The sequence below is a fragment of the Nomascus leucogenys genome, chromosome 16, assembly GCF_006542625.1.
Source record: "Nomascus leucogenys isolate Asia chromosome 16, Asia_NLE_v1, whole genome shotgun sequence".
In the NCBI taxonomy this organism is placed as follows: Eukaryota; Metazoa; Chordata; class Mammalia; order Primates; family Hylobatidae; genus Nomascus; species Nomascus leucogenys.
In genome coordinates, this window is record NC_044396.1 from 22,210,650 (window position 1) to 22,282,738 (window position 72,089).

The 72,089-nt window shown below is 37.4% G+C and overlaps 1 protein-coding gene across 4 annotated transcripts; it reads left to right on the forward strand.

Moving 5' to 3' along the window:
- The first annotated feature begins 5,975 nt into the window (after positions 1-5,975).
- CA1 (carbonic anhydrase 1) lies at positions 5,976-58,762 on the forward strand. 4 transcript variants are annotated; one of them, XM_003269518.3, is made up of 9 exons: positions 5,976-6,945; positions 34,609-34,662; positions 44,888-44,948; positions 48,044-48,241; positions 49,430-49,548; positions 52,836-52,931; positions 53,903-53,965; positions 56,605-56,760; positions 57,700-58,144. In XM_003269518.3, exons 3-9 carry the CDS (start codon positions 44,912-44,914, stop codon positions 57,814-57,816), a joined length of 786 nt encoding a protein of 261 aa, XP_003269566.1. In that variant the 5' UTR covers positions 5,976-6,945; positions 34,609-34,662; positions 44,888-44,911; the 3' UTR covers positions 57,817-58,144. The 4 variants fall into 4 exon arrangements, with proteins under 4 accessions (XP_003269566.1, XP_003269565.1, XP_012351524.1 ...); XM_003269517.4 differs by lacking the exon at positions 34,609-34,662 and adding an exon at positions 36,476-36,550 and having other exon boundaries at positions 6,878-6,945; XM_012496070.2 differs by lacking the exons at positions 5,976-6,945; positions 34,609-34,662; positions 48,044-48,241 and having other exon boundaries at positions 57,700-58,762.
- Positions 58,763-72,089: the final 13,327 nt, after the last annotated feature.

Genomic DNA, 72,089 nt, shown 5'->3' on the forward strand with positions numbered 1-72,089 from the left:
CCAGAGAAATCTCTCCTGACAAGAGCCTCCTACCCCAGGCACCTGAAGCATGTCTAAGGTACCCACTTTAAACATTCTGTGCTTATCGAATTAATCATGTGTTACAATCACATGTCTCTACCTATGTCTGCCTACCAGGCTGTGAGTTTCTTGAGGACAAGGACTATGTTTTATTCCTTTATTTATGTACTTTCTGCAGGTGCAGAAGGTCAAGTTAATCACATCTCTCAGTTCAGGGGAAATTGCCATTATTCCTGTGAAAGTCCCTTTCTTCTTTTCCCCCTTTGTTATATTACTTTTTAACTTATTCTTTTTTGTATCCCCATAACCATCTCCCATTTTTCTCCCCTGTACAAGCATCCATTATAATGCAACTATATGTATCTTTTTGTTTGCATGTGTTTTCGAAATGAGCTATGTTGTTCTATATAGCTATGTCTTACTTAATTTTAAAGAACTGACATATTTTTGTACCAACACTTGTTTCCTGACTGGCACATCTTTAATTTTCAATAAATGTCTGTGGAATTACAAAGGAATAAGTTTAAAATGTGGTCACTGAATTTACTGTAAATCTGGCTTGGAAAGAAAATTGTGAAATAAAGTATGTGAAATTGATGTACAAATAGTATATTACATTACAAGTGTTACTCGTAACTAGTAATCTTTTAGCTTTTTGTAATGTAATTTGAATGGCAGGAAACTCACAAGCTCACAAGAGAGTACACAGTAATCTACAACAGGGATCCTCAACCTTTTTGGCACCAGTTTCATGGAAGATAATTTTTCCACAGACCAACGTGGGGGCGGGAATAATTTTGTGATGATTCAAGCGGATTACATTTATTGTGCACTCTATTTCTATTATTATTACATTGTAATATATAATGAAATAATTGTACAACTCACTGTAATGTAGAATCAGTGGGAGCCCTGAGCTTGATTTCCTGCAACTAGAAGGTTCCATCTGGGGGTGCGGAGAGACAGTGACAGATCATCAGGCATTAGATTCTCATAAGGAGCACACAAACTAGATCTCTTGCATGCACAGTTCTCAATAGGGTTCGTACTCCTATGAGAACCTAATGCCACTGCTGATCTGACATGAAGTAGAGCTCAGGCATTAATGTGAGTGATGGGGAGCAGCTGTAAATACAGATGAAGCTTCCCTCGCTGGCCTGCCACTCACCTCCTGCTGTACGGCCCTGTTCCTAACAGGCTAGGGACCTGTACTGTGACCTGTTAGATCAGAGGACTCCTGATCTAAAACACAAAATTTGCATCATTCATTCTTAGTGAACCAATGCTGGCTTTTGGTGATTGCCTCCATCTTTTGGTTTGTAATGTTTATGAGGGTATTTATGCACAGAAAGAGTCCCTTAGTCTACAATATAGGGTTTTCTTTTCTTTCTTATTCTGTTTTTCTTTTTTTTTTTTTTTTTTGTAATTGTGCTGTCTTGACCCAGTTTGAGGCCCTGGCTAAAGGCTGATAAATTCCCTTTCTCCAGCAGCTGAGTAATTCCACACCTTGAAGACTTTCCTTATCATGCTCTCACACTCACATCTGCCCTAATCTACCCTGGGACCTAGCACCAAACAACTAGGGACAGTCCCTAAACCCCAGGGCCCACCAAAATTATTTAAATCATTCAATCCACAGAGAGCCTATGAAACCGAGCTAGCCCCACCCTGTGTGCCATACGTAAGCTGCCCCATGTAGCTTGCAGTTACTCAGTTACACAGTCCCTGACACAACTCCTGTAAGTGTCCACCATCAAAAGTCTTCAAATCTTATAAACAATTGGTGCTGTGAGCAGGAAGGTGTGGCCATGATTGTGGACTCTTGGGTAGCTCTTTGTCGGGGCAGGGTGCAGAGTGTGAGCGTCTGCTCTTGGCTTACTCATTGGCTCCAGACCCGCACCAGCACAACTAGGGATGCAACTGCTGCCTGTTGGTGAGCTGCACTTTAGCTGGTGCTGCTGTGCCTGCCGGTGGTTGCCAAGTCTCTCCTTATCCACATTCCTGTGTTGGAACATTAAAAATGATCAGTGCTGACCGGCTAAACTCCAAAGCTATATACTAGTACAGCTGGGGCCCACCTTACACCATTAGGAGTGATGAGCCACTTGAGCTGCACTTCGCAGGGTCTGCATTCCCCATGCTTCTGCTCATAGCCTGTGTTTGGCAGAAGCCTATTCCAGGAGTCTGTAACTTCTTTGGCAGCAGTGTTTCTTTATTATTATGTAGGGCAGAATCCTGTTTCTCTGAGTGTTTCAGGTAAACTCTTGTGGAGGAAAGTGTTGGCTGGGCTCTCCCACGATACAGAAATGGCACCCCGGTCTCATTGTCAACTGGACCAATTTAACCAATTACTATAAAGGAACTATAAAGGAACATAGAAATTGGTTAAATTGGAGGACTTCCTACAGACTAATACTGGAGTTACAGCCTCAGCCATAGATATATTAATTGGCAAACAACCTGACACCCTATTAACCATATGCACTCAAATCAGGCCATTTGATTTAAAACCTGTGTACAGCAGAACCCCTCTCATCACACGTCTAGAAAAACCAGGGACTGTTGAGAGCTTTTATATTCAGCTGCCTTTATTTTTATTAATTTAATTTTATTTTAAGTTCTGGGACACAGATGCAGGATGTCCAAGTTTGTTACATAGGTAAACCTGTGCCATGGTGGTTTGCTGCACCTATCAACCCATCACCTAGGTATTAAGCCCCACATTCATTAGCTATTTATCCTGATGCTCTCTCTCCCCCTGCCATCACCCCCCAGAAACGCCCCAGTGTGTGCTGTTCCCCTCCCTGTGTCCACGTGTTCTCATTGTTCAGCTCCCACTTATAAGTGAGAATATGAGGTGTTTGGTTTTGTGTTCCTGTATTAGTTTGCTGAGGATAATGGCTTTGAGCTCCAGGATACAAAATCAATGTGCAAAAATCACAAGCATTCCTATAAACCAACAGTAGACAAGCAGAGAGTCAAATCATGAATGAACTCTCATTCACAATTGCTGCAAATAGAATAAAATACCTAGGAATACAGCTAACAAGGAAAGTGAAGGACCTCTTCAAATAGAACTAAAAACCACTGCTCAATGAAATCTGAGAGGACACAAACAAATGGAAAAACATTCCTTGCTCATGGATAGGAAGAATCAATATCGTGAAAATGGCCAAAATGCCCAAAGTGATTTACAGATTTAATGCGATTCCCATCAAGCTACCATTGACTTTCTTCACAGAACTAGAAAAAAACTACTTTAAAAGTAATGTGGAACCAAAAAAGAGCCCATAGAGCCAAGACAATCCAAAGCAAAAAGAACAAAGATGGAGGCAACACATTCCCCTACTTCAAACTATACTACAAGTTTACAGTAACTAAAGCAGCATGGTACTGGTACAAAAACAGACACACAGACCAATGGAATAGAATAGCGATCTCAGAAATAAGACTGCACATCTACAACCATCTGATCTTTGACAAACCTGACAAAAACAAATAATGGGGAAAGGATTCCTTATTTAGTAAGTGGTGCTGGGAGAACTGGCTAGCCATATGCAGAAAATTGAAACTGAACCCCTTCCTCACATCTTACACAAAAATTAACTCAAGTTGAATTAAAGACTGAAATGTAAAACCCAAAAGTAAAAAAAAAAAAAAAACCCTAGAAGAAAATCCAGGCAATACCATTCATAACATAGGCATAGGCAAAGATTTCATGACAAAAGTGTCAAAAGCAATTGCAACAAAAGCAAAAATTGACAAATGGGATCTAATTAAACTAAAGAGCTTCTGCACAGCAAAAGGAGCTATCATTAGAACAAACAGGCAACCTAGAGAGTGGGAGAAAATTTTTGCAATCTATCTATCTGACAAAGGTCTAATATCCAGAATCTTCAAGGAACTTAAACAAATTTATAAGAAAAAAATGAACAACCCCATTAAAAAGTGGGCAAAGTCCATTAACAAACACTTCTCAGAAGAAGACATGTATGTGGTCAAGAAACATAAAAAAAGCTCAACATCACTGATCATTACAGGAATGCACATCAAAACCACAATGAGATATGATCTCACACCTGTCAGAATGGTAATTGTTAAAAAGTCAAGAAACAACAGATGCTGGCGAGGCTATGGGGAAATAGGAGTGCTTTTCCACTGTTGGTGAGAATGTAAATTAGTTCCACCATTGTGGAAGATATTGTAGCAATTCCTTAAAGATCTAGAACCAGAAATACCATTTGACACAGCAATCTCATTACTGGGTATATACACCCAAAAGAATATAAATCATTCTATTATAAAGATACATGCTTATGTATGTTCATTGCAGCACTATTCACAATAACAAAGACGTAGAATCAACCCAAATGCCCATCAATGATAGCCTGGATAAAGAAAATGTGGTACATATACACCATGGAATACTATGCCACCATAAAAAGGAACAAGATCTTGTCCTTTGTAGGGACATTTAGCTGCCTTTAATTGAGACTTTGATTGTACCATTCAGATTCTGGCACTTTGGTCCAATTATAGCAGTATTCTGGATGCCAGCATCTTTGCTAGCTGTGCACCCACAAAGCCTTTGACTTAAAAGACATTTGCGAATCAAGCTCCCAGGACCCAACACTGTATTCAAATTCTACAAATGACTCAGCCTCATTATAACACCACAGAGCCACAAAAATATGGCCCACATCAACCCTAGTGGGTATCCATGTGGGAAGGATACCCTCGTCCGACACTGCCCTAGCTGAAGACCACGCCATTAAAGATGACATGCCCCCTGCCTCCCAACCAACTATGGGCAGTGCTAACTACACCAGCACATGGAATGTCTTGCCATTCATAGGAGACCAGAGGCTCTTGGTTTTCCAGTAGCCAGTTACACTGCTGACTTCTGTTTTAAAAAAGCAAGACCCACAAAACTGGAGTAACTTTCCAGACTTTACACACACCTATAAAAGTCTAAGTTCTGCTCCCTAGTGATTGTAATTCCACTCTATACCAGGCTAAGCCCTTATGAGACCAAGTCCAATGCCTCCTTAATGCTTCTAAGATTTGGGTTCCTGCTAATCCCACCCACTTCTCCTGCCTAAAGGGTAACCGAACTGAAGTATCCACCCTGTGTGCTCTCCTAGGAGTAAAAGGAGCATCTGCTGGTCTCCCACTGTCAAACCATTTATTCCCTTCCATCCTCTTCCCCTTCCCTTTCTCATTGTCAGTATCCCTACTCCCACCCCCATCTCTTCCGTCCTAACAGCATCTTCTCCTCTTGCCCTCTAAAAGACTACATAAGTAAAATTCAAACCCACTGCCCCAGCTTCTCTGATATTTATACAGACATCCAAAATACAAACACATTTGACTGAAGTAGACTCTTCTGCACTGACTATCCATAACTCATCACCCTGCTTCCACATATCCCACACCACACATTTACCCAATTGATAACTGCCCCAGAGATGAAAAATACTGAGAAATGTAAACCACTTCCAAACGGCCTCTTCTCCTGTATTGGGGTGCCCCCTCATGGCAAGTGGCAACTGCACTTGTATTTCCTCAATACATACCACAGATGGGCTACCCAATGAACAAGTGCACATTCTCACCATATGCCCAACAAAAGCCACTGTCTTCCTCCAGTCCCATTCTTTAGTAATTTCCTTTTACCTAAATCAAGGTACAGTTTTCGAATCTAAAGGTAATGCCACAAAACTATATTGTGTCCCAACCAACAAAGGTGCTTATCCCCTCTCCTTTGCCCTTCCATTACCCTGAAACTGGAAGCCACGAGATGCATTCTGGCCTCTCTTGGCATTCCTATTTATATAAATGTTAATTATTCTTTCCCCACCCAGCTAAATGTCATTGATGTGCCACATTCATACCTATAATACTGGGACTCACCACTGCTCTGGGACTTGCTGCGATGGCCACAAGGACAATTGCTTTAACCCAACAGTCAAAAATAATTGACGCTACCCTACAAATGTCCAAAACTCTAGTATATCATATTGCTAAGTTACAGCAAATATTAGTCCTCGTAGACCAGGGAGCTTTGGCAAAAATGTTTTTTGACAGTAAATTTGTCCTTGATTATATATTAACTAGTCAAAGAGGTGTTTGTAACATTATTAGAGCTTCTTGTTGTAGGTGGGTTAACACCACCAGTCAAGAGGTCATTCTAACAGAAAGCCTGGATCAGAAAACCATCACCCTAAAAAAAACAAGCCTTACATATTTAACACACTCTGAAATCTAGTCAAAATATGACTAAAGGCCCTTGCCATGACTGATGTACTCTCCTGGCCAACACCAAACAAATGGGAGCCTTGTTACAAGTCAGCCTTCGGGGACTTGTCACATTTCTACTTGGTTTCTTCCTTGTTACTGTCATAATAAAATGTTTTCTATGCTGTTTAGTGCAACTTAGGCCTTATTCTGTAGACATCTCCTCTACTATTCAGGCCACTCAAATACCCCAAATAATTGAGTTCAAAATCGACATCAAGATATAAAGGAATCAGTGACTAAATATATTTCATATATGGTATTTTTATTGATTATTGTGCTGTCTTGACCTAGTATGGAGGCCTCGGCTAGAGGCTGGTCAGTTTCCTCTCTTGAGCAGCTGATTAAATCCACACCCCAACCACTTCCCTTATCAGGTTCTCACACTCCGGGGCCACTATGTACCCACTCTAATCACCACAGGGCCAGACATCAGACAATTAAGGACAGCACCCATGCCCCAAAGCCCGCCAAAATTATGCAAATTATTCAAAATTATTCAACCTAGCTAACCCCACCCTTTTTGCTGTACATAAGCTGCCCTTTCCCTCTCCAGCTTGTGGTACCCGGTCCTCAGGTGCAATCCCCTGCGTGGTCCTCTGTGGCAGCCTTCTCTCATTTGGAGCTGTAAGTAACGAAGACTTCTGCCTTTCATCTAGCTGAGCATTGAAGTGTTTTGTCCGACTGCCAAAAGAATCTTTAAATCTTATAAAATACAGTTCTACCTACATCTTAATTACTATTCAGTGAATGAAAGCTGCAAAGTTTAAAAAATCTTTATAGTTTTTCTAAGCCTTTTATATTTATCAAGCAGATCTCTGTAAATCTGTAAATCTGAAAAGGATAATGTAAATTACCTTTTTTTTTTTTTTTGAGACAGAGTCTCACTTGGCAGCCTAGGCTGGAGTGCAGTGGCACCATATCTGCTAACTGCAACCTCTGCCTCCCAGGTTCAAGTGATTCTCCTGCCTCAGCCTCCCGAGTAGCTGGGATTACAGGCACATGCCACCACACCTGGCTAATTATTGTATTTTTAGTAGAGGGGGTTTCACCATGTTTGCAGGGCTGGTCCTGAACTACTGACCTCAGGTGATCTGCCCTCCTCAGCCTCCCAAAGTGCTGGGACTACAGGCGTGAACCACTGTGCCCAGCCAATATAAATTACCATTTAAACTTATTCCATGACTAATGTTCAATTTGACGTTAATTCCCCTAAACAATTAATGCAATTGATAGACTTGGTTAATTAAGTTCCTTTAAATATTATATATTATATCAATTACAAGTTTAGTCTACCTGAATCTCTCAAATATTTCAAATGCCTGACACATTAGTATCATTTATACATCTTGCAAGTTTATAAAAGGAGGGAGGGGGTTCTAATAATTAAAGCAATTCCAGTAAAAGTAATAAACCAAATGTATGCAGTAGTAAGTTACGTTCTCTTAAACATTCAAACACTGTGTGTAGACTGAAGAAAATGCTCTTGTACTTTAAAATTGAAATTATATGGTTCATATATCTGATTTTCTAATATATCAGGTTATATTAAATGCTTCAAGTAACTTAACAATCTTTCATAGGTTATCTCAATGATTAAATAATTAAATTTCCAAAGTTAATACAAATGTGTTAATATTGTGGATTTGACTAACTTCAACATTCTTATAGTTATTTCTCTCTTCTCCCAGTATTGTAAAGCCACTTATGCAAATAAAGAGAATAGATAGATGTATGATCTGATTAGGCTGAGGATACTGTATCAGAGAATCAAGGCCAGGGTTGAGGTGTCAGTTAAAGAATTTGAGAGAGGGTCAGGGACCTAATTAGGTACCACACATGCCCAGGGTGCCTCTACACGACCCAAAAGTCAATCTGCTGGGCATCTTCTTGAGGTAACAGAGCTTTCCAAACTCACACTGTTTCATGCAGTCTAGTATATCATGTGTACCCTTACCTAGTTTTATTTTATTTATTTACTTATTTATTTATTTATTTTTGAGACAGTGTCTCACTCTGTCGCCAGGCTGGAGTGCAGTGGTGCGATCTCGGCTCACTGTAACCTCTGCCTCCTGGGTTCAAGCGATTCTCTTGTCTCAGTCTCCCGAGTAGCTGGGACTACAGGCGTGTGCCACCACGCCCGTCTAATTTTTGTATTTTTAGTAGAGACAGGGTTTCACCATGTTGGCCAGGATTGTCTCAATCTCTTGACCTCTGATGATCCACCTGCCTCGGCCTCCCAAAGTGCTGGGATTACAGGTGTGAGGCACCGTGCCCGGCCCCCTTACCCAATTTTTAAAGTTACCTCTTTTATAACTTTTTTTGTTTTTTTGAGACAGAATCTCACTCTGTCACCCAGGCTGGAGTGTAGTGGCACGATCTCTGCTCACTGCAACCTCTGCCTCCCGGTTCAAGTAGTTCTCCTGTCTCAGCCTCCCGAGTAGCTGGGATTACAAGTATGTGCCACCACACCCAGCCAATTTTTGTATTTTTAGTAGAGATGGGGTTTCACCATGTTGGTCAGGCTGGTCCCGAACTCCTGACCTCAAGTGATCCACCAGCCTGGACCTCCCAAAGTACTGGGATTAAAGGTGTGAGCCACCATGCCCAGCTTCTTTTATAACTTATAACTGTGTAATTTGATAGTTGAAATTCCCTCTATAGGATATTATTCACTACTCGACTGAATTTAATCTCTTTATTGCCTGATTGGAGTCAACTTGCTTTTTACATGTTTCATATCCAGTTCAATATCAAGAATCCTTTTGTCATTTTATTGACCATTCCCTATGTTATTAACACTATCTACTGAATACTGTATCTCAGAATATTACCTACATTTGCATCAAGCTCATGATCTATAGCTCACCTACATCCACCATTCTATTTTTGAAATTTGGGATAGCATGTGCCACGATACAGTTGTTCTGCCTGAGTCTTCACTGCACCTCGAGTTATTTTGAGGTTCATCCATCTTATCTGAACTTTCTCCATGCTCTGGATTTTATTCCTCTCCAAGAGACACAAACTCATTTAGAGCATGTAGATCTTCCATTGGGATGTTTCTGCCTATTTTATTCCTTGTTTCTATCATGCCAACATTTGTTCTAATCTTTCTATTTGTTCTAATCTTTTTTTTTTTTCAAAAGAAAAGGAAAAAAACAGGTATTTTATGGGACCACTGGTCTGTGTAGGGCGGGTGGGTGGGACATGGCATTAGATGTGCTAGTTGGGCAGAGCTGTGCTGTTAATTTTCTGAAAGTGGTAACAAAATACATAAAATAAAACAGTGCAATGCCAGGACAGGCCAGCATGAGATAGTGAGTTCTTCCCTCCGAAGCCTTCCTTCCAGGCTGTTTTATGTGTCTTTCCTTAGTGTGTCCTTCCTGTCTAATTAGGTTTCTCTCATTGCCCTTGTCCTAATGTTTTACAATTATCTAAGGTGGAATAGCACAGTGGAGAGAAGCAAAAATGTTGGAGTGAGACAGATTTAGGCAGAGGTGGTAATATTGTAAAAATAATGATGCTTAAGCTGTAAGACCATTCATTGCTTGATTTACTTCCAAGATCCCAGAAGGGCACAAGAAATGTGTTCACACAATCATATGTTTTATATAAAATTTGCAAAAGATATTTAACCACAATCAGTCAACCCCATTATCATTTTACTCTGACTGTCCGGCATCATATTTCCTGTATCAGGTGGTATTGGAGGGGCTCTGGGCATTTCTGAGACCCAAATGGGGGAAGTTGAGTTGAGAATAATTTTAGTTGGCTTTAGTGGGACATATTTATGTGGGTATCAGTCATTTCTGTATATTGATAATTTATTGCTAGCCATTCAGGGTAGCATCCACTATGCCAAAACAAATATGCAGGGCCAGAAGTTGTACCAAAAAGTGAAAGTGTGCTTCCTAATGGCTCCCAGGTTCAGAAATTTGTAGGTTATTGAAGAAAAACAGATGGTGAAATGCACAGACAGAGCTAATCCAGGGAAAATAATTTCAGTCATCCAGTGTGTAAAGCTGCAGGCAGAGAATTTGGTTTTAGAATTTGACCAGAAAATCTAGTTAAGACAGGTTCCCTCAGGAATGTATTTGATAATGTCTTATGTACAATTAAAACCACATCATACGTTACAAAATTTTTTTGATGAAAATAGCACAAAATTAAAGAATCCTGTGTATTAAGACACAAACCTATAGCAGTACTTCAAAGGTGTGTGAAGTTTTATGAATCCCAGTATTAATAAGAACAAACATAAATTTTAATCAGCCATGCTTGAAATAAGACTGAAATATATGTTCTCTTTACAGAAAATAATATAAAATTTTTGTTATACGAAGAGATAATCCAGAATTATGAAATTAAAATATAGATAAAAGCTATTAGAGAATTGTGTCTGGCAGTGGCTGAATATGAAATATTGTTTTTTTGATTTTGTGATATTTTTGATATTTAACTTTGTAAAATATTTGATTTAATATAAATCATTTTCTTGTTCTAAATAGATATTCACTTTTGTCACTGATTTTATTACTAATTTTGTATCCTTTTTGTGGTAAAATTAAATTTACTACTTTAAACATTTTAAGGTATACAGGTCTGTGGCATTAAGTACATTGACGTTGCTGTGCAACCCCCATCGTGCATCATCTCCGTAACTTTTTCATCTTTCCAAACTGAAACTCCATGTTCATTAAACAATAACTCCCCACTCCTTCCTCCCCTGAGCTCTGGCAGCAATTACTCTATTTTCTAGCTCTATAAATGTGACTATTCTAGTTATCCCATATAAGTGGAATCACACAGTATTTGTCCTTTGTATCTGGCTTATTTCGCTTAGCATAGTGTCTTCAATCTTCATCCATATTGTAGCATGTATCGTTTCTTTTTAAGGCTGAATAATATTCCCTTGTATATACAGTAGTCCCCCTTATCTGTGAGGATACATTACAAGAGAATACCTGAAACCATGGATAGTAGCGAACCCTATAAACACTATGTTTTCTTCCTTATACAAACACACCTATGATAAAGTTTAAATTATAAATTAGGAATAGGAAGAGATTAACAACAATAACTCATAATAAAATAGAACAACTGTAACAATATATCATAATAAAAGTTATGTGAATGTAGTCTCTCTCTCTCAAAATATTACATTGTACTGTACTCACCTTTCTTGTGATGGGAGATGCTGTGATGCCTCTGTGATGAGATGACAAGAGGTGAATGATGTAATAAGCATTGTGATGTAGCCATAGGCTACTACTGACCTTCTGTATTTCTGAATGAGTGTAACCAGCCGTTTGCGGCGTCACTCATTTCTTGCTTGCTGAAGTCTTCGCAGATGCTCAGTGCTTTCTGGTGCAACAGGTTGTTATCAAAACATGTTTTCTATTCTTGTCTTCCACCCACCCATTTAATGTCTTTTCCGTCTCAGCGAAACACCCATCTTGCACTGTAGCTGTAACTTTTACAGTTCGAGTTGCAACAGCAATACTAACATGAATTTCTTTTTCCTCCTTCACAATGGCCTGGATAGAAGATTTGTTCTTACCATAGATCTTAGCAACCTCAGTATATAACCTCTTTCCTTTCCTTATTAAGCCAAGAGCTTTCAAATTTTCACTTAAAGGAAGGACTGATGGCTTCTCCTTGGCATATCCAAATTACCAGCATCACAAGTCTTGGGCTTTGGGGCCATTATGAAGTAAAATAAGGGTTACTTGAACACAAGCACTGCAACATGGCAACAGCAAATCTGATAATTGAGAAGGCTACTAAGTGACTAAGGGGAGGGCAGGAGGGCAGCGTGTACAGAGGCGATACGATGGACAAAGGGAAGATTCACGGCCCCGTCAGGATGGGGTGGGATGCTGTGAGATGTCATCACACTACTCAGAATGGCATGCAATTGAAAACGTATTGTTTATTTCTGGAAGTTTACATTTAATAATTTTGGACTGCGGTGGATCATACATAACTGAAACAGAGGAAAGCAAAGCTTTGGTTAAGGGGGAAACTACTCTGTATATATAGTACCACATTTTGTTTATTCATTCATCTGACAATAAACACTGGGCTTGTTTCCACCTTTGGACTATTGTGAATAACGCTGCTATGAATACAGGTGTACAAATATCTGTAGAAGCCCCTGTTCTCACTTCTTTCAGATACATACTCAGAAGTGGAATGCTGGACCATAAGGTAGTTCTGTGTTTAATTCTTTGAGGAATCACCATACTGCTTTCCACAATGGCGACAGCTCTTTACATTCCCACCAGAAATGCACAAGCTTTCTCATTTCTCCACATCATCGCCAACACTTGTTTTCTGCTGTATTTTTGTCTGGTTGTTTTTCTTTTTGTTTCATAGTAGCCATCTGATGAGTACAAAGTGCATTCTTTTTTAAAGAGGGCCTCCCAAAAACCTGGGTCTTCTCTGTGCTCGCGTCTGAACTTCAGTTCTACCATGGCATATGGTCCATCGTCCATGATTTTGTTTCCTCACTTATAAAATGAGGATAAAAATAAACATGACTCTAGGATTGTTTTAAAGATTTAGTGAAATAATATATGTGAAACCATTAGCACATAGTCTACACTTAAAAAGTAGCAATCCCTTTCATTATTATTTACTTACATGTCTTTCTCCTGTACAACATTATGAGCTCCTCACTCATTTTCTGTCCTCAACACCCAGCATAGGACCTGACATATACTTGGTGTTTAATGGATGTTTGATGGTTGAGCTTAAAATCATCCATAGAAGACAGGCCACAGTTCTTTTAGTCACAATGCATATAGAAGTTCCAAAGTTCCTCAGTGAAGAGGAACTGAAAGTAAATATCAGAACCTTGCTGCTCTGTAATTCACTGAGTGCAATCAAGTCTTTATCAACACAGTAAAATCTTTACTGTTCTCATTCTCTAAAGTAGCTTCACTCACGCTCAGCAAATGATTTTATTTTTCTCATTAAGTTGTAAATCATATTACCTCTCTGGGTATTGCTTTAGACAAATATTTGTATTGGGCGGACCCTACCTGACTACTGCTGACAAGATTCTGGTGCACCAAAGGGCAAGAAAGGTTCAATGGCACGTGATTTAGGATGCTGCCCCAGCTGGGCTGATTTCTGCTTGGGTGTACTACACATGGCATTAAAGCCTGCAATATTCAGAGACCCCACTCTTTGGGGGTTGCCTTAGGATTCATGAAATCCCAGAAACTGTATTCAAAATTGTGAGCATGTGTGTACACGCACACACACCTGAGAATATGTGCACTTTCAAAGGAAACAAACCTAACTTTTATCATAATTTCAAAGGAATGCATGACCAAAAGAATTAAGATTAACAAACCTAGAAAGCCTAGGGTGCCAGAATCATTATCAAGCCAGAGGCTTACCTTTAGGAAAAGAAACAGGTCTTGAAACAATTTGTGGTGTGAGTTCAGATCTTTAGGGGAGCTAGAACTCCCAATTACTAGGACCAAGGCACAGAATTAGCTAACCAAACTCCAAGGATGAAGAGTCATTGGAGTTGGCAGGGTAATTTAAATTTCCTTTAAACTCCCTCTAACTGCGCATAAGTTAGATCCAGAATCTGTGGATCCATCCTAAAGATGGCAGTAGTTATTATAGCTGGGAGCTATTCAGAGAGGCATTCAGGTATCACATTGTGTCATATGTTAAATGCAGACAACCAAAGGTGATAAAAGAATTATGACATCAAGTTTAAAATTCCTACAAGTATCCACAATAGTATGAAAATGTAAATTTAACACTTCTAAGATCCATTTAAACACAACAATGGCAAATTATATTTTAACCTATTTTGTGTCTTAATCTGATAAGAAGAAATTTGAAATTGTGCATCTTTTAATACAGGACTGATTAAAATAATTTCTGAGAAAAGTCAATAAAAATAAATATTAGCTGAGAAAAGAAAATCTAAGACATAAATTAAAAATAGTGTATCTGTACATACTTATACTACAGGTTGTCATACATTTTGACAGTACTTGTCATTTTTAGAAAATTGAAATTATTTTGTATTTACTTTCTGTAAATAAAAACCACCTCTACTGAGACATGGTTACTGAGTTCCATATTTACAGAAATAAGCTAGAATGTTTTACTCTCTAACTACAATAAAATCATCCAAGGTGATCATAAAGTTCCCATATCTCTTTCTAAAAAATAAAAATAAAATAGAACAAAGCCAAAAGATTTTAAAAGCTGTTTTAAAAAAACTCCAAGGTTTTAGTACTATTAAAAAATGCTTAAGTTTAGAGGGGTTTGATTCAATTTCCTCTGAATTTCACTCTTCCCATGATAACCAGTCACTACCATTTGTATCCCCAGAGGTTTGAATGAAGTCTGAACAAAGTTTACTTCAATTGATTTCCTGCCAATCTGAGATAGGCTGAGACTGTCAAAGTGAAGGAAAAACAGTACAAATAAACATATAAAATACAAGAAGCATAAATCTTTATGGGCTTATAAATTACAGGTATTAATATACAATGATCACTAGTTCTCTAGAACTGTCCTAACTATTCTATGGCTGTGCCATCTAGCCCTTAATGACGGGGTTCAGCTTCAAAGACAGCTGGTTCAACTTCCCCCCCATTTCAGTTCCTGGCCTGATTCCGAAAGGTTTGGTGTCATGTTATTTCTCACTGCAGGGGAAATAGTTTGCTAGACACATTAAACCTTAGGTAGCCAAATTCCAGGGATCTTAGTTGGTCATGTATTACTTGGCTACTTGTTGAACTGTAATCCTATCCTCTACATACAAGTCCAGGACTATAACAGTTTCTTAATCATAAGTAAAAGTAATTTCCAATTAATAAGAAACAGACTAACATGGGTAACAGGTGTAAGGGATGAATGGAGAACATCAAGATTAACCCACCATAGTGCCAGGGTTCCCATTCATTTCCCCTTCTGGTAGCCATTTGGAGTATACTTTTAAAAGAGAACCCTGTTCACATGCTTTCTCTTAAGTACAACTTTTGCATCAACCAAAGATTGACTAGCTATTATGATGCAAAGGACCACGGAAAGCTGCTCTGGCTAAACATCTCCTTCTCGCTGGCCCTACCAGTCCAAGGCATTTCATTGTTCAAAATGCATTTCTTTACTTAAGATCTTTGGAGTTTAAAATCACTATGTAAAGCAAAGATGTGACTAGCAGTTACCACATTAAGCTATTTTCTGTCATTAATGCATTGATATGAATTTGTTTCAAGATGGTTAACTAGCCAAGGTTAGGCATTGAAAGTTGGAGAGATGCATCCTGGGCAAGCCGGGGTGATCTCCAAAGTGGGGTAACCAAGAGCATTAGGAAACTGAAGTTGGAAAAGAGAGGGTAGCATGAAGGATGAAATCTGATATAAATAAGGGGATAACAGGGCAAAGCCATTTCACAGATCTGTAAACAAACTGCAATGCTGACCTCTGGTTTCCCTAACCTAAGAGCTTTCACAAAGTAAACATGTTATTTAAAAATAATATCTCAAATAGCCATGCAGTTATGATGCACAGTTTAACTGAGGTGGGGGAGATTCTCAGAGGGAAGAACCCAGAGATCAGGGTTCAAGGCTGGGAGAGAAGTGGCTACTTGCTTGGAAATGTTCCTCGGTGGCCTGATCTGCCACTGAGCTACAGCCTTCAAACTCAAACTGCAAGGGAAGCTTTTTTTCGAGCCTCCCTGGAAAAAACCCATGACCCCAAAATCCTTCCCTCGAAGCTCTGTCCAGAGGCTTGGTACTGCTTCAAGTAGAAAATCTGATTTGGTTTCTGGGAAGGAGGACCTGTTGGAAAGTTACAAGATTAACATGACAGTGACACGTCTGGAACCTCCTGGCTCTGATGCACAGTGCTTGAACTCCCTTAGAAATGATGCATTGCCCCCAAGATAGTATAAAGTTACAGTTATCTAAAATTTTCTTTTATTTTTACCTGTTTCTCTTTCTCCAAAAAAAGTTTAATTTTAAGAACAATGAAAAATCAATCTTGAACAATTATAGGGAAACTCAAAAGAGCACACTGTGCATTTCAGCTACTTCAGTCACAATGAAACAATCATTAAAAAGATATTATGTTTGTTTCACACAAAGAAAATGTGAAAAAAAAACACCTCCATATTGTTAAAGCAATCATGTACGACAACTAAAGACACATGGAATTTTTAAATTTTAAATTTGGCCAGGTGCGGTGGCTCACACCTGTAATCTCAGCACTTTGGGAGGCAGAGAAGGGCAGATCACGAGGTCAGGAGTTCAAGACCAGCCTAACCAACATGGTGAACCATCATCTCTACTAAAAATACAAAAAAATTACCCAGGCATGGTGGCACATTCCTCTAGTCCCAGCTACTCAGGAGACTGAGGCAGGAGAATCACTTGAACCTGGAAGGCAGAGTTTGTGGTGAGCTGAGACTGCACTCCAGCCTGGCAACAGAGTGAGACTCTGCCTCAAAATAATAATAATAATTATTATTATTATTTTAAATTTAATTTAATTTAATTTTTTAATTTTAAAATTACAAACGATTCATAAACATTCTGTCCTCTCTTCTTTCAATATTTTGTTTTTATTTATTTTCTAATATGTGTAACTAGCTGGAAAATTGTACAGTTCATATTCTTTTATAAGCAATGAAAAGAAAATAAGTGAGATTTAATACATATAAATAATTTTCTATTATTCTTTAATATTTTTGATTTATTTAATGCTTTTGTTTTATACAACATACAAAATACTACCACAGCACATGTAGTGTAATAGACAGCTTAGTTGTAGTCTTACTTTTCAAAAAATTGTATATAATACATAATCTCAATCCCAGTATCAGATATCACTTGTGTACATCTTGCCTTTATTCCTATTCTTGCTTCTGGAAATCTTAGCCATTTCTGACAAAGGGTATACAAGGAATATTTCTAAAGCAGTGGCTCTCTAAGTGTGGTCTTCAGAGCAGCAGTATCAGCATCACCTGGGACTTGCTAGAAATGCAAATTCTCAGCTTCCATCCCAGACCTACCGAATCAGAAACTCTGAAGGTGAGGCTGGGCAATCTGTTTTAACAAAGCCCTATGATGCACAGAAATGTTTGAGAACCGCTCGCTTAAAGGAACCACAAAGCAAAGATTTTTTACGTGCTTCAGAACTTATCCCTAGCTTTGTTTTTCTCTTTCCAATCATTTAATTTAAATGTTTTCTCTTATGCCACAGAGTTGAGTGAGATTACCCTGACTCCCTTGGTTTTTTTCAAACAAGTACATTTCTTTTCCTCTTAGGAGTATAATCATCATGTAGATGGTACAAAATAAAATAACTTCTCCATGTGTTCATCTGGTTAGGAGATTTCCAATTTTATAAGGCAATAAAATAGTATTCAAAAGGGGGCACAATAGCTATATTGACATGTCAGTAGACATGTAGAAACTATAGAAATGGTTCTTTTCCTCTTATAAACTTTTTTTATTGGTTAAAACAAGATTTTATTAAAATATTGGCTTATTCTTAAGGCAAGAAATTTTTAATTTTTAAATTCTATAATCTGTCTCTTTGAAATTCTCCAGATTAACACCTCAAAATCTTATAAACTTTTAAATATGAGGTCAAGAAAAAATTTAAATAATTTTATTACAAAAATGATATATGTTCTTTGCAACTATCAAACAATACAGATGTAAATCAAGTAAAAATTAACAATCTGTCGTCTTTTAGAGTCATATTCTCTTCAAGGCAACAAATGTTACCAGATTGGTATTTCTTTCTAATGTCTCCTCACTGAATGCACAAGTGTGTAGATGCAAAAAAATTTTATATGCAAAATCAGGATCATATTATGCCATTGCTCTTCAATTCACTTTTTACACTTGAAGTATCACAAATGCACTTGTCTAGTATCACTATTTAATTCCATTCCCCTTTAGGTTATTTTGAAATGCCTGCTCTTATAAACATTGATTCAGTTAGCATCCTTGCACATTTATTTCCAATTACTCTTGTTAATTTTTCAATTTCACAGACTCCTAAAAGTGGACTATTTTAATCTAACTCTATGTCCATTTATAATTTAATTAAGTGCTGCAAATGAATTATTGGAGTACTTCGTGTTTCCACAGGAATATTATCAGTCTTTTGAATTTTGCCTCCCATTCCCATGGTCTCTCATTGTTTTGATCTACGTTTCTCTAAACAGTGGTCACATAGATGATCTTTTCTCACACTGTTGGCCATTGGCTATTTTGTGAGCAAAAGGTCAAAAGTCTTCCTTGGAGGCTAAGGGGGAAAAGTGACCTTTTGAAGCTCAAGGTGAGAAACAGCATGATGGGTAGCACACAGTAACTCACACCTGTAATCCTAACACTTTGGGAGGCCGAAGTGGGAGGATCACTTGAGCTCAGGAGTTCAAAACCAGCCTGGGCAACATAGTGGGACCTCATCTCTACAAAAAAACTTAAAAAAAAAAAAAAAAAAAGGAAGAAAGAGCATGGTGGGGATTCTCCCCTCCTTAACTGTGTGGATTAACAATAGTTCTGCTCAAAGTTGCAGTTCCTCTCCAGGGCTGCTAGAGTTGGCCTGCAGAAGCAAGCTGTACATAGGACATTGGCAAAGGCAATTTTTCTCCAAAGACCGAGATACATCTACTGGGTTTCACTGATTGCACCCACCCAGGGAGCCAAGGGTTCTCAGTTCCTTATCCCAGGGCAAAACATCAACCCTGTATCTAGAGGAGCCACTGCCCTCTGCCTGGGTCTATAAAAGCCTACATTATTTTGGAGGTCCCTAGGCCTTGCTTATTCTACTAACTGACTCTCACCTACAGGGCACTAGCAAGAAGAGGGGGTCAGGGATATGCAATGAAATTGTCATCTTTCCCAATATTTTGTATTTTCTTCATGTGTATGGCCATAGTTGTTCTCCCTGAACTTAAAAATAAATTAACAAGCCCAGGCTATATTGAAGGTGAAGAGGAGATGATTTTAAAATAAGATTTAAAGGGAATCAACCATTTATAAATTTATTTAGAATATAACACAAGCAAAGTGCATAAAATGATTTACCAATTCTTCCAAATGCTCATTTTAAAGCAAAAGCCCTGTGTACAAACGGGTGCAGAACACTGTGGCACAAAGTCCATTTGGCTTCCCTAGCCTGCAATGTGAGAAATTCCTTTTACCATAATAATATTAGGGAGGCTCTGTCCAGCCAAGCAGTGCTCACTTTCTTAAGTCATAGAGGTTTATCATGTCAGGCAAAGTTCAGAATCATTTAATCTCACCTTTCATCATCCATTATGGTAGAGACGGAGCTACCTACTTCTGGATTTATGTGGCTGTAATTTTTTCATGTTGTTCTGAAATGAAGCGCCTGTTAAGTTTACTCCCCAGATAATCCTTTGTTTCTGGAAGTTCATAGAAGTCACCCTTTGTCATCATTAATGTAATATCATCTCACAAGCAGGTATTATAACTCAATTCTGAGATTCCCTCACCCTTTTATATACTGGTGATGCCATAACTAATTACTCTGCTTCATATAGCTCAGCTGTATCTCCATCCAGGGCCTGAGGCCTCCTCTTAAGCCCCTGCCCCATCTGACCACCCACCTCCCCATCTCATCCTGGACCTCTTGCCCACAGAGGGAGAGCAGAGGGCTGCCTCTAGAGCCAAGCGGCAGCTGTTGCTGCCAGTACCGTCTAGAAGCTGAGCACCCACACCCACCCTCAGCACCTTTCTCTCCACATGCCCCTCAGCTGGCACTGCAGGGTGGATAATGCTCAAGTTAATTCGATACTCCCAGCCCTGTCAGAGTTATGAGCTATTAAAAATTGAAACTTATTTATTCTCCAGTTAGGTTTCACATTTCTGGTACTAAGACGAGGTCATGTCTTAGGGAAAGAAATGGTATCTCTTTCCTGAAAATAGTGTACTAAGATTCTGGCACCTTTTCCAGCATGAGATTTTTCACAGCTCAGTGTGTATTACAGCAGTGTAGCTTGATTAAAAATTCTGTTACTCTAGTTCCAGATGGTTTTTATTTTGGATGTGCTCAAAGTGTTCACCACATCACTAATGTTCTGTAGAAATAAATTAACAAAATCAATTCACTTGCTTATTCATTCCAATATTTAACAAAAGTTTTTGGTTATCTACTGAAGAGAATGGAAGATTCCTAGGATTGATAAAATTCGGACTCTGGTTTTAAGAGTCTTACTACCCATCTGGTGGAGAGACAAGTATACACATAAATATAACCAAGGTTTGAATGTGCGAGTGCTGTCATAAGAAAGATGTAAAACAAACTCTATGGCAATGCAAAGATGAAAGACTTTATTCAAGAAATACCTATCATCTGAGATGTACTTTTGATGATAGGTTAGATTTTCACAAGTGGACGTGTGTGTTTGGGACAAGAGTTGGGCATTTCAGATTAAAGAGCAGCACATCGCAAAGTCTGAAGGTAAAGAGAGAAAGACACAGAATAAATTTGGGGTTAATAGCCAGGTGCAGTGACTCATGCCTGTAACTCCAGCATTTTGGGAGGCCAAGGTGGGCAGATTGCTTGAGCCCAGGAGCTCAAGACCAGCCTGGGCAACATGGTGAGACCCTGTATCTATTTAAAAAAAAAGAAAAAAGAAAAGAAAGAAAAGAAATTTGGGGACAACATATAGTCCTGCTTTACTGAAAAATAAACAGTATAAAGGAAACTATTGAAATAAAAATCTGGAAAAGTAGATCTGAGGACCTTGCCTGCTAGGTGGTGGTGTTTGCCTTTTATGCAAAGCAATGAGAAGCTGTTGAAAATTCCCTGACCATGAATGAGCTGACTGGAACAGGGCTTCAGGGCTATCATTCTTGCAGTAGGTCTTTAGTTGGATATGAGGAAGCAAAGGCTTAGGCAATGAGGTCAGTTAGGATGTGATTTGATGTCAGCAGGTAAGAGGCAATGGTGATGAAAGGAGAAGGAAGGAAAGAACACCAGAGGGGTTGTGAAGATAGAATTGTCAGCATTTACCACGAGAGCCTAAGGAAAGGGAAGGAGACACAGATAACTCCAAGCCGGTGGGCCTGGACCCTTACCTTTGATAAGGATGGCAACAGTAACCAACACACTGGAGGCAGGAAGGCAACAATCACCAATTCATTTGGAGGCAGGAAGAGCTCAGAGTGTGGGCAAGTCACTCAGGTGGTGCTCCCTTTAGCAGAAAGGCTGTGTAGATGAGTGTTTAGTTAAAGAACTGACATTTTCACAGATATGCCTTGAAAGTATGTAAATCTGTATTTCTTAAATGGTTCGCAAGTGGAGCCCTCAACAGCATTTATCACCTGCATGAACAGAATTATTTATTGTGCTGTGCTCCTGTGAATGGTATTCCAGGAATTGGAAAGATGCGGGCAAAGTTTTTTTTTTAAATTAACTCTTAAAGAACTGGAATTTCTCTCAGTAGTAAAAGCAACAAGAGGTTGCCAAAAGCAAAACTGTTGTGAAAGATATATGTTCCCTTTACTTTTTCTTTAAATTATAAGTGAATGGACATGACACAAAACAGCAACCATGATGACTAAGCAAACCTATGTAGACTTAACAGCCCTTATAAAATAAAACTCACATTACCCTGACTTGCTTTCGTGCTATTGTGCCACAAGGGAATTGAAGGTAAGCAGTTCACACAGATGACTATATTGATAATCATTCTGCCAAACCACACATCTTTAGTTCTTTTTAATTGCTTCTTCTCATGTATCTATTGCTAATATCAGCATTGATATTTTCATCAAAATAATATATGTTATCTGCCTAAAAATTTCAATAGAATCAATAGAATCGATGGATGACTCTTTCCTGCTACATCAACTACAGCCAATTGAATGATATCCATCAATATCCAGAGAATGATATGCTTTAGTAATGAAACTATTCATACATTTTATTATTTCAACCATCACTAACTCCCCTTGCTCTCCCCTTATGCACCACAATTATACTCCCAATTTTGCTTTTTAGAAAGTAAAATCCATGAATCTTTTTCAGCTCTCAGTGAAGCTAATTTCCTTGAATTCCACCCCCTCAAAATATGCCAATTCAATTACACCCAGGGCCAAAAATCATCTTTTATTTCCCATTTGGCCTGTTTCCTTCTCAATATGCCAGCCACCACCAGCTTCAAACGCCACCATCACTAAATGAGTCCTTGAGAAGTTTCCCCTTGCTTCCTACCTGTAGTAGGCTAAATAATTGGCCCCAATGATGTCCACATCTTAATACCCAGAATCTTTGAAAATGTCTTACACAACACAAGGAACTTCACAGATGTGATTAAATGAAGGATCCTGAGATGGGAGATTATTCTGATTCATCCAGATGAGCCTGATATAATCACAAAGATTCTTATAAGAAGGAGGAAGAAAAGAAGAGGGAGAGAAGATTTTATACTGCCCACTTTGAGGATGGAGAAGGAATCATAAGCCAAGGAAGGTAGGAGGCATATAGAAACTGGAAAAGACAACAAAACAAATTCTCCCCTAGAGACTGCAGAAGGAATGCAACCCTGCCAACTCCTAGATTTTAGCCCCAAAAACGTATTTTGGATTTGTGACTGCCAGAAGTGTCAGGAGAATACGTTTGTATTGTAAGAGGCTAAACTTTTGGTGATTTGTTTCAGCAGCAGTAGAAAACTACTATATTACTTCTCTGTATGGTCTGCCATAAACTCAATACCATAAAGATGTGGATTGCCTGCCCAGAGAAGGTAACTTGCATGATCAATGTGTACCTTCAGATGATAGTAGCTGGTGAATTGGTGCTAATAGCGCTGGTCCAGTGAAGAAAGGATGAGGTGCAATCCACATGGAGTTTCCACATAGTAAGCCCCACTGAGTGTTAGACATCAAGCTCAATACTTCATGTCTGTTATTTTATTTTATTTTTTGACAGAGTCTTGCTCTGTCACCTACAGGGCATCTCACATTGCACCCAGGGGATGCAGTGGTGTGATGGCTCACTGCAACCTCCGCCTCCTGGGTTTAAGTGATTCTCCTGTCTCGGCCTCCCAAGTAGGTGGGATTACAGGTGCCTGCCACCATGCCCGGCTAACTTGTGTATTTTTAGTAGAGAGAGGGTTTCTTCATGTTGGCCAGGCTGGTCTCAAACGCCTGGCATCAAGCAATCATCCCACTTCGGCTTCCCAAAGTGCTGAGATTACAGGTGTGAGCCATGGTGCCTGGCCACATCTGATATCTCTTTAACATTTTCTTCTTTATTATCTTTTTAAACGTATTTGACACATACAGTGCTTATCTTCTTGGGTATCTGGTGGTCTTCATGAACTCATTATTTGATGATTTGGGGGAGTCCTAAATTCCTAAACTGGACAATCTTTCCTTAAAGAGATAGTAGCCAGTGGTCATCAGCAACCGTGAACCAGTTCAGCTCCCTTGAGAGTGTCTGAGCGGAAGAGTCACAGATTCGGATTTCCCCTCCCAGTGGTCTGAGCCTCAGAGTTATTATTGGCATCCACTCTCAGGATGGGACAACGTGTGCCTCTAAGGTCCGGTTCTCAGTTTTGGGTGGTTTTGCTTTGTGTTTAGAGGGAAAAGGTGCATTTCCTGAAGGGATCAATTACTTCTTGCAGAACCCACATTCTCTCCAGGAGTGAGGTCTCCCCAGGGCCTGGTGGTTCTGCAAGAGAGAAATGGTGATGGCAGATGGTGGTACAAAAGTAGATGATTTAAATTATGTTTAGGAGGAAGAAGCTATTAAACTTGCTGCTGATTTGATAAATAGATTTTGTGAAAGGAAATATAAAAAGAGGACTCATAGGTTTCTTCCTTAAGAAATATGGATGGTATAATGCCATTTACAGTTACCGGAGATGAGAAACAAGAGTTATGCTTGTATCACTTTTAATTGTTTATGTATATATTTATTTATTTATTTAGAGACAGGGGGTGTCGCCCAGGCTGGAGTGCAGTGCCGTGAACACAGGTTACTGCAGCTTTGACCTCCCAGGCTCAAGCAATCCTTCTGCCTCAGTCCCCCAAGAAGCTGGGACTACAGGCACATGCCACCACGCCTGGCTAATTTTTGTGTTTTTTAGTAGAAATGGGGTTTGGCCATGTTGCCCAGGCTGGTCTGGAATTCCTGAGCTCAAGTGATACTCTTGCCTTGACCTCCCAAAGTGCTGGGATTATGGGCCTGAGCCACTACACCCAGCCAACGCTTGTATTGTTTTCTAAAAAGGCTTTACTATTGAGTGCCCAGGCCATTTTTAAAATTTTTTACCTTTTAGATTGACAAGGAAAGGTCAGCAGTGTCTTTAGTTTTACATTTAGGCCTACTTTCAGGGAAAACTGGTATTTCATCTTCTTATAAATAAAATTTGGCTGGCTTGATTTTTCTATTTAAGATATGAAAAATTACTAGATATTTCAAGCAAGTTAGGGTTAGAGGAGGTAAAAGGCTACAAAATCTCATATTTTATCTTTCTAGAAGGATTTATGGAAGAAGGACTATGGAATTTGTTCCCAAAGACTGGCTAACAAAGATTCAATGGGACTTGAACCATTCTTTCTATATGTTCATAGCTTGCTTTTTCAGTGTCTTCTTTTTAACCAAATGTTACAACCAGAAAATGTAATTTGTCTGGAACATCAGCACATGTTTTCCACGGTCTTCCAGGGAATTTAGTCTCCTTATTGGTAAATCATACACAATACCAGTAAGTGGGTTTTAAGCCCCAGGACTCAGGTTTCAGGGTATCTGGATGTCCCAGGGTATATCAAAGAGGCCAGTGCACAGAGATAAGATACATGCCCACATTTTCAGGGGCATCCGTGGAATAAGCCTTTGTTATAATACCTACCAAGTTATCAACAATATGTGAAAGACTGTTGCAAGCAGCTTTTTCTGTGCTCTTGCACAAACAAAGATAAACAGAAAATAACCGTTGATGAAATTGGTCTTTTGTTTCTCCAGCTGCCCTGTCCTGTCTCATGTCATTTCCATGCAGGGCTTCCTTTTCATTCGAGGTTCAGTGTCTCTTCTTCCAAACCCTCTCCACCAATTAACACAAGAAGGGTCCTGATATCATCATTTACAAGTGGTTGACTCTTATTTTTCATTCGTTAGCAATTCCAGGTCTTTCTATTTTTAAGAGTTACTTGAATTTCCCTAGGACTCATCCACCGAATGAAGTCACTGACTCATAGATCTGGCCTGCAAGAATAGATTCTCCCCATACTCCACTCCAATCAAAACCCACCATGTTAATTCTTGGATGTTTCATGTGCTCAGAAACAAGTCTGCTCATGTTCTTCCATCTGGCCTTCCAGTTATGGCCTTTCTTGCCTCAAAAGCTATTTTTAAAAGGCACTTCCTCTCTCCCTTGGCTTCTGAAAACCATTAAAAGAATATGGCCTTGCTGAGTAGCGTACAGAGTGTGGGTGCCTTCCCAACTGCACAGCATCAAGGTACAAAGTAACACGTCATTTCTTTCAGTTCTCACTGTGTTCAAGGTCCTGTGTTGTACTTGGTGAACTAATGGGCTAAAATTTTTACAAATTACCACCTAAGCCTTCACACAACTTTGCTTTGGCCTTTGATCTCACCAAAATCACCTTGAAAAGAGTTCCTTTTGTTTCTACCTGCCATATTTGCTTCATTTAAAAATAATAATAATAAATTATTGATAAGATTGAAGCTTTAATCTAGATTTCCCATTTTCTTGCTTTATTTTTTCCTTCCTGGAGGCAACTACAATCACCTGAACAGGTAGTTATTTTTCTCGAGTGTATTGTTCATGTGATTGCTACCTAGTCTGAATTTGTAAGTTACATGTTGCATTGCTATGCATATTTTTAAACATTATAAAATTGGTATTATGCTATATACGTTGTTCCCCAATTTAACTTTTCTTGATTAATTATGTTTTTGAGAATTATGTATGTTCAGCATATAGTTCTGTTTATACTCTACTGTATAACAATGCCACAGTGTACTTGTCTATTCTCCTGTTGGCTGATATGTAATTGGTTTCTAGTTTTTAGCTACTAATGACTATGCTTCAATAAGTATTTTTCCTTTTAAATGGATCTGAAACAATAGTAATTGTGGAAAACTTATTAGGTTGATGTAAAAGGGTAATTATGGTTTCTGCCATTACTTTCAATGGCAATTACCCTTGTACACCAACCAGACAGAATAAGGATGTGTTGTTCTTCAGAGCTCATACTTAGTTATGGTTGTCACAGAGGGTCATCTACAGTTTGGCAGAAGAGTAGTAAGAAGAAAAAGTTGCTTTCCTGGAATATCGCTTTCTTTCCATTTATCTTCTCCCTAACTCTAACACAACTTTTCACCTCCTCTCTTTCTGCCACCAAAACTCTCATATATTGCCAACCCAGAGCCCATCCAGATCTTATATTGGCAATATCTTGCTTTTGGAATTAGGAAGACCTAAGTTAAAATGCTGCCTCCACTTCTGTGAAAGTTTGGGCAAAGCTATATAGATCATTTAAACTTCATTTTTCTCATCTGTAAAAATTTGAGTGATAGTAATTACATTATACTGGTATTGTGAGGATTAAGAGATAATATCTGGGACCTTATGGTGGACTGCACTCTTCCCATAGAAAGATAAGGTATATCTCCTCCTCTTGAATTTGGGGGCGGAGCCGGGTAAAGGAGCCTCTCCATGTAATTGCTCCAGCAGAATAATTAGCTTTCTAAACAGATGCTCAGGCCTCCCAGAGAGTGTTCCTACAGAAGGGAAGTAGAGGCTGCCAGTCTGATAAGGCCTAAGCCTGGGAACTGGTGCCGGGTCTTTTCCACCATATCCCATTACTCAAAGCAGCAAAAGATATCTGGAATAGCCTCCTAACTGATCTTTTCAGTAATAAGTCTTCCCTTCCTTCAAACCTGTTAACTTCCATTGTGTTTAACATACAGTAACTTGACATGTGTAAGGTTCTGAATGATTGTTTTCCTTTCTAAACCATCTCACACTACCTTCGCCTGCTCACTATGCCTCTGCTCTGTTTCAGGTTTTTTGCACACAGCAGACCACCAAAAACTCAGTGGCTTTGAGTGACAACTTTTTTTCTCTTCTCACTGTTACGGGGTTGATGGGTGGATCTTTCTATTGGTTTTACCTGGACTTACTCACTGAGCGAATTTCAGCTGGGTGGCTGAATTTCAGCTGGGACAGCTGGAATGCCAGCACCTTGCTCTCCAAGTGGTATTTCCTCTTGAAGGAGACCAGACCAGGCAGGACTTTCTCACATGGCTCATCTGTGTTCTAAACAAGCACTTATCAAGCCTTCGCTTGTGTTGTTCGCTGATGTCCCATTGGCCAAATAAGTCATGTGGCCATGCCCTGAGTCAGTAAGGGAGGAGACTACATAAGGGCATGGATACCAGAAGGCAGGATTCATTGGAGGCCATTAGCATCAACAAGACCCAAATGCCTCGTTTTATTTCCTAGAATGCATCGGGCTCTTTTTTGCTTTAAGGTCTTTGCATAGTTTTCCTTTTAATCATTCAACAAATATTTAGGCACCCTTAGACACTGGACAAAATGCTCAGAGCTCTCAAGAATCTTTCCTTCTAAAGAGGGGAAGAATTTAATAAATACATGCAAAACTAGAAAAGATAATTTCAGACGGTTATAAAAGCTCTGAAAAAATAAACTGGGATAATGGGTAGAAAGTGATTGGCGAAAGTGGAGAGTGAAATGAAGTTTAGCGAGGTCAAGAAGGCCTTCTGAGGGGATGGCACTCCATCTAAAAGCTGGTGATGAGAAAGCACAGCAGCGAGGTGTCACAGAGGAGGAGTGTTCTGGCCATACCTCAACCTTGGTCATGGCTGTCCTGTCTCCTTTTGCCTTCCTCCTTGTAAGTAGCCCATTCCTGCCCTTACCACTGCCCACCTAGTTTACCCCTTTAGAAAATTCACCACAATTTTGGGTGATTTGCTGTTGCTCCTTGTTTAAGTCCCTCATAAACTATAATGCTAATGAAGATAGAGTTGTTTCTGTATGTTTCTTAGATATTTTCATAGATCTATGCTTAGTTGACATTCAAAAACAATTGCTAAATGAACAAATAAATGAATTCACATAGTCACTCGTGCAGGTTGAATGCATGACCACAGATGCTCAGGGTGAAACAGGTTCCTATGTCCAATTCCTCATGGGCCCAGACTACATTTGCCTGTCTTTCAGTTGGGACCAACCCACTGTGCAAGTTCTTTCTACCCTCCTGGGGGTTTCATTTCAGGGGCTCTTTGGACTCTTTGGAACTTCCCTGACTCTGAGCTGAGGTCAGTTGCTATCCTGTCTAGCCTAATAGGTTTCAATAAATGTGAAGTCCCAGAGACAAAGCTTTGGGGCCTTGCCCGTTTTCCCTTCAGGAAGTCTGCTGGGATTCATATACAAAATTTCTACCCCTTTTCTCTGCTACTTTCAAATTTGAAATAATTAAAAAAGAGATTTTATTCTATTTCATTAGATACCACCTGTCATGAACAATGATAGCAGCTATCAATCATACTGTAAGTACCAGGTAACTAGATACCTGGCCTATATTATCATTAACCCTCACCACAGTCCTGCAAGGTAGGATTCTTTTCCCCATTTTCAGATAAGGAAACAGAGGCTTATAGAGGTGAAATAATTTCCACAATAATTCTGAGGAGTAAAAGGTAGATCAGGTGTTCAGGCCTACTTGGGTCCGGATCTGATGATCTTCCTACCAGACAAGTTGCCTTTGTGTTGACCCGCTCCACATTGGGGATAAAAATACAGCTCCACTGTCTCTGATCTCCAGCTTTGAAATCCAAAAATTTCTGAAAACCAAAAGTGTTTCTGAAAACACATGACCTGATTTGACCTGAACTCATCTGTGAGCCTAATCTGACCTCACACGAAGCTATTTATAGTCTTTATTTATTCCAGGTACTATGACTATTCATACATTTGCTCCAAAAATAGTAATGTGTTCAATTACAAGGTACTGTCCCAGACCCTGATAAGGGCATTCATATATAATATTTGTGTTGTATTGCTTTCCAAAAATCTGAGAAATTCTGATTTCTGAAACACATGTGGCCCCAGGGTTTTCAGGTGTGCAACTGGGATTCTGTAATAATAAATCATGTTTGTGAATGGTTTTAGAGCTCACAAAGTTTTTAAGGGTTGAGGAAATTTTATTTTGTTTTCCTCTAGTACACAAAGAAGAATTTAGGAGATTTATCTGTGCCTTATTTTCTTACTCTTCCATAAAGCAGCTTTATTCCTGATTTCAGGCTATTAATCGTACTTGATCCCAACAGAAGTCTTGAGTTATTTCTTCTTGCAGAAAGACGTTTAGTTTTAAGATTAAGTAAAATGAAAAAAAGAGGAAAGCACTTTTCAGAAGCATTGGTATTCACTTCAGTTAAACTAACTTTAAATTTTTAAGTTCCTAAAATAATGGCTTAGAATAGCACTAAAGTGAATATACTAAGTGGATCCAACCATTAAAATGTATTCTAAAAATAGTGAATAAATATGTTTAAATGTAAGAAAATAATTATAATAAGAGTACCTTACTTTTATCAATTTGCAATTTATAAAACATTTTCACCTACCTGATCTCATATATAATAATTATTACTATTATCATTATAGGAAAGTTGCCATTCACTGAGTACTATCTTTTCATGAGACACTTTATATATACTATTTACTCATCCTCACAACTGTGTAAGGTTGTTATTATTATTTCTACCTCACAAACAAGAAAATTGAAGCTGAATGAGTCTAATATATTTGCTTCCAATTGCGCAAATAGAAGGTTAGAGTGAGTACATGAGAAAAGCTGTGTGTAGAAGGCATTTTCTTTTTGGTATTTTATTCTTACCAACATATGACAACATTCAATGTGTTTTTAATCTCAAGGTTTCTGATTGTCATGGAAAAAACTCTTGGGCTGGAGGCACAAAAAGTAGGATCAAATATCAACACTGCCACCCTGACATGGGACTTCTGGCAAGTGACAAAATATTTCAACTTCAATCTCCTCATTTGTGAAATGAAGGACATTATATTCAGTCCACACGTTGTCATAGGAATTATGTCAAATACTAGAAGGATTAAATTCTAGTAAAGGAAGCCAAGAAAGTCATGGCAGGCTGAGGTTCTTGATCTTTCAATAAGAAGAAGGAAAAAAAACTAGACCTGCCATTTATCACTGATCAAAATGGCTTGGTTCACACAATAAGTTTAGCTTCAAGTTACATTAAAACAAAATAAATAAAATACACTTAATCACTTTTTTAAAATAAAAATTATATATTTTTAAAAGTAAAAATTTAAATCTGGGCCAGGCATGGTGGCTCATGCCTATAATGCCCCTAATTTGAGAGGCCAAGACAAGAGGATCCCTGGAGCCCAGGAGTTCAAGACTAGCCTGAGCAACATAGCAATACTCTGTCTCTACTGAAAGTTAAAAAATAAAAAAAAGGAACTAGACATAGTGGCATGCACCTGTAGTCCCATCTGCTTGGGAGGCTGAGACGGGAGGATCGCTAGAGCCCAGGACCTGGATGCTGCAGTGATCTGCACCCAGCCTGGGTGACAGAGCAAGACCCTGTCTTTTAAAAATTTGTTTTTAATTTTTAAATTAAAAAATAAGTACACAGGTACATTTGGTTGCTTTTTCACTAAGCTTTAAAGTTTCTTTCTTTGTATATTCACTTTCATACTTCAGTTAGAGAAAAACAATTTTGGGATGATGTTTCTCAGTGTTCGTGTGTACCAGTTCTTCCTTTGCAGCTACAGTTTTTCTCGCACAGCAGTCAGTGATCTCAGTGCCCTGATTGGCTGAATTTCTCTCAACCTCTGGTTCACGCAGTCACTTGACCCTGAACTCAACTAATGGTCAGTATCAGGCCATGAAACAGGGTGAGATAAAAGAAGTAGCAGCTGGGCTGAGCTGGCAGGAAGGGGATGGGCAGAGCAGGGACATGCATCCTGACACAGGCAGCAGTCAGTTGCTGTGATATAAGACCAACCACAGATCAAAGGCAAGGTCACAGTGTAGATTGGAAGACTAGGGCTAAGGTCCAGAGAGCTGAGTTGCTCCAGATGGCACAGGACAGAATGGGAAGCAGGCATACAGGTATAGGTTGGACATTCAAGCTAACCTAAATCTAGCTTCCAGAAAAGACAGGTTCATACATGTTTATTCCAGGATGTAACTAAGGTATGATCCCTTGGTTTTAAGACTGTGCTCACAAACTTGTTTTCTCTCTTTATATCAAACACAAAAGTTTTCCTGGAGAGCTATTTATAAGGACAATGAGACTGCTCCTGCCTCCCCACCACCACACACACCCTTCAGTCAGAAGCTGGTTCACCACCTTGAAAGATCTCTCTTCTCTGTTGTCTCAGTGACTTCCACTGGTGACTCCACCTTGAATCTGCTATCAATCATGTAAAAGTCGTCCTTGTTCTATGAGCTATTTGCTTTCCTTTACTTTGTATATGTGTGAGGAAACAGATATTTTTTAAAGAGCTCTAAAAACAGATCATCCCAACAAGATTTTTTCTTAGCACTTTTTCTGGAAGGAAGAATGGACTTCTCTGCTAAAAAGTGGTAGTCTGGGGTGTATCTAAGAGATTAATTTCTTTCCATTCAACTTTCCCTTTAAAGAAAGCTGTCACCTTTGCCTCTCTCTAGATATGTTTTTCCTTGTGTTAAAAAAGAAAAAAAGAAAAAATGAAAGAAAAATGGGCCAGGCACAGTAGCTCACACCTATAATCCCAGCACTTTGGGAGGCCAAGGTGGGCGGATCACTTGAGGTCAGGAGTTTGAGACCAGCCTGGCCAACATGGTGAAACCCCATCCCTACTAAAAATAAAAAAAAAAATAAAAAAATTAGCTGGGTGTGGTGGCACTGGCCTGTAATCCCAGCTACTCGGGAGGCTGAGCTGGGAGGATCTCTTGAACCCAGGAGGCAGAGGTTGCAGTGAGCCGAGATCAACGTCACTGCACTCCAGCCTGGGTGACAGAGTGAGACTCTGTCTCAAAAAAAGAAAAGAAAAGAAAAAGTATGTATTACATTTCCCTCCCTCTCAGGATGGTTATTAGAATCTAAGCAGTGAGAAGTCATTGAGAAGAACAAAAATCTGTGTATTTATTTACAAGGTATTTATATTACTAGACCCCTTTTCCTGTATCCAGTAGCAGTCCTCTCCATATACAAGGAGATGTACCATTCATTTCAACTTTGTTATAACAATGAGAAATAACCTAAATGTCCATTGATTGAGGAATGGCCGAATAAACAATGGCAATCCATAAAAAAGAACATTGCAAAGCCAAAAAAAAATACTCTTTGTATAATGGCCAAATTCCAAGATAATGAGTTAAGGAAAAAAAGTAAAACAAAACATGTAAAACAAAAAGAAAAAAAAATTACTTTTTGTATAGTAATAGGGCCAAATTCTAATGTATTAAGGGGAAAAAGTAAGGGACAAAAAAGTGTATACAGTATGTATTATTTGTATTTTTTTCAAAAGAGCAAAATAATACATGCAGTTATACCCATGTATATGCATCAAATATCTCTTTAAATGTATGAAATAAATTCATAACTTTGGTTTTCTCTGGGACAGAAAATGGGAGAAGATTGTTTTTTATTTTGTACCCTTTTATACCTTTGAAACCACATGAACATGGTACCCGTTCAACAAAATTAAATTAAGATCATAAATAAAAATACCCCTCGGTGATTTTTCACAGTGTGTGAGAAACTCAAGACGCAAATGCTACCCAAGTGAGCTGAGTTGCAAGTCTATAGCCTCATGTTAGTTATTAGTGTGGCACAAGATTAATGGCTCATGTTCTTCCTGCTTTCACTTTTCTCCCACTTAAGCCAGATATTTCTCCTCAAATTTTTGACCATTGGAGAGCACACAGTGCCCTTTGTTTCTGGCTCAAAGCAGCCTGTACTCTCCCCTCTGGGACTTGGGTCCTTCAGCAGTATTCTTCCCAGGCCTAAACTCTCAGCCTCTGGTCTAAGCAGTCACTTGAGCCTGAACTCAACTAGTGGTCAGCATCAGACCATGGAATAGGATGGTGTAAGAGGTCCTGGATTAGAAGCTAGGCTGAGTTTGTGACCAGTCTGTCCAACTTGGCAAAACCCCATCTCTACTAAAAATACAAAAATTAGCCAAGCATGGTGGCACATGCCTGTAGTCCCAGCTACTTGGAGGCTGAGGCACGAGAATCGCTTGAATCTGGGAGGCAGAGGTTGCAGTGAGCTGAGATCACACTACTGCACTCCAGCCTGGGCAACAGAGTGAGACTATGTCTCAAAAAAAAAAAAAAAAAAAAAAAAAAATGGAGCTGGGGGCTGAGCTGGCAGGAAGGGGATGGGCAGAGCAGGGGCATGCATCCTGACATAGGCAGCAGTCAGTGGCTGTGAAACAAGACTAACCACAGGTCAAAGGCAAGGTCACAGTCTAGATTGGAAAACTGGGGCAAAGGTCCAGAGAGCTGAGTTGCTCCAGATGGCACAGGGCAGAATGGAAAGCAGGCATACAGGTATTGGTTAGACATTCAAGCTAACCTAAATCTAGCTTCCAGAAAAGACAGGTTCACACATGTCTATTCAGGATGTTACTAAGGTATGCCCCCTCAAATGGTTTTAAGCACTTTTCCTGCTGAGGATGTAGAGAGAGGGAGCCAGGATTCTGCAAGTGCCACTTATAACATGTAGCGGGGCCAAATGTGATTCTCTCCCCTCCCACACTCAGTGCTGTCTAGCCCAAATTTTACACCCTAAGAAGCCATGGATCATTGAGTTCAAAACACATTTTCTCCATCCACCCCTTGAGATTAGGTTGAATGATTTGGGTGCAGACCTGGTGTTTAAGGAGACAGGTTGGTGACATTAATGGTAATATGTAACTATGAGTTACAAAATCAACCCATAGCTAATTTCAACAACCAGAAGTTGTGGTGTCTGAGACAGTGCCCAACTGCCATGGTACCGTTTGTTTTGTTCCTTGTTCATATTATGATGAGGGGATTAAGTTGTGTTCAAATTAGCTTCATCTAGACACTGCAGTTCAAGTCTTTCATCAGTAGCTACATTTTAATCCTACTGGGTTTAATAACAATACTAAAAATCTTTATGGTATGTCATTTAATCGACCTTTGCATTACTTCAACAGCAGCCTTACAAGTAACAAAGAATAAATCCTGTGCTTGCCTCTAGGTTTTCTGCAGAGGTAGTGAAAAGAACTGGATTTTCAAGTTCACTTTGCAAGAGGCAAGTAGGAAGAAGACTGAAAGCTGCCCGTAAATCAGTAAATCAGTTGCTTTAGGCAGGACACCTGCCCTGTCAGTCTCAGCTACATCCAAATGGAAAAATGGGTGATCTAGGATTACCCTCAGGCGATGCCAATGGCCAAGGCACTAAAAGGTCACATCTATTATTGCTGGCATTTCTCTCCCCACTGGGCTGTTTTCTGAGTGGATGTCATACTCATCTCATACAGAAGGCACGTCCATCATGCTAGAGCAGTGCTGTCAATATTGGATCTAATAAAATACACCCTATTTTTCTTTTCTGCAAACTTCATTATACCTAGCTGCTGCTAAAAGATGATTCCTTTTTTCCTTACCACTACAACATTACATTTTAGGGACATGAATCCTTAAGCAAAGTTTCATTTGCCACCTCTGATTTTAAAGTTAAAATGAGTCTTTTAAAAACATTAACCAAAGTGGCTACATAAAGCCACTACATAAACAGTCAATGCTCCCTTGGAAGAAGTCACTTGCCTTTACTAATAAAATCATATTCACCAGCAAACAATTTGGCAAGTGTGTAGTATCAGAAGTTGGGGGAGGACTAGAAACACAATCTTAACACACAAAAATAAATGTGGATAAAAAAGGGTAGCAACAGCTGTTGCCAGCCGCAAGCGACCACGCAGTAAAATCCTGTCCAACTCTGCAGGGGACTGTATGAGGACTCTTGGAGCCTGAGATAGGAGTGACAAAAGATCGCATTATAAGAACATCGAACGTGAACCCTGGCTAGCAAGCACCCCTAGGAATTACCAATAGGAGGAATTGAGAATATTGCCAAGAATTCATCTTCCCCAGATCAAATCACTGCATAAAATCAGCCCTATTTGTTCTAAGAAGTCCACATTCATTAGCTTCATTCTAACTGAGCTTGGTTCTTAGCCTATGAGGCCCATAAGAACTCCTTTGGGTTCTGTGGATCTCCATTTTAAAAGTGTTATTGACACGAACCTGGGGAGGTGTTTTTCCTGGAGTTCTTTCTCACCAGACTGGTTCTGGCTGCCTCCTGGGTGATGACGGAAAACTGAGGCACTTGCCAACATGTCATCCCCTCATTTTGCAACCCTCAGGCAGTTGCACAAAGGCTATGTGGAACTTTACCAACTAGTTAAAGGCAGAGTCTGGGACAGTCTTAAAGGAATTAGGACTATTGCAATGTCCAAGTGTTGCATATTAAGGAACTCCATCACAGGGCCAGATAAACTAGGTGCAAGGCGATGCAATTAAGAGCCTTTCATTCAACACCTCTTCACCCATAACCCTGGGGTTTTGAAATGCAGAGCCTTTCAAGTCACACTTGAAAACTGTTGTCTAAGCAGCCTCTCCAGAGTTTTCTGATTCCAGAAGCTAAAAGAGCCCTAAGAAACCACAGGAGAAGCTGCCCTGCACTCCTTCTGTGGGAGTCACTGAGGACAGAAGAGTTGCGCGATATCAAAGATCTTTAAGAGGCCTGAAAATTCTTCACTTACTTAGAGCTAAACCTTTCTCAGAAATCTGCTTATTGTATATGTTTAGGTAACTCTCATTTGCCTGGAGCAACTTGAAAAAAAATTTTTAGAAAGTAAAACAGGAAATTCAGAATAAGACATGGCCTTGACCAGCTAAATTAATTGCCCAAGTAACCTTTTGCATAAAGGAAACAGGATCAGGAAGGACTTTCATTCAAACCTTGCTATTTTGCCTTTAGCTAAGAGGACAAGATTCTTTTCTGAAATTTTGCTGTGAAGACCCTAACAAATAATTTTGCTTTTTTCTCCTTCTTATTCTAGAAATAGAAGGGAGGAGGACCTATTTTGTTCCATCCTGTAGGCTGATCCTTTACACCTAGGACTGGAAGAAATAAAGTAGATTTTTGTGGAAATGTAGAATATGCATTCACCAGCTACACTGGAATCAGGAAGCATAAATCACAAGTAGCTTGGTCTCTCCACAGAAATGTGGAAATGGTAGGCCCTGAAAAAGCCTCAGTAGGGATGCATGTGATAGCTTCGTGGGCTGGGCAGGCTAGCTGTGGAGATGCAAAAACCACAGCATGCAGCATGCATTCTCTCCAAAGATAATGGTGGTCTATACTCCATCACCAGCACCCATGGACAAAATCAAGCCAAAGTTATAGGGTCTGTTTTAGGGAAACTACAATGACTGTTGTGAGGTAATAGCTTCCCATATGACTAAACTCTTTTGTGATAATAAAGTAAAAAGTAATGAAAAAAGTTATTGTTAGTTTGATTTTATAATTTATCATAGTGGGAAGAATTCTTGACCCAGAGTTTAAAGACTTGACATTCCACTTTTAACACTTTCATCTGACTTTGGACAAAGTCATCTGGCTTTTCTCATCTGTGAAAGCCTCTTTCTTCCTTTTGAAATGGAAATACTGATATTTGTTTTTCTCAGCCTCTGAACTTCTTAAAAGTTATAAATTAAGATCATGTGAGTAAAAAAAGTACAGGAGTAAAATGGTCTCATTCTATTGGGCTATTCTAAAAGAAACTATTTCTATTTCTTTCTTTAAAAGCACCTGTTGTGTCCTTAGTGTAGAGGCTAAAAATAAAAAGATTTTTTAAAAATCAGAAAGCACTTGTAATCATTCCATTTATTCCTTCCCCATTTATTAGAAAAACTCCGGGGTGAGGGGGTCAGATTATGTCCCTTGATTTCAAGGCTGATCAGCTAATGTACATCATCAAATCCTTGGAAGCTCAAGACAGCCTTGTGTTCTTCTTAACACCTGGCTGCATTTAAGTTTCAACCATAGCCCACACAGTTTTCTATTAGTAGTAGCACACTCAGTAAAAAATAAAAGCCATCTTTTACTATGCATCCGCTATGTGCATTAATCGTTAATCCTCATTTAGAAAATATTTTTAGGTATTTTATACTTATTAACCCAGGTTTATCATAAAGAAATAGCATTACTCAAAGAAATTGGGTTAGACAGATTAAAAAATTTTACAGTTAATGCTAATTCTTAAAAATAACTGTGAAGCAAAAGACAGTCTAGAGACTAAAGGAACATTGTAGATACGGCTTCATTCTCATTACATGTCTTTGTTTACTCTTTTAAGATCAGTAAAGAGGACCTCTGTAATGTACTTTTTCTGTGAACCCTGCCCTTGAGTAATGAGTTGTTCTGCAAATCATTAGTTCAAATAGTGCTCTTGCTACTTTTCTTTGATAGATCTACTAAGACAAAGATCAGATAAGAGTAAATTAAAATGACAATCTCCTGCAGGCAACAATTAGTATTTCCAGTACTAGAAGGCATTTAGTTATTGTACTTGTCTTTACTTAATCATGGCTCTGACTTGAGCATTTGATTTAAAAACTACTGGAGAGCAAGTCACCACCCTGTATTTAGCATAGTGACTTAATAGTTAAATGGGTATCACAAAAAATGAATGAAAAAAAAATTTATTCACTGGAGTTAGGTACTAGTAAAAGCATTAAAAATTCAAGAAATCTTATAGGGGGAATCTAATTTAGAAAAACAGTGAGTAGTTTTTGAAGTGGCTGTTGAAGTGAATATTAATTCAGTATTCTTCCTAAAGGAGAAAGCATGTCAAGAAAACAGCATTTAGGATTTTTAAAAATGTTTGTGAAAGTCTACAAATATGTTTTTAATATATTACCTGGAAATGTTTGTTAAAAACATAGATTCCCAGGTCTTGCATGCAGAGATTTTGATTCAGTAGTGTTATAATTATACATCACTTCAGTATAAATAACTTTTGTTCATATAATCTAATGCCTAATAGGAATGCTTGATAGTGTCCTAATCAGGACCCGCCCTCTTCAGAGGTGGCTACTTAGCTATTTGTAGTGAAATCAACACCTAAAGTTTTGTTATTTACTATAAAAGATGTTAGAAAGAATTTTGTACAATTAGTGGTATCAAGAGTAGTAACTGAGAAGGAATAATTTTCTGGACCCAGAAAATGTCTTGTATGAACAAGAATAGGAGTGGAGAAGCCCAGCACTCAAATGCCATTGATGGAGTATGTGAGGTCTAAGCCCCACTGAACTCAGCTGCCTGACCCAAAAGAGGACTTGATGTCATTGATGTCTGTTTGGAGTGAGCTTTTCATGCAAGGTGCTGGTTGGTGAGCCTCACTTGCAGCCAGCCCACCTGAAATTACAGGCAAGACATATGACTATTTTCTGGCTGTTTGATTATAACACATGTACACTTGGGAAATTTGATTGTTGAAGACTTGCTTTCACTGAAATACACCTCTTGGTAATTAGATTGTGAGGGTGGAGTCATCTAACTCCCAGATACCTCTAACAAAGCTACCAATACTTACTAAAAGAGTTTATTTGTTGATCATCTAAACTGGCCAAGGCCATTCACAAAAATAAAGGATTGGTTGAGACACACACATTGTATCTTAATATCACTTCAGGTGACTCTGAAGCAGGTGATTTACAAACCATACGTTGGGAACCACTGGATTAAGAAAAGACATGTCATTACAAATGTATTTTAGAAATCTAGTCTTTGATAAAAGGATTTAAGAGCTAACAAAGCTGATTTCAGGAGTAAGAAGACGTTTTTTAATCTTAAAAAGATTTTAGGTAGCTAGAACCCCCAAACAGATGCATGAAGGATGTTACTACAAGGTAACTAATAGAACTGATCTTCACCTCCCTTAATATTTACACTTGAGAACTTATCTCTTTTCATATTTACATATAGGATTTAGTTTAATCTACAGCAAACATGTATCTATGAAGCAAGTGTTTGAATTTCAGGCCACATGCAGTATTTGAACTATTTTGTTTTATATCATCATCTATTTGCCTGAGAGTTGAAATCAAATTCCTTTTTTTTTTTTCAGGCTTATGTTGATCATTTATATTTGTGCAGAATTTTATTATTTATTTAGTTAGAGATAGAGTTTCGCTCTTGTTGCCCAGGCTGGAGTGCAGCGGTGCAGTCTCGACTCGCTACAACCTCTGGCTCCCGGGTTCAAGCGATTCTCCTGCCTCAGCCTCCCGAGTCACTGGGATTACAGATGCCTGCCACCACGCCCGGCTAATTTTTTGTATTTTTAGTAGAGATGGGGTTTCATGATGTTGGCCAGGCTGGTCTCAAACTCCTGACCTCAGGCGATCCACCTGTCTCAGCTTCCCAAGGTGCTGGGATTACAGGCATGAGCCACCATGCCTGGCAGAATTTTATGCTTTATAAATCATTAATGCATGTTATTTTCTTTTTAGGTGAAAAATGTTACTTAATAGTGTCATCATCTGTTCTATAAGACTCATTAATTTCCCAAACAGTTATAGAAGATAAGATACAAATAGTATATTCTCAATTTTAAAAATAAATACGGGGATAGTACTATTAACCTGCCCAAGTTATCCATTCATGCAGTAGAAGAGATTCCTAATTATTAGCATAAAAGTCCACTAGACATTCTCTGAATATACAGTGTGTCTTTCTAGCCAGTAATTTCAATAAGCATGACAGTCAATGAGATATACTTAAAATTTAATATTTTCAAAAGCATGAAATTGTAAGACATTGTGAATGCCTCTATGCTGTGTATTAAAATGATTCCATATAAAGAGTTGACTTGGTTGTTAATAAAAAACACCCATTAGCAGATTTAACAACTGTGTTAAAAATAAAATGTTCCAAGACAGGAAATAAAAGGTTGAAACTTTTCTTTAGTTACAGCAATAAAAGCCATAAAAGTGATGGATTTTTGAAATTCATATGTCAAAAGTTCAAACTATATTTGAAGAGTTAGATTTTGACACTTACAAAGATCAGTGTTCTCATTCTCCCAGTAATGACTGACAGACACAGACAGGTCACTTCATTCCTCCCATTAATAGAACTGAGAGGGGAAGGGCTTTTTCCTTAATCCAAAAACAAACATGAGTATAGCAAAGCTCATTCACATGCCCAAATATCAATGTACCACACAACCTGAGTTCAGATCAGTGCACTTGGGTAAGCATAGTCCCTGATAACATTCTGCTCTTCTACATCTTTAAAAATATACAATAGTTTAAATTTAAAATGACCATTTAATTATTCTCTCTATAAGTGTCTATTGAGCACCACTGTTTTCCAGGCATATTATAGGTGAAGAGAACATGGTGGTGAAAAAAATGATCAAGGTTTTATCATATCATAGAGATGCCATTTTAGAGATGGTTATAGACATTAAGCAAGTAAATTAATTTCACAATACAAGCAAGATGTGACAAATGCTATGAAAGAAATAAGACAGAATGATATAATGGAGTGACTGGGAAAAGGAGGACATGTGAATTTGGAGATCAGGAAAGTCATTTCTAAGCAGAAGATATTTGAGGCTATACAAAGGTCTGGGTACAGAGCAATCTGGACAGCAGGACAGCAAGCACAAAGGTCCTAAAATGGGAACAAGCTCGGTATGGATGGAGATAAATACAAACACTGGAAGGAATAAAGTTACCAACACAGCTTTGTTACAGGTGATGAGAAAGCCCAACTGAAAGAAAATGATAGCTGTGAAATCCAGATAACCCATCCTACCACTTCAGTTGATTAATCAGAATTTCTAGTTGTCTCAATGCAGAAATGTCTAGGCTAATATCACCATTTTCCATGACCCACTTCTCCAGTGGAAATAAGATTTATCTTGCCACCCCAAATGATACCATTTCTGGAGGGGCAGGGAATTTAGGAGGCAATGTGAGAGTCAGGCCAAATTTAATAGTCAACAATGACACTTATTTTCACAATATATATTTCCACATTTTAGGGAAAATATGAATCCCAGGAAAGCCACTTATTGTTGTGGAACTCTAAGCATTGTAGAGCAGCTATGGTTTTTTGGAATTTGGTCCTGCCAACGTGTGGATTTTTCCTTCCAGTGGCATTTAGCAGATCTCGTCCATAACTAGGCACGGATGGCACTCTTTTTCACTTTTTGTTCCTTTTATACCAGAGAGTTATTTTCTAAGTACAAATTTAAATTTGAAACTCACCATAATTTATTTGCTTCCAGAAGAGTTCATGATTTTAATTTTAAAATATTAAAATAAAAATTAGATGAAAAGTATCAAAGGAACTAGAAGAACAAAAGTTAAAATAAGAAATACTAAGGCTCTTAAATATAATTTAAAACTGACTTAAATATATACTTAAAAACACTGAAGAAATGCTTTCTTGAAAAACATTTTAGGGTACTAAATCTTTAGGTGAAATTAATTGGTGTTAATAAATAAATGTAATAATCTAATATAGATATTATATATGTATAAATTCAAATTATATTCTATATTCTATACTATATATAATATATAATTATATTCTATACTAGATATAATATATAATTATATTCTATACTAGATATAATACATAATTATATTCTATACTAGATATAATACATAATTATATTCTATACTAGATATAATACATAATTATAGTCTATACTAGATATAATACATAATTATAGTCTGTACTAGATATAATATATAATTATAGTCTGTACTAGATATAATATATAATTATAGTCTATACTAGATATAATATATAATTATAGTCTATACTAGATATAATATATAATTATAGTCTATACTAGATATAATATATAATTATAGTCTATACTAGATATAATATATAATTATAGTCTATACTATATATAATATATAATTATATTCTATACTATATATAATATATAATTATATTCTATATAAATTTAAATTATATATATAAAATTTAAAAGTACACACATATATATATGTATACTTTTAATTTAGAAGAGCAGAGTCTGTGTAGATTAAACTCCTTCTTGGTAGGCAAAAGTAGCCCAAAGGTCATCCTAGAAAAGTATACTGGGAGGAGGCTGTTGGTGAAAGTGAAGTGAATACAAAACTAAACATCTTGAATTTGGCATAGATTCAGCTGAGAGAAGCAAAATTTGTAAGCAGAAAAAGAAGGATAAAAGTAAATGGGAAGGGTGTTTGGACTTATAAAGGCTCATTAAACTGTATATCCTTTCTCTATATAATTTTCTGCCTGAGGCAGTACAATAACACACTTTGGGTACATAATAAAATAAAAAGTGATAATAGTTAGGGTCCAGTGTCATTCTGTACCTAAAACTTTAAATAAATTACCATTCCATATGGATGTTAAAACATTCATGTGACAAATCATCACAAAATCATGTAATGAAAGGGGTTTGCTATTTTTCAAATTTGTTGATTAATAGAGTAGTTCAAGCTAAAGTTACTTTTTACAAAGTATACAATATTAGGAGGCAAATTACTTGGCAGGGTGTAGCCTGCTCCTGTCACTCCATGAGCTTCCGGAGTGAAGTAAGCCCAAGGATGAAGCCTGACTCTTGGTCATCTTGAGCCAAACCAAGGTACATCACCTAATCCAATCCTCCAGAAAATAGAATCAACTGGAGGTCAGTGGACAATTGTTGACAGTGGAAGGCTAAGCAAATGTATTAGCTTTGGAATTAGACAGATCTAGGTTTAAACCCTAGGCTTATGGGGTATAAGCAGCCACTTGCAAGTTTTGTAACCCTGAGGAGTGTCTTCACCTCTGTAAGCCTCAATTTTTTTTTAATGTAAAACACAATTTGTTTTTCTTTTTCAAGAAACAGAGTATCACTATGTTGCCCAGGCTGCTCTGGACCTCCTAGGCTCAAGAGATCCTCCCACCTCAGCCTAAAACACAGATTTTAATGCCCAATTTTGTTATAATAAGAATTAAATAAGTTAATGCACGTAAAGTTTTTAGCACAGCAGTTGATCCCTATTGGGCCTTCAATAAACAATACTTTGAAAAAAAAAAAAGAATTCCCTTTTAAACAATATCTTCTTATGCTTACTAAAGCCATAGAATGGGAGCTTGGGCCTCTTCCCACTCTGTGGATGTTCATGACCACAGCCCACTCTGCATATGAGACAATGAACCATCATTAACTGCAAAGGAGCAAACAACGTGTCTCCAGTCAGCCTTGGTGAAAATTGCTCCTGATCCTCTCTTCTTTCAGGGATTGCAGCAGCTCAGACAATCCTTACTGTGTGAAAGGAGGAATGACTATCATGGCATGAAAAAAGCATCACTATGGAAGCTTATTTTTCTGGTTTTCTTTTCTTTGAGCATATTTAGAGCTTTGAACATGTAGAACTGGCCAGAGTCTGGCACATCCTAGTCAGTTTTCTTTGCCTTCCTGAAAAGTCCTGTGTACCTTCTCATCATTCAATGTGCATCAGCTCTCATCTTGATCCAGGCTGAACTTGGACTTAAGAGTATTGTGAGCATAGGAGGGGAATTAGTGTGGCATTTGGTGGAGGTATAGTGAAGAAGGCAACTGGATTAGGAGGCTGAAGTCTTGGCTTCTTGGCTTGTTGCCGGTTGTGGCAAAAAGTACCTCAACATCTCTCAATTACAAATGCTAATTCTTACTATATAGATTTGTATGTATGTGTGATGGTGAAATAAAATAATAAGAAAGGGGTTTATAAATTATACAGAGCTATTAAAAAATAAGACTTTTATTCTAGTAGACCTATTTGATGTATAAAATAAATATTGTGCTATATTTAACTTTAATATTAATAAAATCTTCTCCACTTATGAATTCCAATATTGCTCCAAAATGGACTTTATTCTTACCCTGTATATCTATAAAATGTACCATTATAAATAACATGTATTACAAATGATTAGTAATTTAATTATCTGATTTTAAATTAACATTAAGATACTAGTTCAGATCAGCCTGTAAACACACAAATTATTCTCCTGATAAATTACTTTTGCTTATATTGCTTAAGTAACTAACAAAGGTAGAGTTGGAAATCTTGAGTGTATGAAGTATTTTTCATTTAGAAAATCTAAAGAATTATATATGATAATATTAAGCCACATCTTCTAATAACATGAGTGAAACAGGACTTGGCTTTATAAAATCTACGATTTGATAATTCTCTTTTACAATATAAGAAAATTAAGCAATTGAAACCAACATAGCCCTTGTAGAATTTTTTACAACACCTTTTTTTTAGATATGTGTACTTCCTGATAAGCAGAGATGATGAAATAATGGCCTATTAAAAGCAAATAAGTTTCTATAAAAACGCCCAAGCAGGGATTTAAGGCATCTCCTGCATGCACAATTGCAGTTAGTTATTCCAGGTATTATTTTTGTTTTCAGAAAAAGAAAACTCAGTAGAAGATAATGGCAAGTCCAGACTGGGGATATGATGACAAAAATGGTAAGAGTTCTCCTGTTTATATAGATCAAAATGATAGCTTGTTCCCATTTCCAACAGAAGAGATATTAAGCAGTTAAAATAATTGTACAGCCATAGGTTAATTGTTGAACTGCCTAATTTAAATAATTATACTATCTTTGCATGTACTCTTAGCATTGTCTTTTGGGGCATGGCTGACTACAAAATATGTTTGAAATATATATACAGGCATACCTCAGAGATACTGCAGGTTCAGTTTCAGACCCCTATCATTAAGCAAATATCACAAGAAAGCAAGTCACATAAAATTTGGAGTTTTCCAGGGCATTTAAAAGTTATGTTTACACTATGCTGTTGTCTATTAAGTGTACAATAGCATATCTAAAAAATCTACATACCTTAATTAAAAATACTTTATTGCTAAAGTATGCTAGTGATCATCTGAGCCTTCAGAAGTATTAATTTTTTTTTCTTTGACACAGAGTCTCGCTCTGTCGCCCAGGCTAGAGTGCAATGGCACTATCTAGGCTCGCTGAAACCTCTGCCTCCCAGGTTCAAGTGATTCTCCTGCCTCAGCCTCCCAAGTAGCTGGGACTACAGGGCCCACCACCACACCTAGCTAATTTTTTTGTATTTTTAATAGAGATGGAGTTCCACCGTGTTAGCCAGGATGGTCTCGATCTCCTGACCTCATGATCTGCCCTCCTTGGCCTCCCAACGTACTGGGATTACAGGCGTGAGCCACTGTGCCCAGCCAAGTATTAATCTTTTTGATGGTGGAGGGTCTTGCCTCAATGTGGATGACTGCTGACTGATCAGGGTAGTGGTTGCTGAAGGTTGGGAAGGCTCAAAGTTATCCATGACTTTGGAATCAACTTCTTCCAAACTCCTGTTAATATTGATAACTTGACCTTCCCCCATGAATTACAAATGTTCATGCAGAATGGTAAATCCTTTCCAGACAACTTCAATTTCCTTTACTCAGATCCATCATTAAAAAAAAATATTATCTGTGGGAACTACAGCCTTTCAAAATGTGTTCTTAAATAAGATTTGAAAGTTGAAATTACTCCTTGATCCATAGACTGCAGAATAGATGCTGTGTTAGCAGGCATGAATATAACATCAATCGCCTTGTATATCTTCATTAGAACTCCTGGGTGACCAGGTGCATTGTCAATGAGCAGTGATATTTTGAAAGGAATCTTCTTTTATTGAGGAGTAGAGCTCAACAGTGGGCTTGAAAATAGTCAGTAAACCAGGCTGTGAATAGATGTGCTGTCATTCAGACTTTGTTGTTCCTTTTATAGAACACAGGCAGAGTAGATTGAGCATAATTCTTAAGGGTCCTAGGATTTTCAGAATGTTAAATGAGTGTTGGCTTCAACTTAAAGTCAACAGCTGCATTTGACCCTAACAAAAGAGTCAGGCTGTTTTTAAAAACTTTGAAACCATGCATTGACTTCTCCTCTCTAGCTATGAAAGTCCTAGATGCTATCTTCTTCCAATAGAAGGCTGTTTTGTCTACTCTGGAAATCTGTTGTAGTATAGTCACCTTCATTGGTTATCTTAGCTAGATCTTCTGTATAACTGCGGCTTCTGTATCAGCACTTGCCACATCACCTCGCACCTTCATGTTATGGACATGGCATCTTTCTTTAAATCTCATGAACCAACCTCCACTAGCTTCTAACTTTTCTTCTGCAGCTTCTTTGCCTTTCTCAGCCTTCACAGAATTAAAGAGAGCTATAGCCTTGCTCTGATTAGGATTTGGCTTAAGGGAATGTGGTTGTTGGTTTGATCTTCTATCCAGACCACTCAAACTTTCTCCATATCAGCAATAATGTTGCTTTGCTTTCTTATCATTAGTGTGTGCACTGGTGTAGCATCTTTAATTTTCTCCAAGAACTTTTTTTTTGCATTCACGGCTTGGCTAACTGGCACAAGAGGTCTAGTTTTTGGCCTTTTCAACTCTTGACATGCCTTCCTCACTGAGCTTAATCATTTCTAGCTTTTGATTTAAAGTAAGAAACATGTGACTCTTCCTCTCACTGGAGTACTTACAGGTCATTGTAGAGTTATTAAACAGATTAATTTCAATATTCTTGTCTCAGGGAATAGGGAGACTTATAGAGAGGGAGATAGATGGGCAACAGCCAGTCAGTAAAGTAGTTAAAACACACACAACATTTACAGATTAAGTTCATCATCTTACTTGGACATGGTTTATGGTGCCACAACACTATTATAATAGTAACATCAAAGATCTCCATGATAGATATATGAACAATTAAAAAGTTTAAAATATTGTGAGAATTACCAAAATGTGACACAGAGACGTGAAATAAACACATGCTGTTGAAAATATGCCCCAATAAGCTTGCTTGATGCAAGGTTGCTACAAATCTTCAGCTTGTAAAAAATGCAGTATCTGCAAAGCACAATAAAGCGAAGTGCAATAAAATGAGGTAAGCTTGTATTAGAAATCTATTGCTAATAACAAAATATGTATGGTCTGATTCTATAGACTATGAGTATAGATCTATATTAGTAGTATTGATAAATACACTATTTTATAGCACAATATAGAAAAGGGGCCCGGTGCAGCGGCTCATGCCTGTAATCTCAGCACTTTGGGAGACCAAGGCAGGTGGATCATTTGAAGTCAGGAGTTCGAGACAAGCCTGGACAACATGATGAAACCCCATCTCTACTAAAAATACAAAAAAAATTGGCCAGGCATGGTGGTATGCCTCTGTAATCCCAGCTATGCCAGAAGCTCAGGCATAAGAATAGCTTGAGCTTGGGAGGCGGAGGTTGCAGTGAGCCGAGAGCGCATCACTGCACTCCAGCCTGGGCGACAGAGCGAGACTCCGTCTCAAAAAAAAAAAAAAAAAAAGAAAGAGAAAGAAAGAAAGAAAGAAAGAAAAAAAGAAAGAAAGAAAGAAAGAAAAGGGACATTTTAAAACACAGAATTTCTATTAATCTTAAGAGAATATCATTTAATACACTTAAATAAACCCTAATCTAATAAGCAAACAGGTAACTATACTCCTAAAACTTGGAATCAAGCATTTGATAAAGCATTGATTTTACACATGTGTTCGTCCTGGTAGGTCCTGAACAATGGAGCAAGCTGTATCCCATTGCCAATGGAAATAACCAGTCCCCTGTTGATATTAAAACCAGTGAAACCAAACATGACACCTCTCTGAAACCTATTAGTGTCTCCTACAACCCAGCCACAGCCAAAGAAATTATCAATGTGGGACATTCCTTCCATGTAAATTTTGAGGACAATGATAACCGATCAGGTGAGCTGGAAGACCCTTCTGATATTTTTTTTCTTACAGTCTACTGGGGAAATTTAAAAAATAGTGCTCGAGAAATATGACACCCATTCTAAGTCTTTTGTGCTTGTGTGTAGCATTGCCGTAATCTAGTGAGGCATCTTGGACTTCTGGAAAACGCCCAGGTGGTAAAGACAATTTTTGGAACTCCCAGCTCTGTATTTTCAGTCTTTCTTCTCAAAGTCACCATCACGTCTCTTCTCGTCATTCCAGTATCTGTATGCTCACTTCACTGTCTCGGAGTAAACAGCATTTATCCAGAAAGGTCTAGTGAACAAGTCATTACAAATGTAACAACTAAAAAGAAAAATATTTTCTAATTGGGATGAAGATGAATGAGCACAGCAGAAAAGAAAAAAAAAGCAGTGACTGAATTATCCTTATACTCCAGAATCTGGAACAAATTTTGCTACGGAGTTAGCTTTTCATGAAGGTTTATTGAATATTTTATTAAATGACAATTCCATAAAACAGTTCTACTGATTTAAAATGCTAAATTTGTTTATGAGTTTCTGAGGCCTAAATTTTAGGCACCTTAGGGCTATGTCCATTATTAATATTAGATTAGGTCTGGTATTATGTGCATTTAACTAATATTATCATTGGATAGGCTCTCCAAACAAAGTTTTATAAGTGCCCCACTGCCCCACTGGTACTCTCTCTTGGTCCCTGGCCAGGGATTCTCAACAAAGCTGTCAAGATATACTGTTGTGTCTTCATCAGTTACACAGTAGGTGATGAATGGTTCATTACTCAAAATAAACTACTAAAGATTTTTGATGCATACTGTCTTTGTTGAAAGAATGAAGGAATAAACTTGCAAATTAAAGGAGATTCAAGGAGAGCCCTGTAATGATATAATTCACTCACATTGCAATATGCCTTCTAGGAGTTAGAAATAGGTAAAATTGTAGCTCGTGTGCTGGGAAATGTGTATAACTCATGGAGTATTTCATCAATGCCACAGTCAGGGGTGCACCATACATATGACTGTCATCCTCATGGATGTGGGGGAAAACAAGATGAAAGTTTAGGCACTAATGTTTGTTTTCACTTCTACTCAACACAATTTAGTGTTGGTTTATATTAAATGCAAAGATAAGCTAGAGTTTGTGGAGCATCAGGCTAACAATTGGTTCCCTTTTCTTCCAGTGTTGAAAGGTGGTCCTCTCTCCGACAGCTATAGGCTCTTTCAGTTCCATTTTCACTGGGGCAGTACAAATGAGCATGGTTCAGAACATACAGTGGATGGAGTCAAATATTCTGGCGAGGTAATGTAATTTAGTAAGTGAGAGATAATTACCCTGGGAGTACTCCCAGAAGCAGCTTCTCCCTTCTCTTCTAAGACAACATCATAAAGACTCCAAACGAATGGGTATTCCAGTAAGGAACTCCCAGGTTCCATTAAAATCAAGCACAGACCTATAATGTTTGGCAGGAGAGGGAAAATTTTCATGTGGAAAGAGGCAGCTAAACTCCTGAGCCCAAGATTCACCTTTCCCTGAGAATGCCTCAAAAACTGTTACCCTGATATCAAAGCTGGCTTCAAAGGGTGACACTGCTCTCCTGTAAAGCTGTAACCCCAAATGGAACACACCACCATTTCCTCTTTATTTAAATGTTCAAGTTTGGATACACCAGCAGTATCGTTGTGGCCAAACCAGGACAATTCAATGAGACTCTACTAAGAGCTCGAATTTAACCATTGCAATGGTCACAGAACAGCATACACCTAGATGAGGGTCTGAGCTTCCCTGGCTCTTAACCTGCTCTCACATGGGAGTTTGTGACTTATTTCAGGACATTATTATCTGCATATCCAAAGAAAAATGGAGACATGTACACCAAACTGTCAACAGAGGGTCTGGGAGATTAAAATTGGAGAAATTTTGCTCTTCACTTTAGATGTATGAATTATATAATACATGTGTACCCAAATATGCAGGTTGACTTTTTAATTTTACTTTCATCAAATGAATTCTATTTTTGCAACCTGCTTTTTTTCTATTTACCCATTTATCATGACAATTTTTAAAAATCAGAAGATTGAATTCCACCTTTTTTACTGTCAGCATAGAATTTCATTTGGGTGAATGCATCAGAATTTATTTAACTGCCTTCTATGGATGAACAATCACAACATATGATTTTTGTTATATTGGTTTCTTCTGCTTTTATTAAAAAATGCTTCAGTGAATGTATCTGTACATATATCTTATGCACTAGTGAAAGTAATTATGTAGGATAGATTTTTACAGGGCAGACTGCTATGTTACAAAGTATATGTATCTTTTATTCTGATAGAATATCAGCGGATTGAATACAAATAAAACTTGCTTTACCTTGTGTTGTAAAGCATGACTAACACCTTTCAACGCTGCAGAAATCTGTTAATTGGGTTTTCCCCTCCGTAAAATTGAAGGTAGATTAAAATTAAATGGACTAAGAGCCTAAATTAGTATTATCTTTTTGGAAGGATAGTTGGTAGCATCCAAGAAAACTAAATTAGTGACTCTCTCATCTAAATTGAGAAAAATCAATATAATCCATGCTAGATATGAGAGACACTTAGCCACAAAGTTTAGCATATGATTAAATTCAGTTCAATAAACCTTCTTGGGATACCTATAAGACAATAGGTTTGAGAGCCAGTGCAGCCTGTTGCTTAAGAATGCAAGTACCCAGCTGACTGCCAGGGTTTGAATCAAAGCTCAACCGCTTACTAGCTGTACAACTTCGAACAAATCACTCAACGCTCCAATATTCCTATATAGAGAATCTAGATAATATAACATTAGTATCTATCTTAATAATTGTTGACAGCATGAAAAGAGTCAACCCATACAGAACACACTTAGACCAGCACCTTTCATGTTGCATGTGCTGAATAATGTTACTTAACATTTCCATAAAGACACAAGCAAACACTTTTCAAGCAGGGAAGTATAGGCATAAATTATTGTGATTAAATAAATATAGTAGTAAATGGAAGTATCACTATTCACAAAGAAGCATGGGAATACACATGTAAGAATAATTAATTACAAGTAGGGACAGAATCTACACTGGCATGGTCAGAGGAAATTGCAATAAGTGATCCCTCTTAATATACTGTCTTAATCATTCTTTTTTCATTCAACATTCACTGAACACCTACAATATGCCAGATACTGTCTTTATTTATTTTTTGTTGTTATTTATTTATTTATTTTTGAGAAAGAGTCTTGCTCTGTTGCCCAGGCTGAGTCCAGAGGCACGATCTCAGCTCACTGCAACCTCCTCCTCTCAGGTTCAAGTGATTCTCATGCCTCAGCCTCCTGAGTAGCTGGGATTACAGGCATGTGCCACCAACCCGGCTAATTTTGTATTTTTAGTAGAGATGGAGTTTCACCATGTTGGTCAGGCTTATCTCGAACTCCTGACCTCGTGATCCACCCGCCTCGGCCTCCCAAAGTGCTGGAATTACAGGCGTGAGATACTGTTTTTAAAAAGTACTTGCTATCAGAACTTGCATTTGATAGGGAAAATAAAAATTTCAGAGGAAGGAAGGCAGGAAAGAAGGGAGGGAGGGAGGAAGGAAGGGAGGGAGGGAGGAAGGGAGGGAGGGAGGAGAATAGGAAGAAGAGAGATTAAATAAGTGGTATGGATAGAACTGTTTTGATTTGTGGTGGTTACTTTATATTGGATGATCAGAAAAGAATTATTTAAGGAGTGGCATTTGAGTTCAACCCTAATTCAAGACAAAAGTCTGCCATTTGAAGATCATGGGGAAGGAAATTCCAGAGAAAATTAGAAGCTAATGCAAATGCTCAAAGTTGTGAACATGTGACGAAGTTTAACCTGTAAGACGTGAATGTTGATAGGTGGGGAAAGTAAGAAATGAATGATAATTGTTGTACTTATTGATTGAGCAATTTAAAAACCTTATCCTAAGAAGGTAAAATTAAGCAGGTTTGGCAAGAAGGAAATCTAGAGTTCTATTTTGGCCAGATTCAGTTTGAAACATCTATTAGACATCCATGTAGAGATATCAAGAATACATATATACATCCTTGGATGTACAAATCTAGAGTTTGCAGAGACATTAAGCTGGAGATATTTATTTGAGAGGTGTTTGGAAAGGGCACTAATGTACCTGAAAGAATCTGTTCTTGGCCAAGACTCCCAGGTACTCCAAGAACCCTTTCTCATAAATTTACTATAAAGTACCTCATGTGAGAGAAAATTACTTCAATTATTTTCCCAAAAGCTAGTTAGTCATATTTCCTGATCTCTTCATAACAAAGAGAGATACATTTAAAGGAGTAATATTAAATAACAATATCGTAGGAAAGGACATTTTGCTTACTGGTTCCAGGTTTTGTAATCTCTACTTGGCACACAGATAACTCTTCCTACGAGTGAGAACGTAACTCTTCTAATCCACTAGATAAAGGTTCCCATAAGTTTTATTTATCTAAGTCAAGATACATCATCATATGGTAACAAGTTAACTTATAACTTACCTTTTTTCATCACACTGGTATAAATAATTAATTAACCATAGTATCATTTTTAGCTTCACGTAGCTCACTGGAATTCTGCAAAGTACTCCAGCCTTGCTGAAGCTGTCTCAAAGGCTGATGGTTTGGCAATTATTGGTGTTTTGATGAAGGTGAGTTACAGATAATTACACAGCTCTGCTTCCACTGTCTTACCAATTAGACCTCAAAATAGAAGGAAATAAGGGAATATAATATTTTAGAATTTCTTATTTTAAAGTTTCCATTTAACCAATGACTACAGGTGAACAAATAGTTCCCTAGTATTTTATTGCTTGGTTTTATCTCTGCTTTTCCCTCTTAAAGAGAGAAATGAGTTTCAGGTGGAGGTGAGATAGAAAGGTGTTCATAGGGAAAAAGGAATTTCTATTTTCCAGCTCTTCTAAATTCCTTTTCCTCTAAACTTCCTACATCATAGATTCTGAAACTTATTAATTTAATATCTCATCAGGAAAGAAATATTATTAACATTAGTAAGGAAACCTGAAATCATAGATTCAGAAATTTATCAATTTAATATCTCATTAGGAAAGAAATAGTAAGAGAATTTTTTCTTACAAAGAACATTCAATTGATTTTTTAAATGGGAGGTGTTGCTCAAATCCTCTATAGAAGAATCCCTGAAAAGTTCTACAAAAAAGGTATTATTAAATTGGGTATGCCTGGGTAACCAAGTAACTCTCGAAATTATAGCACCTCTACTTAACCTTTACTGAGCACTTACAATATGCCAAATACTGTAGTAATGAAAACTAATATAACAGACCAAAATAAGAGATTTGTTTTTGTGTCAGTTTTGATAAATTACTAGATTTTGCCCTTTATAACTTTGAATATATTGCCAATAATTAAGTTTAAATCAAGCTTTTTGTTTGCTACTTTATTTGTAGGTACATATTATAAACAATTTATAGAGTACAAAGGCCCTCAAAGACATACAGCTTGAAAAATTTCTCCTTCTAAAGCAGAGAGAAAATACCTTACCTCTTATCAGTTGTTAATTGAAAAAAAATTCAAAACTTAGCTAAGCAGTGTTCGATTGATAACAATCTTTATCTCATACTTTATTTCCTTAAATCTCCAGGTTGGTGAGGCCAACCCAAAGCTGCAGAAAGTACTTGATGCCCTCCAAGCAATTAAAACCAAGGTAAACACACTAAATCAGTAGTTTAAATCAGAGAACAAGAATTTACAGATCTGTGGAAATCATTTAATGAAATATTAAAACTGGGGAGTAGGAAGGCCATAGCAAAAGCTACCAACTGAAAATCAAGGTGCTACTTCAATACTGCCTACCTCTGAGAAAGTCTCTAACGCAGGGAATTGTTTTGGTTTTTTGTTATTCATAGTTATGGTTTATTTATCTCAGCAGAATATGGCCTGTAGAAAACCAGATTACATATCCATTTACATTTGCTTGAAAAACTATATCTAACAAAATTGTGATTTTCCATTTGATAAATAAAGATATCTCTAGTTTTTTAGCAGTACAAAAATTCAGAAGTAAAGGGCATTCTTTTGAGATACGATTGATATACAATCTTTGATAACTATAACTCTTGTCAACTCAAAAAAATATGGATTCTTTGATATACACAAACTTAGCTTTATTGTTTTAATGGTAAGTAGTTAAACCATAAATCAGAGATTTGTCATGTTTTGCAGCATGGAGAACTGTCACATATTTGTGTAAAATAAATCTGATTTACGCTGATTCTAGAAAAGATTAAACTTAAATGAGTGTCTTATAAAGTATAAATGACAGAAGACAAAAAATAAGCCCTCAACTCAAGAGTTATCAAAAAAAATATGAAAAGAAAATATAAGGAAATAATTAGTGAAGATAAAAGCAGAAAAGAATAAAATAAGAAAGAAAAATGATGGCCGGGTGTGGTGGCTCATGCCTGTAATCCCTGCACTTTTGGAGGCCGAGGTGGGCAGATTGCTTGAGGTCAGGAGTTCAAGACCAGCCTGGCCAACGTAGTGAAATCCCGTTTCTACTAAAAATACAAAAAATTAGCTGGGCGTGGTGGCGCACACATGTAGTCCTAGCTACTCAGGAGATTGAGGCAGGAGAATTGCTTGAACCCGGGAGGTGGAGGTTGCAGTGAGCCGAGATTGTGCCACTGCACTCCAGCCTGGGTAACAGAGTGAGACTCCAGTTTAAATAAATAAATAAATAAATTTTAAAAAGAAAAATGATGACTAAGTAAGGGGTAAAATTTTATCAATAAATTGAAAAGTTGATTCTTTGGAAGAACAACAAAAAAGTCAGACTTTGGGGAAGCTGGATAAAGAGAAAAAAAGCCGTACATACAAAACATTCTTAGAAATAAATAGGTTGTGACTAAAGGTATAGAAGAAAATTTTAAGAGACAAAATTTTTTACAACATTATGCCAGCAAATTTGAAAATTTCGATAAAATGGATAATTTTCCAAGAAAATGTGAAGTAAGGGAATTGACTCAAAAGGAGTTAGAATACCTAAATAGACTGAGAATCTAAAAGTAAATTTAAACAATAGTCAAAATGTATCTATTAAACAAAAAGACTAGGCCCAGACCACTTCATGGAAAAGGGTTACTCAACTTTTAAGAAACAATCATGCCAGTGTTAACCAAACTGCCCAGATGAAGGAACAGACAGAAAACTTCCCATCAAGTTAATGGAATCTGATACCAAAACCGGGTATGAAAACTACAAAACAGACAAACAAAACAAAAAACATAGGATAAACTTTCTTAGGAATATAGCTAAAGGAAATCCTAAAATTTATTGTAACAAATAAAATTCAACAGTGTATTAAAAGAGTAGTTTCTGAACTAGTAGAGTTTATCCCAAAAATACAAGAATGACTCAATATTAGAAAATCTTAAATTAATTCACTATATTAACCAGTTAAAGACGAAGAAAACCTCATGATCAACTTGTTAAATGCTTAAAATCATTTGATAAAAGTTAATGCCCTTTCTTTAGGATGAAACAAAATGAAAGAAAACTGTCTGAAAACTTATTGAATTTGATAAAGAATTTACCTAGAAACTTGTATCAACATTTAACTTCATAGTGAAACACCTGAAGCATTTTCATTTCAATCAGGGACAAGACCAAGGTGCCACTGTGACCATCACAATTGAAAATTATAATAAGGGTCCTGGTCAGTGCAACAAAATGATGAAAGAGTACATATTATGATAGATATTGAAATAGCAAAAACAAAACTATCATTATGTACAGTTGATATCATCGCTAATATCTACCTGAAAACTCCAGAAGAATCATCTAAAATACAGAATGAAAGATTAGCATACAAATATCAGTACATTTCCTATACACCAGTAATAATCAGAAAAGATGATAGGAATAAATAGAATAAAACTAAAACAACCAATATGCATGTCAATAAAGATTTTTGCCATTGAAATAGAATCTGGCATCATTCCTAGAGAAAAAATAAAAGCTTTATACTAGAAATTAAGTATGTTTTAAAGATATAGATTGTAAAAAAGGTTTTTGAATCTTTGCTTATCTGCAACCAAATGAAGAAGGAAGATGTCTTGGTCAAAAACTTACATATAACACATTTTTCATCTTTTTTTCTTCTGTTGATATTATTATTTATATCCACAAACACACCAGTCATGAAACACTAAATAGTAGAAAAATCAATGACTCTTAGCTAAAATCTCTAAATAATGTATAACAAGATAATATAGCATATGTATGTCACATATAGTCATATAAGTATTTTATATCATGCTGTAATGATGTATTCTTTTCTTCCAGGGCAAACGAGCCCCATTCACAAATTTTGACCCCTCTACTCTCCTTCCTTCATCCCTGGATTTCTGGACCTACGCTGGCTCTCTGACTCATCCTCCTCTTTATGAGAGTGTAACTTGGATTATCTGTAAGGAGAGCATCAGCGTTAGCTCAGAGCAGGTAGAGTTGTGAATGAATGGGAACTGGGAATGTGTAGCAGGAATATTACTTTAATTGATAGTATAAGTGACAGAGATTATTATTTCAATCAGCTTTGTGAGAAGTTCATTTTTCCTCCCAACTTAAAAATATTAATTTGGGGTCATAGGTTTATTAAACTATCCAAAAATGCATTATAACACTTTTTCTTGCCTTTATGCAGAAAAAAAAATGACTCCCACCACTCCTTCCTCCTTAATAAGGAAAAGTCCAACCTTGCTAAATATCTTCTTAAGCATTTCAGAAATAAAGGAAAAATTATGACTGGACATTTCAATAAGATTTTGGGGAACTGTGGCTCCCAGCTGCCATACCTTGATAGCTGGCAAAATATTTTTGTTCCTTTTGTAGAGCTTAAACTTTTAAGTATTCAACAAAATATCTCATTAACTTTTGTTTATAATGGTGATTATAGTAAGCATCATTCATTGCTCAACCACGTTTATTAGGTGCCTTACATAGTTTTGTTAGCCAATTCTCATAACAAACCTACAGGACAAGCATTGTAGCCTGTTGCTAACTGACATTTATTGAGCACATGCTATATGTCAAGCATCATTCTAAGGGCTTTGCATGTATTAACCCATTTAATCTTCACAACAACACAGTGAAGTCAGTACTATATGGAAACTAAGGTACCATGCTAATAAGTCACTCGCCCAACGTACCCCAGCTGAAATTAAAAAGTTGATACTTTAACCCAGTCATCAATAATTAAAGCAAAATGCCTGGTTCAAAGGAATGAATGTAAAGGATTTGGGGCTTTCTCTCTTCCTATTAGTGATATTACTGCAATTTCTAACTCAGTTTTCTAAATATCAGTGCGTTAGTAATCCTGTAAATAAAACGCTTTATGTAACTTTAAAAACTTTTTATTTTTAAAATATTTTATCCTTCCAGCTGGCACAATTCCGCAGTCTTCTATCAAATGTTGAAGGTGATAACGCTGTCCCCATTCAGCACAACAACCGCCCAACCCAACCTCTGAAGGGCAGAACAGTGAGAGCTTCATTGTGATGAGTCTGAGAAGAAACTTGTCCTTCCTCAAGAACACAGCCCTGCTTCTGACATAATCCAGTAAAATAATAATTTTTAAGAAATAAATTTATTTCAATATTAGCAAGACAGCATGCCTTCAAATCGATCTGTAAAACTAAGAAACTTAAATTTCAGTTCTTACTGCTTAATTCAAATAATAATTAGTAAGCTAGCAAATAGTAATCTGTAAGCATAAGCTTATGCTTAAATTCAAGTTTAGTTTGAGGAATTCTTTAAAATTACAACTAAGTGATTTGTATGTCTATTTTTTTTGGTTTATTTGAACCAATAAAATAATTTTATCTCTCTTTCTATTGTGCATTCAGTTTCTAAAACCATTAAGTTTCTACTCCATTTACATTCAAAAATCTTAAATACTCTACTTGCAAGAGTATTTTACCTCAAATATAACTACTTAAGAGCAGCTGGAGGTGAAATATTGAGAAATCCATTTGCTTACTCCTGAAGACAAAAATATAGCTGAGATGACAACTGGATTTAATATCGTTATGCTGGCCCAACATTGCTACCATTTGTGTTGTCTGTGATCAAAATGATTATGTTTTATATAGGAAGATGATGCTTCTGGATATTGCTTTCACGTCTTGTCCCCACGTTAGCAAGGACAATGCTTCTCTGCCATTATTACAACTAGTTAGTTTGCATGGAGAATCTTTACTTTAAAATTGGAAGAAAAGTCACAAGTGAATGGTTTATAAAAATGCTAAAGAAGTAATTTGTGCTTAGAATCATATAGAAACATCATGCAATCTTTTAGTCAGATGTGCACTTCACCTTATGCTATTTTTATCTTTAATTGACACACAATAACTGTACATGTTTATGGACTAGAGTGTGGTGTTTTTTGTTTGTTTGTTTTTTGAGAGAAGGTCTCACTCTGCCAGTCAGGGTAGAGTGCGATGGTGGGATCGTAGCTCACTGCAGCTGCAAACCCCTGGGCTCAAGGGATCCTCTCACCTCAGCCTCTTGAGTAGCTGGGACTATGGATGCATGTCACCACGCCAGCCTAATTTTTAAATTTTTTTTTGTAGAGACATGGTCTCTCTATGTTGCCCAGGCTAGCAGTGTGATATTTTGATTCATGTATACAATGTGTAATGATCAAATCAGGGTAATTAGCATATCCATTACCTTAAACATTTATCATTTCTTTGTGTTGAGAATATTCAAAATCCTTTCCTCTAGCTATTTTAAAATATACAATAAATTATTGTTTATTATAGTCACCCTATTATGCTGTAAAACACTAGAACTTTTTCCTCCTATTTTGCCGAAGCCATATCTACATCCAGAATTCTACAAATCCTGTGTCCAGTGTTTAATCTTATGACTTACTTTAGTTATCTCATTTGAAGTAGTAGAGACCAAGCCCAATTGTTCATTTCTGTAAGTTTTAGTAAAATTACTTAAAAAACATTAAGCAGATTCTTCACTGCTCCAATAAGCCTTTCTGCAAAGGCTGTGTTTGTTTTACACCTAAAAACCATACTAAGAGACTTCTTATGAAATATTTGACTTGGGGCCTAGAATTTAGGTGAATCCTCTTTATTAAAATGTAAGTTGTTTTTATTTTATATTTAATCAAAATTGATTTGTTTTTCTACACAAAGTTGGGAAATTTAGAATTTATTAATTGAAAAAAATAAATACAAATATAATGGAGTCAAGTAACACATTAGTTCTGCCCCCAAATGCAATCTCTAAATATAAAATACTTTATTTGCAATGGAATCCAACTGTGTATGATATTCTATATTTGCCAAATATTGAGAAAGCCTGCAACACTTATACCTGGCCTAGGATCCTATTACTTTACATGAGTTGTATTGATAGGATTTTAATTATAAAGTTATAAAAGGCTCTCAAAAGGTGAGAGCCGAAGAAAGAGAGATATGAGCTTAAGTTGAGAAACACATTTGCAAAAGATGTTCATTTGAAAACATTTTCTGAAAAGAAATTAAACAATTTAGAAATAAGTTTCACAGGAAGGATCTGAAAAACACTTGACCTGATGGTCCATATATTTTTTAAGAAGGTTAAAATGGATTCCAGCATTTAGATATAAGTCTGTAAGTCTTATTATGGACAGGGCAAAGATGTGACAAAAAATACATGATGACCATCAAACATTATCCCTAAGGCAAATGCCAAATGGGGAGCATGTTTCCCCTTACTGCCTCTGCCAGAATTTCATATATTTGGCAGAACTCATGAGATGCATTATTAATTTCTCTGAAGTAGCCGATAAAAGTAGCTGTTGAGAGAAGGTATGTAAACTAGGCATTGGATCATCTGAGAGTGTAACTCATATGTGTCACTGACTCACCCTCCTCTTGTATGTCCTCATCCTTTGTCAACTTACGTAAAAAATTAAAACACCCTGCGAGGATTCTCTGGTTTTTCCATGATGTTTGGCAGCTGACCTTCTTTATGACACATCTATTGGCATCTAGAATGATGAAGCCAGCTGGTGAGGCCCAGTGTGGGCTCAAGGATAAAGAGTGCTCCTACTCCACGCTGTTTTCTGTCTTTTCACTCACCCTTCAGAAATACCCTGCTGTACCCTTATCACTATGGCACCCTTCTGCTGAATTGTGGGTGCAGGTAGACCAAAATATTTTCTACATTGCTCATTTATGTAAGGTTTAGCAAAATGACTCAAAATACATTAAATTCATCATAATAGGAATTAGGGCAAAGGAAAGAAAGAAAAAGAAATATCTTCATTAAATTTAACTTCCTTACATGACTCAAAAGAGCAGATATCTATTTATTATAACTCTAGGAACTCCCTATCCGTGGTCCTTCTCTGTTTTGTGGTGGCAGATTCCCACCAATATGTGATTAAAGCTATGAAACTTCTCTCCCTTACCAAAAATGTTGCATAATCAAATATAGCCAAAATTTTGCACTGAGTCTTAGAATGTTTAGAAACTCAGCCTTTTGCTTCCTTCCCCCATCACAAAGTCGTTGCTGGACCTCAGGAAAAGATCCCTGCTCTAAACTATTTAAAAAGTTAAAAATAGACTCCAAGTCTCTCTTGATCTTGCATCCTAGTGTAATATTTATTTTTATTTTTCTATGTCATCCTTTATAACACATACCTACAAATGGAATGACAGTATATTTCTGATATCATTCATGAATTATCATTTTTTTCTTTCTCCTCTAAAAATATTACTTTGGGTTGATATAAGGTTTCATTGTAGGAGAGATATAAAAAGACTTTTTTAAAAAAGAGACCCCAAACCTTAGTGAATTGTTTATTAGTGGGTAATGAAAGATTACAAATGAGAATAAAAGGGCACAGAAGAGAAAGTTTGATTGAGGAAGATATCATTGGATAAATAAAGGGCCAAAATCATTTTAAAAGCCATCAATATTCTCTGCATCCAAGACCATGAAAGCATAAGGAAATACTTATTTTATAAGCATTATCTTCTTGGTTATCTGTAAACCCCAAATGTTTATTTACCCACTGATCTTCATGAGACACTGCACAGATTTTCTTATTACTCTTAATAGATTTACCAATTTTTAATCTCAGTAGATATACAAAGAGATAGGCAGACAGACAGACATAGCTACTGTATAAATGAGTATATCTACTTTGGCAAAATGGAACTATGGATGTAGGTATTTAACCAATTAACAAAAGGTAGCTGATTTTGTGTTCCTAGACTTAAAGCTAAGGAAAAAAATAAATAGAATAAAGAGTATTTTAATAGAAATATAACATGCTTGAAAGAAATGTGGAGAAGTAGCCATAGGATTCTTGTACAAAATCTTGCTTTCAATAAAGAAATAAGTTATAAGGAGTAACCTTGGAGTGTTAAAAATACGTGCACACTCTCACCATGTACCAAAACAGTGAACTGGTGAACAATGGGGTTGTGTTTGAAGACTTTAGAATGCTCAGATCACAAGTGCACTTACTAGATGTTGCAGGAAGTCAGGGACCCCGAACAGAGGGACCAGCTGGAGCCATGGCAGAGGAACATAAATTGTGAAGATTTCATTTTAATATGGACATTTATCAGTTCCCAAATAATACTTTTATAATTTCTTACACCTGTCTTACTTTAATCTCTTAATCCTGTTATCTTCATAAGCTGAGGATGTACATCACCTCAGGACCACTGTGATAATTGTGTTAACTGTACAAATTGATCGTAAAACATGTGTGTTTGAACAATATGAAATCAGTGCACCTTGAAAAAGAACAGAATAACAGCGATTTTTAGGGAACAAGGGAAGACAACCATAAGGTCTGACTGCCTGCAGGATTGGGCAAAAAGAGCCACATTTTTCTTCTTGCAGACAGCCTATAAACGGACGTGCAAGTAGGGAAGGTATCACTAAATTCTTTTCCTAGCAAGGAATATTAATATTAATACCCTGGGAAAGGAATGCATTCCTGGGGGGAGGTCTATAAATGGCCACTCTGGGAATGTCTGTCTTGTGCAGTTGAGATAAGGACTGAGATACGCCCTGGTCTCCTGCAGTACCCTCAGGCTTACTAGGGTGGGGAAAAACTCCACCCTGGTAAATTTGTGGTCAGACCTGTTCTCTGCTCTCAAACCCTGTTTTCTGTTGTTTAAGATGTTTATCAAGACAATACATGCACCGCTGAACATAGACCCTTATCAGTAGTTCTGCTTTTGCCCTTTGTCCTGTTCCCTCAGAAGCATGTGATCTTTGTTAGACCTATATTAGTAATTCTGCTTTTTGCCCTTTGAAGCATGTGATCTTTGTACCTACTCCCTGTTCTTACATCCCCTCCTCTTTTGAAACCCTTAACAAAAAAACTTGCTGGTTTGAGGCTCAGGTGGACATCACAGTCCTACCGATATGTGATGTCACCCCCAGCAGCCCAGCTGTAAAATTCCTCTCTTTGTGCTCTTTCTCTTTGTTTCTCAGCCGGCTGACATGGAAAATAGAAAGAAACTATGTTGAAATATTGGGGGCAGGTTCCCCCAATAACTAGAGTTTTCTCACAATGGCATCTTGGATGCTAATCCCCTAACTATGAGAAGATAGAAATAGCAGTTATGTTATAGAGGAACAAACTTTAAATGGCTTTATTTTTTTCTCCCAAAAACCAGAGTATATCTTTCCCAAGTCATTAGTAAATATTTTAATACCCCTTACAGGTAGAAGCATGTTATGCTATTTAGGTATGTTACCTTCTACTATGTTATTAGATGATCTAAATCGCCAGCAGAAGCAAACATGCATAACAGAATCATACTGTGCTAGAATAACATTTAGCTACTTAAAAAAAATAGTTAGAACCTGATCTCACTCATGTATCAAAATATATCCAAGACAGGTTAAATTTTTCAATGAAATCATTAATATGCTAGAAAATACATAAATATTTAAATGATATCTGGTAGGAGAATTTTATTCAAAAACACCAAAGGCAAACCCAGGAAATGGCAGAATAATTGGTTGAACTGTGAAAAATTAAATATGTTGGTAAAAGCAGCAACAATAAAAAAATTTAATAAAAAGGAAAATGACAACTGGGAATAATGTTTCAATACAAATGGCATCTACAGGAACAATGTCCTCACTATGTGAAAAGCTTTCACAAGTTTTAACATAAAAATTGAATTTCCAAGAGAAAATGTCAAGAAGACATAAAGAGGCAATTTAGTAAAGAAGAAATACAAATAATAAATAAATACATTTTTAAATGACCCAACTTAAAGAAGTACAGATTAAAATAATGCTCTATCAATCTTTACATTCTTTAAATCACTAAAGATTTTTAAATAATACACAGTGCTGTCAATGATGCAAAGAAATAAGAACTGTCATACGTTGCTGAGAAGAGCGTAAATTAGTACCATCTGTTCACTATTAATACAAAGGGTGTGTTCCAGAAGAAGTCTTATTATAAAAAAATCATGTAACAAAAAAACCATAGGTTCAATGTAAGAAAAAAAGAGTTAAGTGGCAAAATTTTAAACTTGCTATAATAAGGTTTGCTTATCCATAACTTTGGCTTCAAAGGCTATGTAAACTTTTATTAGGTTTATGATCTTAAATTTACATTTTTATCCAAGACTGTTTCAAATGTCCACGTCCAATGCCTATTTGATATTTCCATTTAGATGTCACAAGAACATCTCAAACTATTCAAAACACGGTTCATGATGCCCTCTCAAAGCTGGTTCCCACCAGCCCCACTGTGCACAGAGATGATGAGGCAGGAGGAGCTTCCTGTAGCTCAGGGGCTGCTTGGCATGGTGGAAATCCATAAAACACGGCCCTAATCAATGTCACCACTGAGCTTGATGTGACCCCTTCCTTCTAATTTTTCAAACATAATATTTTCTTATCATCATCCTCCTCTTTTTTTCTATTATCAAGAGCAGTGTTCTTGGACTAAACTTCCTATGTCACAAGCTACCTCCTACATTTTTCTTTTACAGGAATGATGATACCTACCACATGAAGAAACAGATATATTTCTAGTTCCAGTTACATACTCCAAGGAAAAGGACCCCAGCTGGCTTGGATAGGACCCAGCTATGGTCCTATCAACTGTGGTTGGAAATGGGGTGGAGATCCCACTGAATTCACTGACATTTAGGAAGATAGGCTATAGGCTGCAGGAGCAGATGCAGCTTGGGGGCCATTGTGAACCAAGTGGAAACTTTAAAAAGGGTTACCACTTCTTTAAAGATGAGAGAGGAAAAAGATTGGGCTAGGAGTAAAGTTAGGTGAATCTAGGTAAAGTTTAGAACTGGGCGCATTTGAGAAAGACACTTCCAATTCTGAAATCTGAATTTTCCCTGAAATTTCTAATGGTAGAACCCCAGTATGTCAATTGAATATCAAAAACAGTCATTTCCTTCCACCCACCATATGAACTGAATAGAAGGTCAGGTAGTTATTTTTATTTTGTAAATACTAGAGCTAATCATTAAACCATTTCAAGGAAAATAAATTCCTATACTAATCAGAAAATTAACTGTGTTAGTCAGAAAATCAACTCAAAAAGAAATCTAAGCTTTCAGGTGGAACACGGATTAAACAGCAGCATTTGTTACTTCTGCAGAAATGAAGAGTCTCAGAAAGCTCTGCAGCTTAAGTAACATGTAAGAGAATATAAATGGAAGTTCCTGGAAACAATTATTGCTTCCTTAGATAGCTAAGATTCAATGATAGATAAAGAGAGAAGTTATACCTAGAGAAATACTTTAGAGTTGAGAGATCTCTCAGGCATTTATTTTCCTTCTGAAATTGGGAAACGATTTATTTTTTTGTATTTTTGTACATTGACAATGTTCAAGAAGGGTATATAAACTTTAAATTCCTTATTTCAGCAGAAATACAATTTTCTGTTGCACTGAAGGAGAAGTTAACAAAGACTCAATTCCAGCGACCACAGCCCCAAGCCAAGCATTAAGTGCTTGGGAAATGACACCAATTTTATTAAAAACTTGGGAAATCCATAGTTCTGCCAAAAGGATAGCTCACGTTTTGCTTTACTTTCTGATGATTTTCCTTGACATATTTTTCCCCTTGATTTTACTGGACAAAGCAAACAGAAACAGAAGCTCATCCATCTCCCCCTTCACTCTCGTCCCTATTTCAAGTCATTATTTCACTCTGATTTACTTACAGTGACTCTCAAACCTTTCAGCTAACTGAGCCACCGAGCTTTTGATTCAAATTTTACCTCCTCAGGGTCATCTCCCCTAACCAGAGTTGTCAGGCCCATCATTATGTTTTCTCACAGTACCCTGTGCTTCTCCTCAATAGTACTTAGTACAGTTATAATTTGTGTAATTACTCATTTTGTGTTGGTTAATCCTGCTAGGCTGTAAACTCTATGAGATCAATGATGGTGCCTGTTGTCTTCCTTTCTATATTTCCAGTAATTACACAATGTCTGATACATAGTAGGTGTTCAATAGACTTTTTTTAATTTTTATTTTTATTTTTTGAGACAGAGTCTCACCCTGTCGCTAGGCTGGAGTGTAGTGGTGCAATCTCAGCTCAGGACAACCTCTGCCTCTCGGGTTTAAGCAATTCTGCTGCCTCAGCCTCCGGAGTAGCTGAGACTACAGGTGCTCGCCACCATGCCAAGCTAATTTTTGTATATTTAGTAGAAACAGGGTTTCTCCATGTTGGCCAGGCTGGTCTCGAACTCCTGACCTCAGGTGATCCACCTGCCTCGGCCTCCCAAAGTGCTGGGATTACAGGCATGAGCCGCTGCAAGCCTGGCCTCAATAGACTTTTGACAAATGAGTGAACAGAATTTCCTGGCCAGTAATCTATAATCCACAGTTGACTGCCAAACCTGGGAAATAAAAATTACCTGAGGAATTTTGGGGGTTTTGTTAAGTACAGTTTCGGAAGTCACCTTAATATTCTCACTTTAGAGATCTGGGCTGATTCAGTATCTTTCTCAAAGATACTCAAGTGATTTTAATAACCTGCTATGGTTTGGAGCCCTCCCCTCACCCCCATCTTTCTCTTTCTCTTCTTACACACACACATACACACACACATACACACACACGTACACACACTGTCATGCACACACGCACACACGGTTATGGCTCTCCACTGTCTTCCCAAGTTAAGTACAGGTTCCCTAAAGTTCATAATATGTCTTCCATCTACCTTGACCTTATAAGACTTACCTCCCACTTATTTGCTATTTATACATTAAGCCTAACAAACCCATTTGACATTCTCTAGACATATCTTGCTTCTCTGTCTCTACTCAAGTTCTTCTCTTCTCCAATGGTCTCCTACTTCTTCAGTCAAAATCCAGGCCAGACTTTCATGTTGATTTCAAATGCCACTCCTCTAGAAAGTTCCCACAGCTGGATACAAGCCTTTCCCAGCATAGCGCTCTCCCCAGGACATCAGATGAGCATCTCCCCAAGCTCTTCCCCTTTGTCATGTTTCATAATTTTCATGCACTTGATTTCTCTCTTCTTTTTTTCTTGTTTTGGAGACCAGCAGGATTGAAATTGCATCAAGCAGTGTAGTTGATCTAGCTATAATAAGGCATATGATAAACATATAAAAAGACCCTATCTTCTTTTAGAGATAGGGTCTCACTCTGTCACCCAGGCTGGAATGCAGTGGTGCAATCATAGCTCACTGCAGCATCAAACCTGGGATCCAGAGATCCTCCTGCCTCTGCTTCCCAAATAGCTATCTCTCTTCTTTTAGACAAGAGAATGCAAAAAGAGCAGATGAGAGGAAAAAAATAAGTAAGGCAGTGATTCATCTTATCACTCCTGTTTGTATCTCTTGAAGAACTTGAGAAGTTAAAGCGTACTTTAGTACAGTGGGCACTCAATGTATTTGACTTGAACAGAGATGTAGCTGTTCTCACCATAAAAAAGAATAATACGGGCTGGGCATGGTGGCTCACGACTATAATCTCAACACTTTGGGAGGCCAAGGCGGGCGGATCACGAGGTCAGGAGTTCAAGACCAGCCTGGCCAACATGGTGAAACCCTGTCTCTACTAAAAATACAAAAAATAAGCCAGGTGTGATGGTGGGTGCCTGTAATCCCAGCTACTCAGGAGGCTGAGGCAGGAGAATCACTTGAACCCAGGAAGCGGAGGATGCAGTGAGCCGAGATCGTGCCACTGCACTCCAGCCCGGGTGACAGAGTGACACTCCGTCTCAATAAAAAAAAAAAAAGAATAATACATTGTGTGAAAAATCAAGCACAAAAAGCCAATATGACAGCTGATTTCTATGCAGGAAAAAAAATTTAAGAGTAAATATACATTAGAAAAGTGAGACTCTAATTCTATCTTTACTATTCAAACATTTACTAGGTATTTCACCATGCGGAAAACATTATATTAATATATAGCAGGTAAATGAATAAGACACTGATCCTATTAATGAGGATCTTACACATTCTAATTTTATTATATGTCTTTATTTTTTCAACCATTTACTACGCATTTACCACCTAGAAAGCACTACCCTCATGCTGCAAGGCATACAGCAATGAATAAGAATAGACCCTGTCACAAAGGACCTTACAGTCCTATTGGGGGAGACTCATATAACTGTAAGTCAAACTGGAATTAAATGCATACTATAATATGTACACAACCAAATGCTAGGAAGGCAGAGGAATAATGATTTAACTTTGACTTCCTGTTGCTATTTATCCAGCAAGTTTTTTCTACTGGTGTATGAGCTACAAATTTGCCTCTCTTCCAAGATATAATCAATCTGCTCAACAAACTGGAACGCTATAGAAGGGCTTGAAAGCTACTATTGGCCGTTTCTCCTGGGATGAGGAATATGCGAGAAGAATAGGCCTAACTTAAGAAGAATAGATGTCATTGAAGAAAAACCATCTTATCGTACAAACTAAAATAAGTAAAAGATAATGCAACAGACAAAATGTAGTAAGTCCATGCTAAAAATTCAGACACAAGATAATGGTGTGCCCTGGAAAAAAAAGCCAGGACCAACTGGATAATCCAGAATGTAGACACACAATCAAGAGTCCCAGTCCCGAAGTTGAGATTGAGGAACCAGACTTCAATTTCTGTATTTAAAAAAAAATAGATAGAAGTGTGTTATTGTCCGTATTTTAGACAACCTTGGTTAACAATTCCTGGACTCAGATACACAGAATTGGACAGAAGTAGTTATTAGAACCAGATCACATGGTCAACAGCAGTAGGAGGGTTGGCTAGGTGTGGAGTTCCTAGTTGTTAGGGCAGGCTTCTCCTATCCCTTTGTTTAAGCTCAGGTTATATTTTGGATTGAGTTTGCATCAAGCAGTGTAGTCGACCCAGTTATGAAAAGGCATAAATAAGGAGGGCTTTTCAAAAGAGATATAAGAACAACATAGTCCCTTTGCCTGCCATTATCAGATTTCCAAGCCAAGTTCAAGCTACATTTATTATAAATCTGCCCCCGACCTGTTTTGAAAGGTTACTTGAAATCAAATAGAGCAAACCAAAACTAAAGTTGAGTTAGGTTAAACCTGATTTTAAAATAAATGATTCAGCACTTTAAAGAACAAAGGAAACATTCTGTGAAGTTACAGTCTATTTGGAAAATTTGAAAAGGATTCCAAATGTTTCCCACTGGGCAATGTGGACAAAGAATCTTATGAAAGGTAACTGAATGGCAGGTTTTTTTCTGTGTACAGAAAACTTGTTGATGAGCATTGTACATTATATCACAGTTATCTATGACCTGACAGACCCATGAGATGAATTTGGACCCAAGGAGCTCATAATGGGAATGAACACAGCTGTGTAACAGTAACAGACCAGCTTCACTGAGAACTTTGTGGCACCACTCTGTTGGAATGAATCTTTTAACAATGTACCCCCTTTGCAATTCAAAGTATTGAAACAATGTATGCAAATCAACCACCATTAAACAAGGGTAAGCGATAGTGTAGTTAAAATGCTGGAGGCACTGGAAAGGAGCAAACTTCACCCAAACAACATTTATTAAACAATTAAAATGTGCCACCCTCACGCAGACACCCAGCCTCTCAACTTATCCCAGAGATCCCTCTTAACTTCCTCGTCATTTCCAAGTTCACTAACACATCATTATTAAAGTCATCCTTGCTTGGATAATCACCACCCTAATTGGTGCCTCTGCCTCTATAGTTGCCCTTCTCTTAATTATACTCCCCCATCCAGGGTTCAATATAATCAACTATTTCCCTGTATAAAACCCTTTAGGTTCCTCTTTGATTTAGGATAAACTCCAAGTTCCTTAAAATGGCTCTTGAGACCTCTGGGATGTGTCCTAACTTATCTCTCCTGCTTCACCTCGCACTACTCCCCTCAAGCAACCTGTGCTCCAGCCACACAGATGTGTCTGCAGTTCCCTTAACAGGTTACATCACTACATACCTCAGTGCCTTTGCACAGTCAGTAACATGTCTCACGGTGCTATATCTTCTTCAAGATGCAACCAAATATCTGTCTCATTCTAAAAAATTCTTTGGTCCCATAAGAAATAGTTACACAGACCCTTAGACCTAAACAAGAAGGAGACCTGGGCTGAAACCTGCACTTCAGAGGACCTCACACATCATAAACAAACAAAAATAAATTTCTTGAGGAACACATAAACATAACTGTCTTTTTGGATCTGATGCTCAGACTGGCACAGCAGAACCCATAACCCTAAATACCTGTTGTCATGACTAAAATGATTCAGGGCCCAAGGAAATACCTCTCTCCAAGTCTTCAGTCCTATGTCCTTGAAACACAAGGCCACTGTGTCTGAACAAGGCAAGGTTTTGTGGGTTCTGCCACTGCCAATACTGGAGATGGAGACTGCTACAGAGTATGGGGAGGATTTGAGCAGTAATAGCACTTAGGCAAGAGAGAGGCCACAGTAATCATTTTCTTCAAACAGCATATGTGCAATAGATTCTTACAAAATAAACTGTTATTCCCAGTATTCAAAAGAGAGAGCCAAGTACACATTTTCTTGTCTATGTGCTCAAATTTATGGTTCCAGAGATACTCACAAATGAATGAGTATTCACAGCAGTTGCATGTGGCAGCTGAGGAATATTTTGAAATTTTAAGCAATTCATATTACTCTTAAATGTGCATGTAAGTTGGTTAGATGTAACATGTGTGACACATCAATCCAATTGGCAACTAGATGGACACTGATTGCTAGAATTGGGAATTGTTTTATTTTTATAAAAATACTAAGTAATTAAATTTTCAAAAAATTGAATTATAAATTTCAGGTTTAACTAATTTTTTTAAATTTCTTATTTAATACTTTTATATCATACATTTTATTTTTAATAGATGATATAAAAATAAATTTTTTAAAAAATATGAAAATGACAAATTTTTAATTTTGCGTATTGTTTTATTTTACTTTATTTATTTATTTATTTATTTATTTATTTATTGAGACAAAGTCTCTGTTGCCCAGGCTGGGTTCCACTGGCATGATCTTGGCTCACTGCAACCTCTGTCTCCCACGTTCAAGCAATTCTCGTGCCTCAGCCTCCTGAGTAGCTGGGATAACAGGTATGTGCCACCACACCCAGCTAATTTTTGTATTTTTAGTAGAAACAGGGTTTCACCGTGTTGGCCAGGCTGGTCTCGAACTCCTGACCTCAAGTGATCTGCCCTCCTCGGCCTTCCAAAGTGCTGCGATTATAGGCGTGAGCCACCACACCTGGCACAATTTGATTTTAAAATGTTAAAATTATACGCTTTGTGAACACAAGTATATTTTAGGTATTTACATTATTACTGTCAACAGTATATAAATTATGTAAAAATCTTGATTATAAATTATAATTCACTATTTTGCTAAAATTAAGGCCAGGAAAATATATTTGTGAAATAAATAAATTTTATTTATGAATTATTTTATTTTATTACTCATCTAAACACTACCAAATATTCAATTGAATACACAGATTTACCATGAATATTTAAATCAGTTGTATTTGACATTGTACTGACTTTTGGTCACAAAAAAACATAACTTTACATGTACTTTTAATTTTGTCATTACAAAAGTAGCTGTATAAAAGTTGATTTATAACGTTTAAGTTATTGGACATATGCAATGTGTGTGTGCATGTGTACCTCTCCCACAGCCCCTCAAATGTGGAGGTTAGAACTTCCAATAAACTTTCTCTCCACTGTGCTTACATAGCCCACTGCTCATGTCTTCTACATTGTATTATAGTTGTTTGTTCACAATTTTTTTTTTACCACTAAACTATGATCTTGTCAAGGGTGGAGACGTCTTTATCTTTATAATCCAAGTGCCTAGGATATTTCCTGACACATGGTAGGAGTTAAATATCTTGGTTGAATTAATATATAAATAAAACAAGGAGAATTGTTTAAGAGAATGAATTATTGGCTGGGTGCGGTGGCTCATGCCTGTAATCTCAGCACTTTGGGAGGCTGAGACAGGCAGATTACCTGAGGTCGGGAGTTCAAGACCAGCCTGACCAAAATGGAGAACCCCCATCTCTACTAAAAATACAAAATTAGCCAGGCGTGGTGACGCCTGCTTGTAATCCTAGCTACTCGGGAGGCTGAGGCAGGAGAATCACTTGAACCCAGGAGGCGGAGGCTGCAGTGAGCTGAGATCATGCCATTGCACTCTACCCTGGGAAACAAGAGCAAAACTCCATCTCAAAAAAATAAAAAAAAATGAGTATGAATTATTGAGCCTAATGGCTCAGGTTGC

Excerpts from the sequence above, each read along its gene's own strand:
- CA1 (XM_003269518.3), top strand. The coding sequence starts at position 44,912 with ATGGCAAGTCCAGACTGGGGATATGATGACAAAAATG. Across the intron at positions 49,549-52,835 it reads GAGTCAAATATTCTGGCGAG|CTTCACGTAGCTCACTGGAA; the intron begins GTAATGTAATTT and ends TATCATTTTTAG. Across the intron at positions 56,761-57,699 it reads TCAGCGTTAGCTCAGAGCAG|CTGGCACAATTCCGCAGTCT; the intron begins GTAGAGTTGTGA and ends TTATCCTTCCAG.